At 39.5% G+C, this 72,089-nt stretch overlaps 1 protein-coding gene across 1 annotated transcript; it reads left to right on the top strand.

Annotated features, from left to right (window-relative positions):
• Positions 1–32,460: 32,460 nt before the first annotated feature.
• TNFAIP6 (TNF alpha induced protein 6) lies at positions 32,461–47,556 on the top strand. Its single transcript, XM_044240917.1, has 6 exons — positions 32,461–32,635; positions 36,614–36,751; positions 38,675–38,836; positions 42,394–42,622; positions 44,367–44,407; positions 47,291–47,556. Exons 1-6 carry the CDS (start codon positions 32,542–32,544, stop codon positions 47,458–47,460), a joined length of 834 nt encoding a protein of 277 aa, XP_044096852.1. The 5' UTR covers positions 32,461–32,541; the 3' UTR covers positions 47,461–47,556.
• The last annotated feature ends 24,533 nt before the right edge of the window (positions 47,557–72,089 follow it).

Below are 72,089 nucleotides of genomic sequence, written 5' to 3' on the forward strand. Positions count from 1 at the left end.
GAAGGAATAATCTACTATTGAAAGCCTGTGCCCAAGAAGCCCAGAAACTGCAGCAAAGAAAGTGGTCCGTGTGCAACTTAAAGAAGAAGACCGTAGGGCACCTGGGTGGCTCAGTGGGTTAAGCCTCTTCTTTCGGCTCGGGTCATGATCCCAGAATTCTGGGATCGAGTCCTGCATCGGGCTCTCTGCTCAGGGGGGAGCCTGCTTCCTCCTCTCTCTCTCTCTGCCTGCCTCTCTGCCTACTTGTGATCTCTGTCAAATAAATAAATAAAATATTTAAAAAAATAAAAAGAAGAAGAAGACCGAGCACAAGATTTCAGACTAACAACATCCTAGAGGAAGGTGGCCCAGGTTAAAAAAGAATTTTTATAATGGGTACAGACACAACTCTCAAATATATATAAAATGAACAGATAGCAAAGACTTTTATTTAAATTATGAATTAATCAGGAATCTAGGGAAATTTTTTAAAAAGGGTTAGGGGGAGCTAACAACAGTTCAAAGGCTAATCCAAAGTGCAGATGCAGATATAGGCAATTAGGAATGCAGAAACAAAGTAACTCACACACACAAAACTGACCAGTATCTACAGGACAATAATTGTATCTCCATTGGACAAAACTAATTTATGTCTCTATTGACAGAAAAATTTGCATTACTGAGAATTTTATTTAATTTACAAAATTGTGAAATAGCTCAAAGACAATAAAAAGCAAAGATAGCTCTATAGTCAGATTAACTCAGAGAATATACTAGATAATACCCAATATTCCATTGACAATGCCACCAGGAAACTTTTGCCAAGCTTAACATCCTTCACAATTTTTCCTGACTTTCTAAAGGGAGAGAAAAACTGACTTTTGAGCTACATAAGTCCACATTTGCCTATCATGTGCACAATGAAATATATTAAGCAAAAAAGAGGAATTCTATTTCAAATTAAAATTTAGAAAGTCTGAAGAGAAACTAGCTCCAAATCTACTGGTGAAAAGCAGATATAAGCCAGAAAATCATAGCCTTAAAAAACAGAGTAGAGGGCGCCTGGGTGGCTCAGTGGGTTAAGCCGCTGCCTTCGGCTCAGGTCATGATCTCAGGGTCCTGGGATCGAGTCCTGCATCGGGCTCTCTGCTCAGCAGGGAGCCTGCTTCCTCCTCTCTCTCTCTCTGCCTGCCTCTCTGCCTACTTGCGATCTCTCTCTGTCAAATAAATAAATAAATAATCTTTTAAAAAAAGTAGAAAAAAAATAGAAAACAACAACAAAAATAGTAGAACACCTGAAACCAATATAATTCTGTATGTCAAATATACCCCAATTTTAAAAAATCAGAGAACCAAGGACAACTCCCCTACAAAAACCCTAAGTTAACTAAATTCCAGAAAGTGATAAGTCCGTCCTAGAAGTTGAGACCCTCAGCTGCTTCCCTTATTAGGAGACCAGAGAGGAAAAGTAAAATCCATAGACCAGATTGACTCCACCCACCAGACAAGCAGCATGAAAGAGGAAGCAATATTACTTACTTTAGTCTTTACCATTCTTTTGCACAAAATATTTGGTGTATGATAAACAATTACAAAACAGATAAGCAAGAAAATGTGACCCAAGATCAAGACAGGATATAGTCAACAGAACAAGCCCAAATATGAAATTACACACCAACGATTGGAACTTTAAAGTAATTATGTTAAATATATTCAATAATTTAGTGGAAAAATTAGAGAAGATGAATGAATGGGTGGATAATGTCTTCAGAGAGATGAAATCTATTTTTAAAAAAAGAACTGGGACTGTTTTTGGCTCCGGTCATGATCTTGGAGTCCTGGGATCGAGTCCCACATGGGGATCCCTGCTCAGTGGGGAATCTGCTTCTCCCTCTGACTCTCCCTCTTCTTGTGCTCTCTCTCTCTCTCTCTCATCCTCTCTCTCAAATAAATAAATAAAATCTTAAAAAAAAACTCACTAGAAATGTTTGAAATTTAAAAATATGAAATATTAATTTGATGGGTTCAACAGCAGTCTGGACATAGCAGAGGCAAGGATCAACTTGACCACAGGTGAAAACACAAAGGAAAAAAGAGTTACGAATATGGAAGAGTGGATCCAAGAGCCGTAGGACTACAAATAGTGTAACATGAAAGTCATTGGGTCCCCATAAAGAAGGGAGAGAAAGAAATGAGTATGTGAGGAGTTAGTGGTCAAGAATTGACAAAAGAGTTTCTAATTTGGTGAACACATGGAAGTGCAAGAGCACCTCACCTGGAGAGGGAATGGAAGCTCCACACACCATTCTACATATTGCCCTCTGCAGCTCTTCCATCCGGCTGTTCCTGAGTTATAGTCATTTATAATAAACCAGTGACCTAATTACATTAACAATGATTGGCCATGGAGACAAAACTATCTTGGTTGGAAAGACTGCTTTCTGCAGGTTTTGCACTCCTTAGCATTTCTTTCTTTATGCTTTCTGCAAGCATTCTTGGCTCAGGTATTGCTTTAAAGTACAAGAACAGCACTTCCTTGGGACGCCTGGGTGGCTCAGTTGGTTGGACGACTGCCTTCGGCTCAGGGCGTGATCCTGGAGTCCCGGGATCGAGTTCCGCATCAGGCTCCCAGCTCCATGGGGAGTCTGCTTCGCTCTCTGACCTTCTCCTCGCTCGTGCTCTCTCTCACTGTCTCTCTCTCTCAAATAAATAAATAAATAAATAAAATCTTTAAAAAAAAAAAAAAGAACAGCACTTCCATAAAACCTGGAACAGAGAAGAAACCCCACTGCCAGCCTTATTCAGAACTGTTTTCCAACCTGTGAATGCAGAAGTTATTCCATAGACATCTTGCTTTTATTTAGGCACCAAGTCCTGTCTACACAGGGAACCAACAATACTTACACGCATCTAAACTACTCGCTCTCAGGAGACACTGGAGATACTGTTGTCATGAAAAAGCTCTAATTTATTCAAAATCCTTTAAAAAAAGATTTTTTAATTTTTTTTTTAAAGTAGGCTCCATGCCCATTGTAGAGCCCATCACAAGGCTTGAACTCACAACCCTGAGACCAAGACCTGAGCTGAAATCAAGAGTCAGATGCTTAACCGACTGAACCACTCAGGTGTCCCTGTAAAATTAAACGTTTTTTAAAAATTTGATTTATTTATTTGATATAGAGAGAGAACAAGCAGGGGAGTGGCTGGCAGAGGGAGAGGCAGAGTCCCCACTGAGCAGGGAGCCCAGTGCAATGCAGGGCTCGATCCCAGGATCCTGGGATCATGACCAGTGCTAAAGGCAGACACTTAACCCACTGAACCACCCAGGCATCCCTAAAATTAAATTAAAAACAAAAACAAAAACAAAAAGACCCCCCACAGATTCTGGGCACCTAGATGGCTCAGTTGGTTAAGTATCTGCCTTCATCTGAGGTCACAAACCCAGAGTCCCAGGATCAAGGCCCATATTGGGCTCCCTGTTCAGCAACCTTGAAAAATGAAGTAAAAATGAAGACATCTTCAGGCAGACAAAGATAAATAGAATTTCTCTACAACAGATCTGCATTACAAGAAATGCTAAGAGAAATTCTTTAAGGTAAAAGCTGAGGAAAATGTTATTAGATGAAATCCTGGACCTCCAGGATAGAATACAGAGCACCAAAACCAGTAAATACTTAGGTAAATATGAGATGTCATTTTAAATTATATATATTGTTATCATGCTTGCTATATCAATCTATAGGCCATGACACATTACTATTCTTTTTGCTTTAAACATACTTTGTGTTTTTAAATATATTTAAGACAAAAAAATAGAGCAGAATATTGTAGAAATAACATATGACAACACCACCACAAAAGACAGGGGTAGTAAATAGAAGCACACAGTTGTAGAGTCTCACATTGTTTGTCAAATAGCATAATATTATTTGAAGTTAGTGATAAATTAAAGATGGATATTATTATCTTTAGAGCAACTGCTAAACAATGTCATTAAAGAGATACAGTTAAAAATGTTAATAGAGGAAATAGAATGAAATATTAAATAGTGATTGATTTTGTCCAAAAGAAGGCAAGAAAAAAGAAACATAAAAGAAAAGTGGAATAAATAGAGAACAGATGATGAAATGGTAAACTTAAATCCAACCAGATCAATAATTACATTAAGTTGAAATAGACTGGACACTCCAATTAAAAGGTAAAGATTTAAAAAAAAGAGATAAAGATTGTCAGACTGGGGGTGGGAAGGAGGAAAGACCCAACTACGTGCTATTTTCAGGAAACACATTTTGAATAAAACAAGTTCAAAAAAGACTACAAGAATGTTCCCAGCCGTCTTATTTATAATAGCCAACCCAAATGTCTATTGCAATAGTTACCCATTGCTGCATTAAAAAAAAACTATCCAAAACCTCAATGGATTAAAACAACATTTATTATCTCATAGTTTCTGTGGGTCAAGAATCTCAGCACAAAGAAGCAGTCTCTTCTCTCATGAGACTTCAGGGAAGCTGTTGATTTGGGCTGCGGTCATCTCAAGGCTCAGCCTGGGAAAGGATCTATTTGTAAGCTTACTTCCATGGTTGTTGGCAAGATTCAGTTCCTCACAGGTTGTTGGAATGATGGTCAGAGTTTCTCACTGGCTGTAAGTTGGAGGTCTCCCTCAGTTCCTTGCCATGTAGACCTCTCCCCAGGGTAGCTCACAACATGGCAGCTTGCTTTATTAGCACAAGCAAGCAAGAAGAACGAGAGAGAGAGGGGGTTGGAAGTCAAGTCTTCTACATCCAAATCTTGGAAGCAACATTCCATCTCATTTGCTATATTTTGGAAGGCAGCTATGCTCACCACTATACCACCAACGCTCATTTGCTATATTTTGTTCATTAAAAGAACGTCATGAGATCCAACCCATACTCAGAGGAAAGGGATTTCTCAGGGGTATGATTAGCAAGAGGTGAGGATCCCTGGGAATGTGCAACAGCAGCTGCCAATCGCATCTATCCACGGGATAATGGGTTGATAAACTGTAATATTTTCATACAATAGAATACTACTCACTAATTTTATTTTCTTTAAGATTTTATTTATTTGAAAGAGAGAAACAGAGAGTGCGAGCAAGGGGAGGGGCAGATGAGGAGAGAAAGGGACAAGCAGACTCCCAGCTGAACATGGAGTCTCATGCAGGGCTCCATCTCAGGACCCTGAGAATGACCTGAGCTGAAATCAAGAGTTGGAGGCTTAATCGGCTGAGCCATCCAGGTCCCTCCTATTCAGTAATTTTTTAAAAAGAATAAACCACTAACACACAGAGAAGCATAGATGAATCTCATGAAATCTTACTCAATAATGATGGCCAAAAGAATCGTAGGTGCAGAAGAACACACACTATGTGACTCTGTTTACATGAAGTCCGAAACAGGCAAAACTCGCCTGTGATGATAGAAATCAGAACAACACTTAAGTCTGGATGGTTGAAGGGTATTGCCTGGAAAGAACCCTGAAGAAAAGTTCTCAGGTGCTGGGCGTGTTCTATGTCTTCTTTTGCCAGAACTCACTGAACAAAATATGTTAGGTCTGTGCATTTTACGTAAATTATATGTCCACAAAAAATAATAAAGGAAGAAATAAAAATTCATGCTTAAAAAAGTAATCCAGTCCTATTTCTTAAAAATAAAATCTATATCAATATTTTAAATTCTTTTACCCAAGGTTAAATAAAATATATTAGTCTAACATCATCTTCCAACCCAAGAATCTAGAATTCCTAGAGTAATAAATGAGAAAGATGTTGAGTCACCAGAGAAAAGCTATATTTTAAAATGCAATCAGCTTGCATGATATCATGTCTGACTAAAATGTAAGGATGTTAAGAAATCATTCCATTTTTCACTAGTAATAATAAATAAACCTAAGATTAATCAGCTACCCAGAAGAACATAATGATATTTTCCTTCAACATTTTCATATTTAAAAAATCAAAGTTACATGATACAAAGATCTTTTTTGAAAGGGTTCTAAAAGCAGAACAAAAAATTTTCCACTCTCAATCTTAAAGGAATAATGGTTTGTTTTAATGAAATGTAGAATCACTCAAAGAAAAAAAAATTCTTCATGAGTTCTTTCCTTTCTTTTTCATATGGCTGTTGTCATATCATATCCTTGACTTTCTTAACAAAAATATTGTTGTTTATTATGTAAGATACTGGTTTAGTGTCAAAAAACTAAACAAATAAATAGCAGTAAGAGAAAAGTGCACACAATTGATATGAAAGTTAGTTCTTCTCCCACACCATTTCCCAAGCGTAAGGATGTGACAGTCTCACAGTGTCAAGGATTCGAATTTCTCTCTTTTTTTTTTTTTTAAATTTACTTATTTGACAGACAGAGATCACAAGTAAGCAGAGAGGTAGGCAGAACAAGAGGGGAAAGCGGGCTCCCCGCCGAGCAGAGAGCCCGATGCGGGGCTCAATCCCAGGACCCTGGGATCATGACCTGAGGCGAAGGCAGAGGCTTAACCCACTGAACCACCCAGGCACCCCAAGGATTTGAATTTCTGACTTGTTGCTCTGCCATCTCTAGGGAACATCCTTCACCCACGTGATCCATGCCTATGTTCCGAGTAGCAGAATTGGTATTGATCAATTCTATATATTCCACTGGCTAGTTATTAGTGGAGAACAATTAGCCGACAACACCACAGTTGTCTTTGGACAACCTAAGAATACAGATGCTTGACCATCTGGAAGCCAGCTCCATTTATATTTATATTAGAATACAAAAAGTTTGGACTGCCATTCAAGTATGAAAATGTAAAACATCTGTTTACCCTCTTGCTGTTACCCAAAACCTCACTGGAATGTTGGTAAAAACAAAAACAAAACAAAACGAAACTTTATTTTAAAGAAAACCTAAAAAATCCACAAGCAAAGGGAGAGGAGATAATAGCAGGGGAGGGATGTCAACCCAACAGACAGGACAACTGACCTAACAGACCAGAGAAAGGAGAGCTGAAGTCTGTACAGCAGGATGAGGGTGGGGACTGCAAGAAGCCAGCCCATTCGGTTGCCAGACCCTGCAAAACCCAGACAGGAGAGTCACGAGCTGTCTCTGAATGCAGGAAGCAGATGAGGCTGAAAACAAAAGGTTCCAGATCTCACCGCCCCTAACAGCTTGGTGACTCTGACAAAAATTTAAATTTAAAAAAGTAAGAGTGCTTCCTTTCCAAGAAGGAACTTTTCTGAATATAAAGCTGACTTGAAGATACCTACCACAATTTTTTCACTAATTGATTTTTTCTGTTAAATATTCAACAAAACTCCTGCCCTGGTTGTGCTGGGTTTGTTTGTTTGTTTTTCCTTTAGATAAACTTCTAATTTTGAGAAAATTATAGATCCATATGCAAGTTATAAGAAATAGTACAGGAAGATTGGATGTGTTCTATAACCAGTTTCCCTCAATGGTAACACCTTGCAAAACTGTACAATAATAGCACCACCAGGATACTGACATTGATACGGTCAGGATACAGAGAGTTCCCTCACCAGAACGTTTCCTAATGCTGCCCTTGTACAGCTTCACTCTCCTCCTTCTGCTTCCCACTCCTACAACTCCGAACCCTGACAACCACTAACCTGTTTTCCATTTCTATAATATTTTTGTTATAGAATACTTTAGAAATGAAATCACATAGTATGTGAACTTGGGGGATTGACTTTATTCACTCAGTGCGATCCCCTAGAGATTCCTTCGAGTTGTTGTGTATATCAAACATTCATTCTTTTTTAGGGGCGTCTGGGTGGCTCAGTCAGTTAAGCATCTGCATTCAGCTCGGGCCATGATCCCAGAAAGTGCTGGGATGGAGCCCCGTGTTAGGGTCCCTGCTCAAGTGGGGAGCCTGCTCTTCTCTCTGCCTTGCTCCTTCCCCCAGTTCATGAGCTCTCTCTCTCAAATAAATAAGTAAAATCTTAAAAATACACGACTTGCAAATATCTTCTTGTAGTGTAAGAATTGTCTTTTACATAGGTAGTTTTATAAGAAATCTATTTTTCTGAGTGAGCTTATCATTTTATATGCCTGCCAGTAATGTATAAGTGTTTGAGTTTTTCTCCATTCTCATCAGTGCCTGGTGTTGTCATTATTTTTAATTTCAGCCATTCTGATAGTTGTACAGTGATATCTCATTGTACTGTTTTAATTTTGTATTCTCTAATGGCTAAGGATGTTAAACATCTTTCTCATATGCTTATTTGTCAACTGTATATTTTCTTCAGTGAGTTATACATTCTGTTCATGTAGTTCCCCCCATTTTCTAGTGGAGTTATTATTTTTTTTTATTGTTGAGTTTTTTTTTTTTTTAAAGATTATTTATTTATTTATTTGAGAGAGAGAGAGACAGTGAGAGAGAGCATGAGCGAGGAGAAGGTCAGAGAGCGAAGCAGACTCCCCATGGAGCTGGGAGCCTGATGTGGGACTCGATCCCGGGACTCCAGGATCACGCCCTGAGCCGAAGGCAGTCGTCCAACCAACTGAGCCACCCAGGCGTCCCTTATTGTTGAGTTTTGAGAGTTCTTTATATACTCTACATATTAGTCCTTTATCAGATCTATGGATTTCAAAGTTTTCTCCCATCCTGTGAACAGAATCTTTCACAGAGCTAAGGTTTTGTTTTGTTTTTCATTTGGGTGATGTCCAATTTATGAAATTTTCCTTTTGTGAGTAGTGTTTTGGGGTCCCAGTCAAAGACCCAGTCTTTCATTTTGCCTAGTCCTAGATTTTGAAGATTTTCTCTTTTACTTCTTTCTAAAAGTTTTATTGTTATATTTTACCTTGAGAACACTATCCATTTTGAGTTATTTTTAAATTAGATATGAGGTTTAAGTTTTGGTTCATTTTTTGGCCTAGGGATGTCACATTTCTCCAGCACCATTTGTTGGAAGTCTATGCCCATTTTTCCTCAACTGTATTACTGCTTCATGTTTGTCAAAAATTAGTTGGACCAAAAAAAAATTACTTGACATATCTGTGTGGGTCTACTTCTGGTTTCTTTATCTGTTCTATTGCTCTGTCTCTCAGGCAGGGCCATGTTGTCTTGATCAGGATAGCTCTGCAGTAGGTCTTCATATCAGGTAGAGTGATTCCTCCCTCTTTACTTGTCCTTTTTGAGATAGTTTTAGCTACTTCAGGACCTGTGTCTTTCCATATAACTTTTAGAATAAATTGGTAGAGGTCTACAAACACCTTCTTTTAAATTAATTCAATGTATTTAATTTAAAAGAGATATCTAGAGAATGTTCAATTAGTTTAGCCATCTAGAGAATGTTCAATTAGTTCAATTATTTGTCTTTTTTAATTATTTTGAAATATATAGAACAAAGCAGACTAATGCATATGGCTGGCATTGATTGACTCCTGGGCACTGCAATTTGTTTTGTTTTGTTTAAGATTTTTTTATTTATTTGAGAGAGAGACAATGAGAGAAAGCATGAAAGGGGAGAAGGTCAGAAGGAGAAGCAGACTCCCCATGGAGCTGGGAGCCTGAGGTGGGACTTGATCCTGAGACTCTAGGATCATGACCTGAGATGAAGGCAGTTGCTTAACCAACTGAGCCACGCAGGCACCCGGCATTGCAATTTTAAAAGCTGAGTAAGCCATGAGGCTTCTATAGTGCTTCAATTGAAGAAAATGAGAGTAAGGAGGTGAAATTGCCATTTCTTTATAGACTTCTACTGCATAGCATGAAAGTGGTTTACTATGAATATGCTATTCAAGCAAATCAATAAGAAAGAGATAACCGGGGTGCCTGGGTGGCTCAGTGGGTTAAGCCGCTGCCTTTGGCTCAGGTCATGATCTCAGGGTCCTGGGATCGAGCCCCACATCGGGCTCTCTGCTCTTCGGGGAGCCTGCTTCCTCCTCTCTGCCTGCCTCTCTGCCTACTTGTGATCTCTGTCTGTCAAAAAAATAAATAAAATCTTGAAAAAAAAAAAAAAAGAAAGAGATAACCAACCCAACAGTTAAGTGGACGGATAGTGTAAGTAGGCAATCTCACAACAAAGGCATGAGGAAAGATGCTCAAATGCTTGAGTAAGCATAGAACTATAAAGTCACACGAAACTTTTGGGGGGCAGGATCATTCATGTTAAAGTTGCAGCCATTCACCAACAATTCTATTTCTGGGAATAATTTATCATATAGAATACTTAGATGCATGTAGAAATATGTAACACAGGATATCAATGTTAGCATTGTTTATAATAGAGAAAAATCCAAACAACTTAAGTTTATAAATGTGGGACACCCCAATGTAATTGTGTTTAACACCATATCATATAATACCATATAGCCTTTAAAAAGAATGGAGAGGGGCACCTGGGTGGCTCAGTGGGTTAAAGCCTCTGCCTTGAGCTCAGGTCATGATCCCAGGGTCCTGAGATTGAGCCCGGCATGGGGCTCTCTGCTCAGCAGGGAGCTTGCTTCCTCCCCTTTCTCTCTCTGCCTGTCTCTCTGCCTGCTTGTGATCTCTGTCAAATAAATAAATAAAATCTTTAAAAATAAAATAAAAAGAATGGAGAATCTGTATGTATTAACATGAAATTATCTTTAAGATACATCGGATAAATGGGAAAAAAGCATGTCACCGAGGAAAATGTATAATTAGGCTACAAATATGTAAAAATGCAGATCTATAAGTGTATGTTGAGATATGTAGGAACAAAGTTATTGCGAGGTGTGGAAAAACACATACATCTGTTAACACAAATTAAGGGAAAAGAATGGGATTGAGGATGAGGGGAGGGTGAGTTTTAGAAAAGAAGACTTTCAGGTTCTACTTTATAATTCTGTACTGTTGAAAATTATTTTTCAATAAGCATTTTCAGGGCGCCTGGGTGGCTCAGTGGGTTAAGCCGCTGTCTTCGGCTCAGGTCATGATCTCAGGGTCCTGGGATCGAGGCCCGCATCAGGCTCTCTGTTCAGCAGGAAGCCTGCTTCTCTCTCTCTGTCTGCCTCTCCATCTACTTGTGATTTCTCTCTGTCAAATAAATAAATAAAATCTTTAAACCCAAACCTAAAAAAAAAAAAAAAAAAAAAAGCATTTTCATCATGTTTTGTAGTACTTGTGATATTTTAGGATATGTTTTATGTGTGCATGTTAGATTGCTGCCAAAATCATATAACTCCTACCATAAGTGAAATCGGACCTATAGATTTAACTGAGTATATAGGAATGATAGAATACTGACAGCCTGAAAATCAATTTCATTTCCCACCTAATTTATCAGACTCTTTTAGATTTGTGCTGTTGTTCTCAGGGATTGCTCCAGATATTACTAAATAACTCCTTTAGCATTTGAGACAAAGGCAAATCTGGTGCTCATTAGTGAGTCATTCTCTTTGGCTCTGATTAAACTAACATGGGATTTCAGAGGCACAGAAGTAAGCATTGCTCTACTCCCAGACTGTAAGCAGAAGAGATTGTAAAAAGTCCACTATTGCTTTCATAGGCAGAAAATGCCAGTAACCCATTCCTAATGGGACAAGGGTTTTAAATTTGTTTTCTGAAGACTTGTTGAATTTGTATCTATCCTTTCTAGCTGCCCAGCCTCCTGTGGCACTTGCAAGCTGCCTTCCTATGGTTGCTCTGTTTATCAGTCAAGGCTTTTGTTTGCAAGCAACTGAAACATCACTGGCGATCTGAAGCAAAAGAACAATTTATTAGAAGGTCATCAGGGCTGACTGAATTGATGGGAGGCCAGAAGGCCACGCTTGAGAAATGGGAATAATCTCAGGGAGGGCTCTATGACCAGGATGAGCAACAGAAACCCTGGCAACAGTCATTCAACAAGACAACAAGTCCTCTGTCTCTATGATAAATCTGGCCTACAGCAATTTCTGTAACCTTGCATGCAGGACAGAGTATCCAATAAGAGGGTCCACAGTCATATGTCCTCTGAATCTGCCAAAACCAAGGCCGCTACTACCCCCTCACTGGAGATACACGTCTTGGGAGATTACTCAAACGGAAGAGTGCTCAACAAAATGCCAGTTTGCCTGGTGGCCATGGTCAAGGGCAAGATTATCCAGCCCAGTTAGGAGCTCATTATTAACTGACTAACATGGTGCTTTCACAGCAATATTAGAGAAGAATTCTTGAGTCTCTCCTGCTTTTTTCACAAGACTACTCATTTCCTTGTAAGAATAATACACCTTACCAATCTCAACAATTATAAAGTCATCTTGGAGAAGGGAGGGCTTTAAAGTATAGAGAAGGTCAAAACAAATTAATGAACAGACAAACAAAAACAGAAACAGACTCATAAATACAGAAAACAAAGTAGTGGTTGCTGGGAAGAGGGTGGCTGAAATAGGCGAAAGAAATTAAGAGATACAAACCACTGGTTATAAAATAAATCAGTTACAAGCCCGCAAAAATAAAGTGAAACAATGGGCAGTCACGGGCCTGAAAAATACAATACAGGGAATCCTGTCAATAATACTGTAGTAACTGTAGGGTGACAGATGGGACACATCGTGGGGAACATTTAATTATGTATGTAATTGTTGAATCACTTTTCTGTACACCTGAAACTAAGAGAATCTTATATGTCAACGCTATTTCAACTAAAATTTTAGAAAAAATTGTTAACAAATAAATAAATGAAGTATACGGGCGACAAAGAGCAGGCTAATAAAATCTCTTCTTTTCAGCCATAAGAAGTCATAATCAGGGGCACCTGGGTGGCTCAGTGGGTTAAAGCCTCTGCTTTCGGCTCAGGTCATGGTCCCAGGATCCTGGGATTGAGCACCACATCGGGCTCTCTGCTCAGCAGAGATTCTGCTTCCCTCTCTCTCTGCCTGCCTCTCTGCCTACTTGTGATCTCTGTCTGTCAAATAAATAAAATCTTAAAAAAAAAAAAATAGAAGTCATAATCACCTTTAGATATGGGTAAACATGGTGGATTTAACAAATGCTCTAATGTTCTCTCTCTCCTGTAACTCCTCTAAAAGGATACTATATGTATGTATTTTAAAAGATCTTTATCTAATATGAAGATTTTTGGAAGCTAGAAAGCAGATGTGAAAGTGGCAACTACCTTAGCAGACCAAGAAAGCTAGATCCTACCCTAGAAGTGAGGGAATTGGAGAAGTAATCATTACACTGCAGAGAAAAAGGGAAAAGAGTTTAGGAATTGATAGTACCATATACTTGTAAATGCGGTAAAAATGTGAGGATTGGGGCGCCTGGGTGGCTTAGCAGGTTAAAGCCTCTGCCTAGAGCTCAGGTCATGATCCCAGAGTCCTGGGATCGAGCCTCGAGTCAGGCTCTCTGCTCAGCAGGAAGCCTGCTTCCTCCTCTCTCTCTCTTTCTGCCTGCCTCTCCACCTACTTGTGTTCTCTATCTGACAAATAAATAAATAAAATCTTAAAAAAAAAAAAAATGTGCGGATTGATTGAAAGTGTGCCGAGGAATCATCATAACTTCCGGATCCATGGCCTAACCCTGATCAGCTTGGCCACTGCTGCTCTGTTTTCCCTACAGAGGACTGGAACATGGGTTTTTTTGTTTGTTTTCTTTGAAGTGGGCAGAAGAGAGGATCTCTGGACAGGACAAATTCAGTTCTAATGGAGACACTGTACTTAAAGAGAAGGGGATTAAGTGAAGATTTGCATAATGAATGATGAGGCCTTGGTCTTCATTCCTTAGTTCCCAGATATGGCAGCCAGGCTATACCTTCCAGGCAAGTCTCTGGAAAAGCCTTATCTGAAAAACAGGACTAGTCTAAGAGCTCAGACCCGAAGACACTGACATTGAAGAGGTTTCCCAACACAGCTCAGCCAAATCCCCCTACAATGGAGATCATGACCTCCAAGAATCACACATGTACTCAGGGCTTCCATTCATGTTTTTTACTTCCAATCCTTAAATATGAGCAAACACTCAAGGGTTACCAGAAATTGGGAAGCATTTGATATGAAAAACAATGATGAAAACAAATGAACAAAAAGGAACTTGGAAGAAACAGAGGCCAAGCAAGGAAAAGGAAAACTTCAAAATCCAACATAACCAATATCCTCATACAGTTCAAAGGAGTTATTACCAAATCCATGAAATACAAACTCCTACTTTTAAAATGGTTTATTCCAAGAGAAGAAAAAAATGAAAATTTTAAAAAGTTAATAGAAATTAAAAACTCAGCAGAAGGGTTGAAAGATAAAGTGAGGTAGATCACTCAGAAAGGAAACAAAAAAGACAAAGGAATGTAAAAGACAGGAGAAAAGATCAGGAAAAATTAAGGGTAAAACAAGAAGTTCCACATCTAACCTACGGTAATATGAACACTAGAAAGAGAGAACTTGGGAAACAGAGGGAAGAAGATCAGCAGCGAAATAATCAAGAAAAATTCCCAGCATACAATATCATAAACTTCCAGATTCTAAGAACTCACTGTCCAACATAGTGGTGCAAAAGTCTCTCTTTAAAGACTAGTGGCGCCTGGCCAGTTCAGTCAGTAAAACATACAGCTCTTGATTTCAGGGTCATCAGTTCAAGCCCCACGTTGGGTGTGAAGCCTACTTAAAAATAAATAAATAAATAAATAAATTAAATAAAAAATCTTCAATAAAAAATTTCTTTAAAAAAGGAAAGATATAACTTTGTGCGCTTTCTCAACACCAGGAACAAAGAGAAGATTCTGGAGTTGGAAAGATAGAAATTCAGGAATCAAAATATTATCCAACTTCTCAACAGCAACACTGGAAGCTGGAAGTAATAAAGAGATGTCATTAAAATTCCGAGGAGAATTCTTTCGAACTGAGAATTCTATAAATTATCAATCAAGTATATCAATCAGGATCCTAGAAAGAAAGAGATGATAAATCCCAGAGGGTAATAGTGGAGGTTTAATAAAGGGACTGGCTGCAAAGTTTGGGCAGAACACCTGTATCACAGGGACACAAAGGGAGAACCAGTTACCAGCACCCAGAGAGTAGCTGCATATAGAAGGCACAGGACAACAGTATATCTTTTCGCACAGGATGTAGACAATTGCCTCCAACTATCAGAAAAGAGACCAGGAAATACATATCCCAAGCTCTTTTCTCCTGCCTCCCTCCAGTCTTCTGCTCATGTTTCCCACAGGCCAGACATCCTAAAGGCCAGATGGCAAGTGACTACAACAATGCTGTCTATAAGCCTCAGGCTCCCAGGACACTGTGTAGGGTAGAGAGGGTGGAGCAAGTTATAAAGACTAAATTTGTGAAAATGTGTAGAGCAATGCCCATCACCTTTTAAACACTCAATGTAACTTAGCTATAGTGGTGTTAGTTTCATCATCATCATTGTCATTAAGAGGAAACTTAAAATTCACATAAAATCAAACATTGACAAACAGCCCAACCATTTCCTTTTCTTTCTTTTTTTTAAAGATCTTATTTATTCATTTATTTATTTGAGAGAGAGAGAGCATGAGCAGTGAGAGGGAGAAGGAGAAGCAGGCTCTCTGCTGAGCAGGAAGCCCGATGTGGGGCTCGATCCCAGGATTCTGGGATCATGACCTGACGTGAAGGCAGATGCCCAACTGACTCAGCCACCCAGACACTCCCAGCCTAACTATTTTCTAAATCCCTTTCCTCCTTCCTTGATAAGACTCTTCAACAAAAATATACAAAGCATATTGTAAAATTTTACTAGCAGAAAAAATAATTTTCCACTGATTTCCAAATTTTCTCCAGATTTATTAGTGACAAGTCATCTGGAATAAATTTTTATTGGACTTACTTGTAGTGATGTGTAATTCAGAAGTGCTATGATTGGGCAGAAATAACTACGAAGAACTGATTCAACGCTACCATTTTCCAGGAAAACATGGCATTGATAGTATCTTCCCATGAGGTAATTTAATCAGATTGCCATAGCTCAGTGTTCTACAAAGTAAGCACCATAATCCCCAGAAGTGCTGAATAGAATGCGGTAAGAGGTTGGGGTGGGTGAGGCACATCATAAAAAAATAAAAGAATTGGATCAACTGTAAAATATAATTTAGTTCAAAACACAAATATCCACTAATATACAAAATATATTGTTCAATATTTCATCTCAAAAGTAATCAATGTGATGTAAGTTTGAATAATAATGAGATGCCAATTTTGGTCTACTCAATTAGCAAAGATTTAAAAAATTATGCTATCCTGTATTTGTTGGAATAAAGGGGAAATGGAACTCATAAGGAAGATGGTGTGTACGTTAGCGCAAACCTTTTCCAAGGACAAGCTGGTAGTATGGATTAAAGGTTCTTAAAACATTCATACCTATCAGAGTAGACATGGAAGACACAGATAAGTATAAGTATAAGGATATCATGCTGTGTATAGTAGAGATGTGTCCATGTGTGCTATGGCAACATAAAAGCAGAAATAATTCAAGCAATTAATTGTTCAAGAGAAGCAAAGATCACTTCACAAAAGAGACAGCACTTGGATAAGATCTTGAAATAATAACACTTCACATGGCAGCATGAACAATTCCAGTAATAGTCACACTTCTTCTGAATCATTGCACAAAAACAGAGACATGTTAAAGCAAAGCACTTCCATTAATAATGAAACTTCCTATGTAGCTGGAGAAGTGGGAAATCGTGTCTGGAAGACAAAGTCTCATCATTTGAAAACCAATGGACAATAAGAAGAGAAAATCATCTGCTTGTTAGGTAGATGAATATTGCTTTGAAAGCCATAATGTAGAGAGAAGTTAAGCTATTGCCCACCTACAGCCCTCCCTCCCTCCCTTCAGTCACCAAAAAAATCCCAGTTTGGCTGAAGAAAAAACAAGGCTGACATAGAAACAAATATTTAAGAAAAGAAAGTGGAATTCGTTCCATGAAAAAGATATCCACAAGCACATCAGAAGAGTGACAGAAATGAGAATTTGGAATAAGATACAAAACAAACAAACAAACAAAAAATCCCAGCAAGATGTGAATGCAGCAGGTAGCAGTTGGCAGTAAGTGGTATTAAGTAAGGAAGAGGAACAGCAGATGTCTACTGGCATTCTGAGCCTCCTTTCCTCCTCTCCCTGGTTACTGTGATTTTCCCTCTACTTCAAAAGCCTCTTCTTCCATCCCCCCATCTCTTCTCATTTGGGGAATCTCTGATGAAGAAGGGGGCCTGCTAGTGGTTAGAGTAGAGTGCCCTACGAGACGCTCCCACTCCTCACATCTTGCCATGCACATTTCTCTGTCTTGCTGGGAAAAACAAAAATCTGGGAAGGGAAAGAAAGAGAGAACAGTCCACATGGAGAGTCCCTAAATGCATTCCTGTCTCTTGGAATGGTTTCTTTCTCTGTTTTCTCAAGCAGTCGTGTGTTTGTGTGTGTGTGTGTGTGTGTGTGTGTGTGTGTGTGAGAGAGAGAGAGAGAGAGAGAGATGGCCAGGGAGAAACAGAGATAGAGAGAGAAAGAGAAGAGAACAAGGAGAAGAGAAGAAGGGGAGGCTGAGGAAGAAGAAAAGGAAGGAAGCAGTGACGGTGGGGCAGTGAGAGAGAGAGAGGGAAAAAGAATTTGAAGTTATTCAGTTGCCAACTGGTTTGCAATCCTGCTGCCATCTCCACACCACCATTTTGGTATGGGGGAGAGAGATAAGGATAATGACAATTTAAATGGAAGACCTCTTTCAAAATACAGATCCAGGGGTGGCTCAGTCCATTGGGCATCTGCCTTGATTTCAGCTTAGGTCATGGTCTCTGTGGGTGTGAAATCAAAGCCAGTGGTGCTCTGCGCTCAATGAGTCTACTACCCCCTCCCTCTCTCTGTGCCGCCCCCCCGCCCACCACCCACCTCCCTACACACACTCTCTCTCAAATAAATAAAATAAGAGAAAGAGACAGAGCAAGCAAGAGAGAGAGAGAGAGAGCGCGCATTAACGGGGAGAAGGGCAGAGGCAGAGGGAGAAGCAGACTCCCCACTGAGTGCGGAGCCTGATGCAGGACTCAATCTCAGGACCCTGGGATCATGACCTGAGCCAAAGGCAGATGCTTAACTGACTGAGCCACCCAGGCACCCTAAATAAATAAAACCTTTAAAAAATAATAATAAAATAAAATATGGGTTCATGTTTTATTCTACTTTGTAAATAAAATATTCAGAGACTAGTTATGCTGGACTATAACTAATTTTCCAAATTAAGAATGCTACCTGGATGATGATGATAGTCCAATGTAACCCTTAAGAACTTTTTGGGAAATGTGCTATAAAGCACTAAGGGAATTGGCATCACTGGGTGCCTATTGCATACCTGGCACTGGCAGCCATTCTCATATATTAGCGTACTTAAATCTCAGAAGATTCCTACAAAGAGCATATTTTTTTTAAAGATTTTTATTTATTCATGGACAAAGAGAGATCACAAGTAGGCAGAGAGGCAGGCAGAGAGAGAGGAGCAGGGGAAGCAGGCTCCCTGCTGAGCAGAGAGCCCCATGCGGGACTTGATCCCAGGACCCTAAGATCATGACCTGAGCTGAAGACAGAGGCTTAACCCACCGAGCCACCCAGGCGTCCCACAAAGAGCATATTTACCCACATTTCACAGACAAGTGAATTAAAGTTCAGTGAGATAAAGCAACATGCTCAGGGTCACAAAGCTAACTTATCTGACTTCAAATCTATTTTCTTCCCAGTACCATACTATCTCTCTCTTACAAATTATCATCATTATTATTATGATTGGTATTTTTCTCAGGTTGAAGGTGCTATTTTTCAAGCCACACCTATAAATTCAGTGGAATAACTGTTATGTTTGTGGCAGAACTTTTCCAAAAGTTGTTTTCAAAGAATATGTGTGCTTATTCGCTCATCAAACCTTAATGTGTCAATGATATGCCCTGGATTATTTTTGATTCAGAAAATGTTATCATAAGAATGAACTCTTGTAAAAGAAAGTCTGAGAGGGGTGCCTGGCCGGCTCAGTCAGAAGAGCAGGTGACCCTTGATCTTGGGGTTGTGAGTTTGAGCCCCATGTTGGGGGTAAGGATTACTAAAAAAAATAAATGAACTTTAAAAAAAAAAAAAAGAGGGATGCCTGGGTGACTCAGTCAGTTAAGCGTCTGCCTTCAGCTCAGGTCAGGGTCCCAGGGTCCTGGGATCAAGTTACACACTGGGCTTCTTGCTCAGCAGGGAACCTGTTTTTCCCCATGCCTCAGCTCCCCCTGCTGTGCGTGCTCTCTCTCTGACAAATAAATAAAGTCTTATTTAAAAAAAAAAAAAAAAAAAAAGAGGGGAACCTGGGTGGCTCAGTGCTCAGTGGGTTAAAGCCTCTGCCTTCGGCTGAGGTCATGATCCCAGAGTCCTGGAATCGAGCCCCAAATAGGGCTCTCTGCTAAGCAGAGAGCCTGCTTCCTCCTCTCTCTCTGCCTGCCTCTCCATCTACTTGTGATCTCTGTCTGTCAAATAAATAAAATCTTTGGAAAAAAAAAAAAAAAAGAAAGAAAGAAAGTTTGCGAGAAATTAATTCTACCTGGGCAGGATAAAGGGAAGTTTCATGATAAGAGAGGAATCAAAATTTTGAATAATAAATAGGTTTTTTCTGGTGGAGGGAAGGGAAATATAGACATATGTGGTATATTTAGAAGTGGCAAATATTGGGGTGTCTGAGTGGCTCAGTTGGTTGAGCAACTGCCTTCGGCTCAGGTCATGATCCTCGAGTCCTGGGATCAAGTCCCGCATTGGGTTCCCAGCTCCATGGGGAGTCTGCTTCTCCCTCTGATCTTCTTCCCTCTCATGCTTTCTCACTCTCTCTCTCCCAGATAAATAAATAAAATCTGGGGACGCCTGGGTGGCTCAGTTGGTTGGGCGGCTGCCTTCGGCTCATGTCATGGTCCCAGCATCCTGGGATCGAGTCCCGCATCCGGCTCCTTGCTCCGCGGGGAGCCTGCTTCTCCCTCTGACTCTGCCTTCCACTCTGTCTGCCTGTGCTCGCTCTCACTTGCTCTCTCTCTCTGACAAATAAATAAATAAAATCTTTTTAAAAATAAATAAATAAATAAATAAATAAAATCTTTTTTTTAAAAAAAGAAAGAAATGGCAAATATTAACACCAAATGAAAAACCAGAAAGGTTATATGAAAAGTGATGTGCAGGTCTCTAGCACTGAAACTCTTAGAGGGCCCAATGGCACAGCAAAAATGAAACCTGTATCATTGTGATATTTCAAATCCCTTTTATGATCATAAGATGAATTCATGAGTGCTGACATTTCTGATCTTTATTTCTTCCTCCCAAAACAAAAAAGGGATAAAAGGCCTACAAACTGGGATATCCTGATTTGAGGAATGCCACATGCTTAGAGGTAGCCCAGATTAATAAACCTTTGACATGCTTCCATAACCACGAGGAGCACTGGAAAGAAGCATACCTGAAATGTTGTGTCCTTGACCTTATGTGAAGGTAACCTCAGCCAAGTCTTAGTCTCTTCTTGTCAATGGTTAAAACTTGACCAGCTCCAGTGGTTCAGCCTAGCAGAAACAAAGAAGTTCCAGAACTAGAAAATACACATGATTAATAAACACATGAGAATATATTCAACCTCATTGTTTTAGGATCTACCTAAGGAAGTATGAAAATACTAGGGCTATAAATAATGCTTCAGCATTTCTCATACTTTTCATATTTCTGTCCTTTTACATTGGGTACTGAGATAATTTCTCTTTTCAACCTTCCAGCCGTTGAATGAGTCTGAATAATCTTCACTTGTGTCCATTCTGCTATTCAGCTCATCGACCGAGTTTTATTTCAGTGATCATTGCCATCATCATTCACTGGTTCTCTTCTGTAAGATTCTGTTCTTGTGGGGCGCCTGGGTGGCTCAGTGGGTTAAGGATCTGCCTTCAGCTCAGGTCATGATCTCAGGGTCCTGGGATCGAGCCCCGCATCGGTCTTTCTGTTTGGCGGGGAGCCTGCTTCCCCTTCTCTCTCTGCCTGCCTCTCTGCCTAATTGTGATCTCTCTCTCTCTATCAAATAAATAAATAAAATCTTAAAAAAATATATTCTGTTCTTGTTTGAAGATTATAATCCATTTTATCTCTATAAATTTGGTTTTCTCAGATGTTGGTTTTGTTAGTTGAGTTTGGTGCTTCTATTTCATGGTTGTGATTTTTACCTTAATGGTTGGTGATCTTTGGTTTTCAGCTCATCTGTGTCTCTGAGATCTCATTTTTGTCTGAGAATTCTGCTTCTGTTCAACAAGTCTGCACCAGCTATTACTGGGAAAGGGTAGAAACTGATGCATATTGAGATATCACAGTAGCTTATCTTCTGTAAATACCGGTTCCCCTTCTGAGAGTAAAAACCACCCAGGGGATTACCCTTCCTTTGGCCAAGTGCCCACTCTCACTGCTCTCTCTAGGTGGGAACAGTTCTGCTGTCCTCCTCTTGCCAGGACAGGGCTAACTTGGTTGAGAATTCTGGATGCTTCCCCAACCACACTAATGATTGCTGGAGGGATCCTTTCTATTTGTTACAGCCAATGCTATGCATTCAGAGCAATCCTGGAAGTAATCCCACCTTTAATTGAAATACTTTCCTGCTTATGCATTTTTCTCTACTCAGCTAACCACATCTGTTTCTCCTTGGAATTTTTCAAAATTTCTCTTTGATGATAGCATTTTTCCTGGTTTTAGTCCTTCTATGAATATATTCTTCCTGGATTTTTTCTTTTTGCAGCTGTGGAATTTCTACATAGAAGAAATTTAAGGGCTATAATCTGTTTCTACAGGGGAGACTTTTAAATCTAATGATATGCTTTGGATACCCATGTGCTAATGAAGCACGGGTAAACAATTACTTCAAAACTATGTATATGTTTGTGTGTTGGTGTGTGTTTATTTTAATTTGTTTATTCTCCTAATAACACCTGATGACAGATATACCTAATATATGATAATACACACACACACACACACACACACACACATTTTGCCATTGAATTAAAAAGTCTCTTTCTTTAAAACAGACTGCAGTTCTTAAATCTCTCAAATAAATGCATTTAACTTATCTAAGGAGTGACAGAAGTTTACAAACAAGGGGAATCCTGAATAGTCTTGGAGATTGAGGTAATTAAGGAATGATGTAGATGGTTTCTTGGCCCTTAAGAATTGTCCTCTAACTTCCAGAATAACATTCCAAACCTCTTCTTGACCACTTCCCCGTCCTACTAGACTTCTTTCCCCAGCTATAGTAAAGAACTTGCTGTTCTCCAAAGGAATCAGTTGTTTCAGTTTCTGAACTTCCATGTGTGCTTCTCTTTGCTTGGAACATTTCGACCCTACCAACATTCTCTCATCCAAATACTGTCTAAAGATAATTCTTTCTTTAAAGAATCAGATTAGTAGTGCATTTATTGTGATTAGCTACCATGCCTCATCTTATTATATGCAATATTATCTTCCTTTTCAAGCATGATATATGTGCCAGCCTCCCCTAGATCCTATGGCCATCAATATCTCAGAGCAGTGGCTGTGTGGTGACAGGGTCTTAGATAAGTATATAGGCTTTCAGAAAAAAAAAAAAAATTCCCCTGCCCAGAAGATAATACATTGACTATATTAATGATGTATGAGCAAGAATCAACAGACTTGGGTCTTAGTCCAGATTCTAATAAATATGACCTTGACAAGTCAAAACAGTTTAATGTCCCTGGGCCTATGTTTCTACATTGAGAATGTATCCTCTATTTAAGGGCGTTAGAAAGAGGCTCCCTGGGCTTTCTGCTAGGTTTACATTAGGTAACAGATCCAATAAATTTGTTTGTTTTTTTTTTAATTTCTAGATTGGTTTAGTTTTAATTACTCAAAAACTACATTGTCATGTAAATACTCAAATAGCACTGATTTTTTAAAAAATGTCCTTCATGAATCTTGGAATTCTTCCTTCTCATCCTTTACAGTGCTTCCCAATATTCCATGATATGGCCAAACTAATCATTACTTTCTCTATTGACATCATGATTGCTTCCAATTTGTCTTCTTATACACAATGCTAGAGTGAGCATCATGGTAAGATGTTGTACATTTTCTAAGATCTCTCTGCTTTATTTGTAGCAAAAAGTCTGTGCTCTGGACTCTGTCCCCAACATTAATTGGTTAAGAAGAATTAAAACAAAGGTCTCCAGTGTATGCAGATAAAAGTCCCTTTGAGAAGTGATCTAGAGATGGTGTCAAAGTGTTTTCACTTGAATGTCATAAGAAATCTGACAAGTACAACCTAAAGCTAAATGAACATCATTGTGGCCAGTGGTCCTTCAGAAAAGGATGCCAGGACACTTAGGGGGCTGACTCCCTTGAGGTCTAGGCCAAGGTGAAGCGCTGAAGGGGTCTCAGAGAGGGAAATAAATCTTTTCAAGAACCCCAGAACCTCATAGCAAGGGGAGCCACTTGGTTTGTTGAGTGGAAAGACAGGGAACAAAGGATAATCCCTTATTTTGCTCTGTATATAGGACAGGTCTTGTGAAAGAAACACCAAATCAGGGACCAAAACAAAAAGAAACCTGGAAGCTTCTCTTCCCCTGTTATTATGGAAGCTGCTAAGGGAAGTCAGTGACCCCTCTGACCTGAATTGTTGACACAAGTGAGAGAGAAGCTCTGGACCAGTGGAGGATGGCACACAGAAGAAAATAGCAAAAGGAAAAAGAAGAAGATCAGTCCTATTGAAAGTGTCAAGTAGGCCAAGGAAGACTGATGAACTGACTTCAAATGCAGCAGGAAATCTATGTACTGAGCACTACTAACTGCCAGCATGATGCTAGGGGCTACTGTAGTCCACATCTCCTGTGGTCCTCATGTGTACTTTTTTAAAATATTTTTATTTTTTTATTAACATATAATGTATTATTAGCCCCAAGGGTACAGGTCTGTGAATCACCAGGTTTATATACTTCACAGCACTCACCATAGCACATACCTTCCCCAGTGTCCATAACCTCACCACCCTCACCCTAAACCCCTCCCCACCAACCAGCAACCCTCAGTTTGTTTTGTGAGATTAAGAGTCTCTTATGGAATAAAAAAAATTAAAAAAAAAAAAGAAGTATATACAAGAAAAAAAAAGAGTCTCTTATGGTTTGTCCTCATGAGTACTTTTAAGGGGATGGTATTACCACATCTCATGAGACGTGTGAAAATATAATGACTCAAAGAGGTCTTTCCTTCCTTCTTTCCTCCCACAAATATTTGTTCATGACATACCAGGTGCGACTCCTGGCACTGTGGATCTGGAGGTAAACCGGGAGGTAAGGTCCCTGCTTGTGTGGGCCTATATTCTAGTAGAAAATGACAAATAACAAAACAAATGAGTGCAATTATAAATTAATACATAAACAAGAAAGAATATTAGATTGCAATAAATTTAATGCAGAGACTTAAAATAGGATAGTATGGAGGGCACTTTCTCGGGTCATGAAAATGCTCTATATCTTGATTGTGGTAGTTACATGGTTGTATGCATTTGTCAGAATTCATAGAATGGATTCATGATAAAGGGTGACTCGCCATATGTGATAAGGGTGACTCGCCATGTGTGAATTATATCTCAAAAAACTTGACCTTTAAAAAATAGGATCCTACCCCAAAAAACTGGCATGATTGAACAACAAAAGCCTCACCAAGAGGGTAGTAATTAAATCGAGATTTAGTACAAGAAAGAAGATGAAGGGAAAGGTCATTCCAGAAAAAGGAAAGAGTAACTGCAAAATCCCCACGGTGGGAATGAGCTTGGCAAGCTCAAGTCCCAGCAGGGTGGGGGAGGTTGCAGATGTGGATGAGAACCAGAGCAGGGTGGGGTTAGAAACCAAAAACAGGAGACTGATGTTATTTTCAGTGCCACAGGAAACAGGCTTGTAAGCAGGGGAATTACAAGTTCTGATGTATGCTTTTTATGATCACTCGGGCTACGATGCAGAGAATGACGGGTAAGGGAGAAAGAGTGGAAGGAGTTTTTGTAATAGTCCATGCAAGAGACTATGAGGTCATGGGGACGCCTGGGTGGCTCAGTTGGTTAAGCAGCTGCCTTCGGCTCAGGTCATGATCCCAGGGTCCTGGGATCGAGTCCCACATCGGGCTCCTTGCTCGGCAGGGAGCCTGCTTCTCCCTCTGCCTCTGCCTGCCTCTTTGTCTGCCTGTGCTCGCTCGCTCTCTCTCCGTCTCTGGCAAATAAATAAATAAAATCTTTAAAAAAATAAAATAAAATAAAATAAAAGAGACTATGAGGTCATGGAATAGGGTGGAAGCATTACAGATAGAAGGAGGCACATCTAATACAATATGATGATATTATATTAGGATAAGAAATAAATCCCAATCTCTGTGGCTAACCACAGTAGAATTTTGTTTGGTATTCCTGACTGGAGTAATTCTATCTTGTCACATAGAGAATGAGGTTCCTTTTACCTTCCAACTATACTGCCATCTAGGGCCACCAAAGTCCTCATTTAGTCATTAGATGCCAAGGAGTGACTACTTGCTGGAGAGTTCTATGGGTTTGGTCTGAAACCGGAATACATCAAATTAACCCACACTCTGTTAACTAGAACTTAGCCCATCCTGCAAGCACCTAACTGTCAGGCAGAAAAATGTAGTCTATGATTGTGCGCAGGAAGACAGGGAACCTGGTTTGGTTATCATCCAACAGTCTCTGCCTCATGGAAGTGGACTGGATTGGTGAGAGAAAGAGAGGAATCAAGGAGGAAGACTTGGACTTCTCTCTCTCACCAGTGGTGCTTACTAACTGTGGCAAAAGAACATTGGGGACATCTGCTTGATTCCTCTCTCTCCTTTAGCTCCACCCGTTGTATTAAAATAAGGGATGATGAGTGGAAGGAGACACGGAGAGCTTGCCCATAGCAACTGAGCAGACCACAAGGGCAGAGAAGGAGGAAATAATTTCCTCCTTCAGAATTGGATTTGTCGGAGCACCTGAGTGGCTCAGTGGGTTAAGCGTCTGCCTTCAGCTCAGGTCATGATCCCAGGGTCCTGGGATTGAGCCCCACGTTGGGCTCCTTGCTCAGCTCCAACTTCTTACTCTCCCACTCTCTCAGCTTGCATTCCCTCTCTTGCTGTGTCTTTCTCTGTCAAATAAATAAAAATATAATCTTAAAAAAAAAAAGTGAATTTGTCCCTGATGATATAGAGTCCCTTTTTGAAGAAGGATACGCTCACCTGACTAGTTATACACAATACTTAATGGGCAGAGCCACCAGTCTTGGTGACAGCGGGCAGCAGCTACTCTTGCCAGTGTGACCAGTACCAGAGATGTTGAGACCACTCATCTTCCTGGGGGATCCTCCCAACACTGTGTCAGAGGACGTGGAAAGACAGGCAGGGGTGGTGTACATTCAACTCAACCCCTTTCAAAAACTTCCAGGTGAAGACTCAAGCCCACTTGATAACTTTCCCAACAGGAAATTATGAACTCTTTGAGATCATGTTTTATTAATCTTTATATCCCCACCTAGTATACAGCATAGTGCTTAACATAAATCAATAACGACCTCCGTAAACATCTGTGAAAAATTAAATATTTACGTGGAGGTTAAAGTCAAGATTGATTGTGTACATAGCAAGTGCCCTGGCGAGTTACCCAAAAGCAACCACGTACGCCAGGTAACCTCAGCTTGAACCTATGAAGTATGGTTTGGCTTTAACTTTGATCCCATTATCACTGATCTCATTTTTCTTGGAAGGACGGTTAATCCTATGCCCCATTTACCTGCACAATAAGATGCACAATACTCACTTTTCTTAGGTACTTCTAAAATTTTCATATTCTGTTCTGGGTCATGATTTTTTTTTATTCTTTAATTGTCTCATTGTCATGTCAATCGAATTAATGCCTTTAGATATATGTACATGAATCATAATTTTTTTCATTTATTCCACAAATAATACATATATATTGAACAAAAATGTATAAAATACAAAACAAAAAGAAGAAATTAGAAAGTACCATAACTCAATCATGCTCAGATACTTGGCATTTGCATATATATCCTTCTGGACTTTCCGTTCATATACATTTATAACATATTCCTCCTTTATCAAGATAGGATCACTATGAGCTTAATATTTTTTTAAGATTTTATTTATTTATTTGAGAGAAAGAGAGAGCATGAATGGCAGGGAGGAGCAAAGGGAGAGCGTGAGGGACAAGTAGACTCCCCACTGAGCGCAGAGCCCAACTCAGGGCTCCTCCATCTCAGGATCCCGAGATGGTAATCTGAATTGAAGTCAGATGCTTTACCAACTGAGCCACCCAGGCATCCCTGAACTTAATATTTCTGAGCCTATTTAAAAATATATATCTAGGGGCGCCTGGGTGGCTCAGTGGGTTAAGCCTCTGCCTTCGGCTCAGGTCATGATCTCAGAGTCCTGGGATCGAGCCCCGCATCAGGCTCTCTGTTCAGCAGGGAGCCTGCTTCCCCCTCTCTCTCTGCCTGCCTCTCTGCCTACTTGTGATCTCTGACTGTCAAATAAATAAAATTTTAAAAAATTTAAAGAATATACATATATATATCTAAAAAGCACATTTTTAGGTGAGCAAATTTCAAACTTGTTTCCAAATATGTGTGCTTCTTTCTTTGTTCCAGCTTTATAGATGATGGTCATTCTTCCTGAAAGCAGATGTAGCTAAGACTTACTCTTTGCACCTCAATAACAAAAATGAGTCAAAGTTCAACTTTCAGGTCAACAAAGATTTCAGTCAACACAAGAAAAGCAGCATAGCAAGGATTCACAACATGGGTAAAATTCAAACCAGGTGATCTCTGAGTTTACAACACTGAGTTCTGTGACTGTCTTACTAAGAGCCAAAGGAGACAATGAGGTAGGAAGAAGGAGGCAGCATTTCCAAGACTTATCAGAGGTATAGGGAACAGTTTGATAGGAATAAATGCATACAGGCAGTCCTGGTAAATAATCTTGGAAGGCAGATCACAGGCAGATTTGGGGAACTGTGTTTTGTAAGGAGCTGGGATGGTGGAGAAGGATATTAAATATATTAACTATTACTTCCCTCTTTTTTTTTTTTTAAGATTTTATGTATTTATTTGACAGACAGAGATCACAAGTAGGCAGAGAGACAGGCAGAGAGAGGGGGAAGCAGGCTCCCTGCTGAGCAGAGAGCCCGATGTGGGGCTCGATCCCAGGACCCTGGGATCATGACCTGAGCCAAAGGCAGAGGCTTTAGCCCACTGAGCCACCCAGGTGCCCCTACTTCTCTCTTCTTGTTCTTCTCTCCTCCTCTTCCTCTTTCTCCTCGTCTTAATCTTTGCATCCAAATGTCCTTAGACTTTCAACCTTCTTAAATCATCCTTAGCTTTAATACCCATATATGCTCACTTCACCCTATAAATCAGGAAAGATCAAGTTATGCTGAAAGTAATGAACAACCCCAAAATCTCGACGACTTAACATAATAAAGGTTTATGTTTTGTTCATACTATTTAACATCAGGAACCGATCAGTGATCCAGGTGACAAAGCAGCCACCATCTCATATGCAGAGGGAAAGAGTTCTGGAGCAGCAATCAAATGTTTGGCTCTTAGATAATATATATAATTTCTGTTCACATCGTTTTGGCTCAGAAACAATCGCATGACCTCACCAAACCCCAGAAAGCCATACAGTACACGCTGCCAGAAGGTGGAGAGCCAGAAATACTTAGTGAGCATTACTAATGACTATCACACCATACAACTAATGGAAATCCAATGTCAGGTCTCTTTCAGTGTCATATTTACTTTCTAAAAGCTTTTTGATACAAAATAATGAAATCTTTCACTTTTTCATAAATTTCTCTTTGTTCTACATAGGCCCTATCCTGCTCACTGGCTCTGTAAAAGTTGGTAGACTTTCACTTGAAGATTCTTAAATATTTACTGAATGAATGAGTGGAATGCCACATATTTTATTTCTTTTCTTTTCTTTTTGTGAGAGAGAGAGTATTTGTGTGAGTCAGGGAGGGAAGGGCAGAGGGAGAGGAGGAGAGAGAATCTTAAGCAGGCTCCACACCCAGCATGGGCCTGACACAGGGCTTGATATCATAACCTTGAACCAAAATCAAGAGTCAGTTGCTTAGCCAAATGAGACATCCAGGCACCCCCATATTTTACTTCTTTAACCTTGTTCTATGCCATGCATCAGTTTCTCTCCAATTCTTTTAAATGAGGCTAAGGGGAATGACCTTAGTCCCCATTATTGTCCTTATTCCCATGCTAGAGCATAGGGAGATCTTAGGTGGGTAAGGCATTCCTGTAAGGTAATTTCACAGCCTTACTGGAAGTGTTCTTAAAGATGTCCTCCACTAATATATTTAGTAACTCACTCAGCTCCACCCTTTTCTCTCTCTCTGCTTTTTCTTTCTCTTTCCAAGATTACAAAACATAATCAATCAAATGATATAATTTTTTAAAAGATTTCATTTATGTATCTGAGAGAGAGAGGGAGGGCATCGAGGGAGAGGGCAAGGGAGAAACAGGCTCCCCACTGAGCAGAGAACCCAACACGGGGCTCGATCCCAGGACCCTGAGATCATGGCCTGAGCCGAAGACAGATGTTTAACCAACTGAGCCACTCGGGCACCCCTAAAATTATATAATTTATGTTTTAGTTTTCATACTATGGCCAAAGAATCGCATTTTCCTACAGTATCTTGCTAATCAAATCCAGTCTTTTTAAAGTATAATCAGATATGTACGTGCGCTCTTGGAATTTCTCTTCCCTCTTTTCCTTTTCTCCCCCAGTCCACATCCACCTGACATTTCTCCATACCTTCCTCCTATCAGCTGAGACTACACTTATCCAAAAAACTTTAATATGCTCCTCTCATCCTCTGACAGATATCTGAAATTCTACTTTAAAGTCTTATTTTTTTAAGTTTGTAGAATAGTGACATCACTCACTAAACCACTGTGTGGGCTTAGAAGATCTCGAGCTTTTTCAGCACAGTCTTGGCTCAAATCAGATCTGGAGTTCTCTCCATCATGTTTTTAGGTATCTAGTAGCTGCTTAGATGTATAGGTACTGGAACACGGTAAAAGGGGAGACACTTCTGAAAAAAAAAAAAAACAAAAAACACTTCTGCTGCTGAGTTTTCTTCCAGTCACTGACAGGTGCAAAAGAAATGACAGCATACCTTGGGATGGGCAGATCAAGAGATTGGGGGCAGGCAGGTCCGGCACAGCATTCATCTCAGAAGGTAGAGGCTGTGACTGGTCGTCTCCTGAGCCCTTGAAAGGATCTTCTGAAGTGTATCTTTTCTTTGCTCCCCAGACACATCCTGGATAGTGTGCACTGAGAGTTGGGCAGGGGGTACCTACTTATCTTAGTCAACTTCCAAGGTAAGTTCATAGACCATTCCCTTTGCTACTCTTCTCCCTCTTATCTTCCTCTTGATTCTCACCCATACACCTTGCATCTTTTCCATATAAAAGACTCATCTTCCTCTTTTCTTCCACAAAAGAAACGAACACCCCCCTCAAAACAAGAGACCACATCTATTAGGCACTGTTTTCTATTTGCTTGATGAAAGGGAGGACAGGGTTTCCAAATACTGTATGGAGAGAAGGTGAAGTATTTGCACATTTGGGAGTTGGGAGAGAGGAAAAGAAGTCCTCTACCTGGAGTGGGTTATCCATCAAAGCAATCATTAAATGTTCACGTTAAAACAAAGTGAATATTCATACCTTCCTAGACTTGGAGCTTCATCAAAATGCAAATAAACAAAGATGGTTATCTGTGATTAGTTATCTGACCTAAGTAAAGATTAATTTCCAACCCTTTCCTGAGAGTAACTTTTGATAAATGAGAGTCAGAGGAAATTTAGTACTTCAAAGAAATGCAGAAGGCACAGCCAGAGAAATGTGACCAGGCAAAGAATGGGGAAGCCGTGATGATTTTGCAGCAGCCTTGCTCAAGTTCAGTTATATTTACTTCCTAAACCACAAACTTAAAATACTCATATAATTCTACTTTCCAGAGCAATATCATGGTTTGCTCCTTCCAACTATCTATTCACCCTGTTTCTCTCTGACCACGTCTGTGTTCTACACAGTCACACCCACGTGGTCTAGACTATGTCCTCTTTTGCACCAAACTAATGCTCTCTAACCCTGTCAGTGAGCAGATACAATTCCCTTATTTCTCTGTTGCTGTGGGGCCAAAATAGAGATTTTGAACCCTAATAATTTCATGCATACCTCAATGAGCATCCAGGGAGTTCTGTACCCTCAGACTACATCCCCACAATTGCTCTTTCCGGGAGAGATGAGAACAAGCCTTTAGTGTCCAGTGTCAAGATGCCTTGGGGATTCTAGGCTAACTTTAGACAGGATGAGTCCAGAAAGTTGGCATTTTCAAAGGATTCCAATATCATTGGATATATTCCAATATCCAATATCCAAATTCCAATATCATTTTCAAAGGATCAATATCAAAGGGACTGAGAAAGCATGAGAGAAATGGATATGAGAGCAAATAGAAAGCAATTTGGCAGCAAGAGTAGAAAAACTGAAGAGCAAAGAATGGAGTCTAAGAAAGAGAGGCAAACGTTGCCCAAGATGGCTGTCAATCAACAGGAAATGCCACTGGCATCAGAGCAAGGGGGCTATCACTAAGACCCAGGGACCCTACACAAAAAGAGTGGAAAGCCTGGGCTATTTTAAGGCATGGTGACTTCACTACTAATAATGATTACCTTTTGTTTTGATCATCTTCAAAGTTAGAGTGGCTTGGAGAAACCTAGGGCCATATCCTTATCAACTCTGACTAGCTACCCAACCATCTTTCTCCTCCAACTTCAAGAATTTGTGGTACCCCAAAGCTGCTGGAATGTCCTAAAGCTCTGAAATGGAGCTCTTTTTCTGGAAGCTGATGTATTTACCTGCTGACCACAATAAACCAAGGACTGCAACAGATCCAACCCCAGGCCAAACACAGACAGAAGGCAAAGATCTCCTACATCACTGGATACAGTTTAGAGTTCGCCAAACTACGCACGCCTCTGCTTTAAATTTTCTATACAAGCTTGGCAATGTTTGGGGAAAATTACAGTAACATTACCAGCATCAAGTTCAAGATTAGTGTTTAAGCTTAAACCCCACACTCCATAATTGACTTCCTGCAAATAAGACACTCAGGATTTCTCTTAAAACCCCTACTGAAGTTTTTTATTTTTGTTTTAATCATTGCTGAATCTACACCAAGTTACACAAACTTCCTAACAGAGAAATGTCTGTGACAGACAGAATTAATAAGCCACTTTCTGAGTAGATGAATTTTAAAATGTAGATGATGGTTCTATAACCTTAGTTTGGGTTGCCAATGCAAATGAGTCAGAGGATTTGCTTCAGACACTGAGTTAATTGTGTAACTCTACAGTGAAAAATGCCATTGGAGAATACTTGCTGACCTCACAGTCCAAAAAAACCATTTAAAAGATGTGGAAACCAGATGTTTCAGTCACATTTCAGCCTCTGCTCTGAGAACTTACCCTGAGCAGCCTTAATAGGCTATTACGTCTCTGCAGCTGAGATATGATCATCTTAACTTACTTACTTGTCCTGCTGTGGGAAGAAGTTCACGGATGGGGATTCAAGAACGGAATTTTTCATAACTCCATATGGCTTGGTAAGAAACTTCACTCATGAGCTGCCTTTTGGGGACGTTACTTCTTTGAATTGATGGAGAAGTGAATTGAAGCAAGAAAGTTTTTTGTTCTGTTTTAAGGCTGATGTTTTCAAAGAAAATGTTGAAGAAAAGCAGCTATTGGAATGCATGTGTCTTAAAAAAAAACTGTTCTTGCCTTCTAAAATTAAAAAAATAGCTTTTTTTAAATAAAGCAAGCTATTCACTAGAAAATGGAAGTTAATATTTATATTCCATATGAGAAAATGTATTTTCAAAGCAGATGCGATGGTATTTGGTAGCGAAGGTTTGGCAAAATAAAAACACCATATTTTGTTTCTATTTCAATGAGTTTGCATTCAGATTTTGTAGGAGGTAATTATAACAGAAATGTAAAAGGTAAGTTGGAATATACAATGATTTTATAATCATTTGCCTGTGTACTCTGACCTGTAATGTATATCTTGCTTTTTCCAAACATCTTTTGACTAGTTTGATGCAAAGCCAGCTTATAATACAAAATAAATGAAAAGCCTTGTATTTCTGAGTGGAGTCTCACCACTTTGACTCCTTTTGTTTGAGAGCTATCCATATAAATACTTTTCTACCCCTTTTGTTAGAACAGGAAAGTTTCTTTTGCTGCTTTCTTTTGTTAAATGTAAAGAATGACATGCGCTTAACGTGAATATAAACAATAGACCAAAAAAGACCAAATAGAGAACACCCAAAATACCCTTTATAGTACTCTAAACAATGTTTTCTCATGACACAAATTAATATTGCTTTATGTTCATGACTGTGTTTGATAGTGAAAAAATGTTTAATTACTCAAGAAGAAAACTGACAGATTCTTATATAAAATAAAGAAATACAGAGAGAGCAAAATTAACCTAGGTCTTTTTCTAATGCTTGGTAAGCAGCACATGGTTGTGGCATATTTTCCCTTTCAGTGTGTTTCTCTCTGGTAATAACTGCAGCCATGCGGATTTCATTAAAAAGCTTGATTTGCAATGCACAGCCTTGCCCCCTCTTTTTTCAGCTTGAGCCAGTGAACTAGTTTCATGCCGAACAAGGCAATCCATCTGGCCAAAATGGGGTCTGGGACTTTCTTGAGGAATGAACAAGGCTCTTTGTTTATTTTCCTTGCACATTAGCCACCTTAGAAAATATACACACTTTTGTTAGAAATGGAAAAAACTGCCATAAAGCTGAAGAGTTAAATCCACATACATAAACCTTGAAACACTGTCAAACTAACGATCAAGCCATTTGGCACTGTTGTTGTTGTTTTTTTTAAGTGATGCTGTATATTACAAAAATGTGAACATGGACAATAGAAGTTCTGTCCTGGAGGTAAAGAGAAGCACACCCAAGTGTTAATAGTATGCTGCGAATCTGAGGCTCGGGATAATTGCACATTGCTTCAATCTGGGACAAATTATTGACCAGTCAGCCTAACACAAATTGTTTACAGTTGGTTAGGTCAATATGGTATTAAAAACTATTTAGAGAAGGAAGAGAGCCAGATAGGAAGGCAGGAATCTGTTAGCAGCTATCGCGAACAAGGCACTTCAAACTTGGTCTCCGTTCCACTAGTAGTAAAATGAGAAGGTCAAAGTATGGGACCTCTAAGTTTCATTTTTAACTCTGGTGTCTTCCAGTTCCAGTTCCAGACCCCAATAGTAATTAGTATTCCTCAAATAGTAATTTTTGTAATATAAAGATAAGACACATTAACTAATTTACATAGATGATGAAAATCAAAACTGCACAGGTAAGCGATTGTTTTCAGTCATTGTATTGAATCTAAAAAAGAAGGACAAGTAACACTATCATGAGCTCCTACTAGGATCCAGAAGTTATGCTTTTGGGTTTTAATAATTTCTTTATTCCCAGAATAGCCAACATTATTTCCATCTGATAGAAGAGGACACTGAGGTGTAGGCAGTAATTTGTACAAGGTTACACAACTCATCTAGTGAAGAACCAGGAGGAGAGAGTGGAGCCCACATGCTACTGTAGTCCATGCTAACAGAAAAAAGAGTAGTGGTGAAATACTCAGTTTTAATTAATGACTAGGGACTCTAAAAATGAACAAATTATTATTCCTTCTGAAAGGTAAAACTTTTAAAATTAGGTACAAAGGACCATCTCCGTAATTTGAAATTCTGAATTGAGCAATGCTTTCAAACAAATGTGTGCTTAAAATTGTCGAATAGGTACCGGAGTTCTCAACCACTCATAAGGCAAAATAATAGGAAGTTTGTCACTCTTTCAGGAAAAATGTAGAATATTAATATTATTTAATGAATTTAAAATGATAGCATAGACTTTTCTACCATTTAAGTTACCAACCATCTCATTGCTAGACGAGTTCTAGTTACCAAAAATTTAAGAAAAATTACTGGGAGGAAAACTTAAAATTATTTTTCAAAAACTGCTCTGTTAATTAATTTTTTCCCTATGAATGTCATATTTTGATTAGGGAGTAGAAGACAAGGAAATCTTAGTTTGAGAAACATTTGTGCACATTAAAATAATTCCTACTAATAAAGATCTTGTAGTCTGTATTGTCAGGGAATAGGTACAATCTTAAACATTTTTGTTAATCTCTAATATGATCCATAAGTAAATTCAACATGTCTCCCTTCTCTACTAAAAGCCTTAGTACTCTTATACTGCAAAATAAAAGTACTTCTATTGCCCACTAGTGTCCAAGTTGCCCTGGGGAAGTGGACTTGACCCACAGCGCTTAGCAGACCTCATGGTATGTTCTCAAAATAACCAAATTGGAAAGCAGCAGAACTTTAGTTAATGAGGTTTTACCAATATGAAGGACTTTTGGGCAGTAGGCGACTTTCAAACAGGAAGATAACGTTGATGTTCCTTGTGTTCCCTGACCTATGAGCATCAGATTGACTAAGGTCTTTCAGCGCGTAAGTGATGGGATGTTACCATACAACGTGTAAGAACAGGATCCCTTGTAGTCCAGAAAAACAGAGCAGGTGGCAAGCAGCATCTCCTATTGAACTGTGGGGGTGTCAGCTTTAGCCTGGGGAGGAGAGCGAGCACTACTACTGGACTCATGTCTTGCTGAATGCCAAGGAATATGTGGTCTCATTGGAAATGATCTTAATGGTAGCTGATTGTACAGGTTAGGGTACAAAGACTTGACCATAATCTGAAGGTCTACACAGAACGATGAGAGCTAATGTTATGATTATTGTCCTGGAAAAATTATCGCATTGTTTCTATGGCAAAATGCACTCCAAACTCAAAACAATTTAAACAGTGATCTACTGGAAGACAATTTGCTTATGACTTACTCCCTAAAATATGCTGGGAACAACATGCTGGTAGTTCGGTGTACCCAATTTTTTCTCTGCTGTGTTTGAATCTTTTTCCCCCCTAACGCAGTCTTTATTTTCTTTGGATTCTTTAAACCTTTCCTCAGTTTTTTATTTGTTTACTAAATTCTCAATCACACTGCATTAGTCATTTCCCTCAAATGGATATTTTGGATTATTTTTCTCCATCATTGTGAGCCTACATAATGGATCAATTTTCATTGGTTTCTTTTGCCTTCACTTCCATTCCCTCCCCCCATTGTTTACCTTTCCAAGTTTTTATTTGGTTTAAAAGAAAGTTCAAAAAAGTCGAAACTTTGTCACCTTTTGATAGTGTGGAAATACAAAGGTGCCTTACAGGTTTCTTTCAGGCCATCAGTTCAGGACACATAATTTAGCCTCCAGTTTCTCCTATGTCCCCTAAAATTCCCCTAAAATTCCCCTAAAATTCCCCTCATTCATATTTTTTTTCAAAGCTTTCTAACAATGAAAACCTAGCCACCCGAGGCCACTGACCCGGGAAACTCTTTGGCAGGAACAATAGCTGATGCAATCTTCTAGATGAGGCCACAAAATTTCCCTTGTTCCACAAGAATGGATCACAGCATACTTACAACATTGTGTGAATTCACAGAACAAGCAGCAGGTGTGTACCACAGAGAAGCGCGGGCTGGCAAGTACAAGCTCACCTACGCAGAAGCCAAGGCGGTGTGCGAATATGAAGGTGGCCGACTCGCCACCTACAAGCAAGTGGAGGCAGCCAGAAAAATTGGTAACTAATTTGACAATGGTTTTTCTTCTTTTTCACCTTTGGGGGGGAAAAAACCCCTCTACCCTTTCTATAACCCCTTCATAGATTTCTCTCTCAATCCTTCCAATGCTTCTCTAAGCCCCTATGACGCGTCTACACTCTAGCTTCTCCATCTTCTCTGCCTAGAGCCAGTGGAAAGGTCTTAGTGCTAGCAACTTATTTGGGGTCACAACCCACTGTGAGCTAATATAATAGAAGTAAAAAAACAAAGACATCGCTATCTCAACATCATTTCAATTCCTCATTAATTTTAATGCCACTTCTATTCATTTTTCATCCTGTTCTATCTTTTCTTAACTTCTGAGTATGGGTTTCCTCAGCTGTTAAATGTAATTATGTTGAGTTTTATAAAGAAATTTTCTTCATAGAAGAAATACTGAATTTAGTGGCTTTTTTTTTCAAAATATGGTTTTTTAAATATTTATTTATTTATTTGAGTGAGAGAGAGAATGTGCACATGCTCGAGTGTCCCCGTGCAGGGGAGGTGAGGGAGGGGCAGAAGATGGAGAGGGAGAGAGAGGGAGAGAGAGTATTCCAAGAGGACTCCACTCTGAGCACAGAGACCCAGGCAGGTCACCATCTCACAACCCTGAGATCACAACCCCAGCTGAAACCAAGAGTCAAACACTTAACCAACGGTGCCACCCAGGTACCCCTGTTTCTCAATTTCTTTAAGTTAAGTGGGAGAATGCATTCATACTTTAGGATCAAAAGGAAGATAAACAGCTTGTAAGATGGTAGGAAAAAGAAACTGAGATCATGTCAGGAGACCTGGTGCAAACAAAGTGATTAACTAGTGCTAGTGCCTTTTTTTTTTTTTTTTTAAGATTTTATTTATTTGACAGACAGAGACCACAAGTAGGCAGAGAGGCAGGCAGAGAGAGGAGGAAACAGGCTCCCTGCTGAGCAGACAGCCTGATGCAGGTCTCCATCCCAGGACCCTGAGATCATGACCTGAGCCGAAGGCAGAGGCTTTAACCACTGAGCCACCCAGGCGCCTGTGCTAGAGCCTTCTTAAAAAAAAAAAAAGCACCATGACCATCTTTCATGGTGGTTTTACGGGCGAATCCAAAGCCACCCCCATTCAGAACTCTCTTCTCCATTGAAGAAACCCCTTTGTTGATTAAAAAAAAAAAAAAGACAGTAGCAAAGCTTATGTTACTATTAAATATTACTCGGGATAAAAATAAAACCATTCTCTAAAAATCCCTAAAGTCTGCCCAGCATATTGCTCAGTCTAGACCCACAGGTGTGTGCATGACACAGTACCTGGAATCATGGGTACTAGACCAGGGCCATGACTGGCTGTCCTGGACCTTCAGTAAAACTGCTCTTGGACGGCAATGGCAAATACTTAGACAGGCTCTGAAGCTGGGCAAGGAACACAGGGCTGAGGCTCTGTTCAAAATTTATGAATATGTTTATCCTTATTCAAATTTCTTAAAATATTAGCAAACTTTAATTGATCCTGAAATAGAAACTACTCAAATTATCATTTGAAAAAAAATTGTTTTCCAGGATCAATGGTAATTTCAGAAGTTATTTCATGGCACTTGATAGGTCATTTGTGAAAAGAAGCCAGCTGTGAACTTGGATTTTTCATATTCATGGCATTATGATTTCCAGTCCATCTGCCTCTTTTTTATTCAAGTAGGACGTCATTTTCTAGCAAGAGTTGGATGTTACATTTTATATGTTTTCAAACTTTATTTTTTTTTAGGAAAAACGTTTTTCAAAAAAATGAAAAGAAGAGAAAGAAAATAGTTTCTCTCCTTGTACTTACCTGGCTTTGGGCAGTTGAAAAGGGGCTACTTTTGTTAAGATGACCTTCACTCAGCTGAGGGGGTTTACCAGTTAGCCCATAGTCCTTTCCTTCTCTTGCAGGATTTCATGTCTGTGCTGCTGGGTGGATGGCCAAGGGCAGAGTTGGATACCCCATTGTGAAACCAGGGCCCAACTGTGGATTTGGAAAAACTGGGATTATTGATTACGGAATCCGTCTTAATAGGAGTGAAAGATGGGATGCCTATTGCTACAACCCACAAGGTTTGTTACAAATAATAATTTTATACTTTGCCAAAAACAGTTACATGTTACTAAGAGGTTACTAAATATAAATGGCTCCTCTCCCAGAGATAAACCAACTTGGTGATGATAATTCTTTTTTTTTTTTTTAAGATTTTATTTATTTATTTGACAGACAAAGATTACAAGTAGGCAGAGAGGCAGGCAGAGAGAACAAGGAGGAAGCAGGCTCCCCGCTGAGCAGAGAGCCAGATGTGGGGCTCAATCCCAGGACCCTGAGATCATGACCTGAGCCGAAGGCAGAGGCTTTAACCCACTGAGCCACCCAGGTGCCCCGGTGATGATAATTCTTAATAACAACAACCATTCCCGGAGCCATTGCGCTGCCTGCTGCTCCTCTTCCACGCTGTCCGTATTCATGATGATTCTGCAAGAAGCTATTGTTATACCCATTTTAGAAATCAGGACATTGAAAGTCGAAGAGCTTAATAACTTACCAAAATCAAACATCCAACAGGCAGGATCTCAAATTCAGGTTTTTTCTATGCCACATCTTTTTCTATTCCTGACCACAAAGGTGGGGGGGGGGAGTGCGTTATAAACTTGTCACAGTTAATTAGCTAAAACAACAAAGTGATACTACCAAATGTTAACTGTTCAAAATTTTCCCTTCGATAGAATGGGGAAAGAAAGAGACAAAATAAACTCTTCCCCTGATATTCTTGTGCATAAATTTTTAAACTTCCAAACTGAGCAACTCTCACTCTGTGGTTTTCACAATTACATGCTGGATATACTAGTTAGTTGTTTTTTTTTTTTTAAGATTTTATTTATTTATTTGTCAGAGAGAGAGGGAGAGAGAGCGAGCACAGGCAGACAGAGAGGCAGGCAGAGGCAGAGGGAGAAGCAGGCTCCCCGCCGAGCAAGGAGCCCGATGAGGGACTCAATCCCCAGACGCTGAGATCATGACCCGAGCCGAAGGCAGCTGCTTAACCAACTGAGCCACCCAGGCATCCCAAGTTAGTTATTTTTATATAGTATATTTTTATTCATATTTTCCCATGATTGATTGTAGCTAGGAAAACTTTAAAGAGAAAATTAATTCAACATAACTACTATAAAGAGCTATTTTTTGTTCATGTTTTTGGAGAAAAAATAGATTGTTCTTTTTTGGTTGCATTTCCCCCAGCATGATACTATGAAGAATTATAATATGTTCCCAAGTCTGCCTAATGTTTATGATCACAAGCATCCTCAGGTGTTGTCCTGTTTCAATCTGCCTTATAAGAAAGTCCCTATAGTGAAGATACAGTGAGTTATAGTGAAGTTCTAGCATGTTACTATAGAATTTATTATTCAATGATATTAATCATTAGAGAATAGTTTCTCATGTTTTTAACTAAGCTTTATCTCAAAATAATGTGTATTCTACATAGAAAAGAATTTTGCCTAGAGCCATCATGTATTCCCACTTAAGACAAAATATGAATAAATATGTATAGTGCATTTATATAGGGCTATAATTTTCAAATCATTTTCACATACTTAAACCTTATGTTATATTTAATTCTATATTTAGTTATTCTTAATAATTCGTATATCTTCTTTTCCTCCCTCTTCCTCCCTTCCTTTTTCATCGGTATATTTACACAAGCAACTTTCTTTTGACTCTAAAGAGACACTTCCATTTTCCAAGTATGTTCTCTGATTCTTCTTTTGCTTGATAAGGTTTAGGATCTCTGAGCATCTATTCAATCATTTCCATAGGGGAAATTTATCTCTAGGGCAGATAAAGAAGTGCTAATAGGAAGGTTCTTACAGTATTTCCTTGCCTTTTTATAAGGATGCCACATTAACTTACAAATTTTTATAAATTGCTTTTGTCTCTCATCGAGGCAGAATCCTTTTTACTCTGGGAATATTTGTACAGAATCCTGGGAGACTTCTTCTTACTCTGTTCTCAGCTTACTTTTGGATTCAGTGACATGCTGATTTTTTAGGATGTGGTGAACGTGAAGGGGACTGGGGACCACCTGAACTAGTACTGGCGGAGGAACAGTTCAATGAAAAATAATTGTAATGAAGAAATCATAATGGTATCATAAAAATAAACCAATGACTATCAATTGCTCAATAAAATATAGAGCTGAATAGCTAAATAGACAATCAAATTGGTCAATATTTGAACTGTTTCCTAATCTAATGGTATAGACAACAAAGATAGGATGGCATAGGACAGAGCAAATCACTCCAAAAACTGGCATTGCACATGATGTACACATACAAACTGCCACATAATACTGAATAAGACAATAAGAACAGCTTACATTTTATATAACACCCTGAAGTTATCTTCCATGTTACTATCCTTAGAATAATGTTGTGAAGTAGGTAATAGGAGAGGCATGGTTATATTTAATTTACCAGGGAAGAAACTGAAGTATTAAGTGGTACAGAGATCAGACTAGATTCCTTGACCTTTTTTTGTCTCTTTCCCTAAGATCCTGTTTGGCCCTGGGGGAGATAAGCTTCCTTACCTTCTATGATATTAAGAATTCTAACACTTTTTTTTTTTTAAGGATCTTTTTCAAAGGATAATATTCTTGGAAAAAGCCTCTGATTGATACAGTGAAAAATGTCTTGGAATGCTACCCACAGTCACCACCACCATGCACATTATTTTTGAGTTTCCAGATGGCAGATACTTATTTGATCCAAAATCAAAATTAACCGGGGGTATTCCATACCTTTCATTCCGGGTCACCCAGTAAAATCATGGGTTCTGGCAGAGGTTGTTTGATTGTTCTCAATCCAGGCTATAAGGCATGGCAGAAATCTGTAAAATAATAAATGACTTGAAAAAACAAACATGAATACCTCTGTCAAATCCTCAAATATTAGGATTAAGGTGTTAGTTTAAAACCAGTGAAAGGAGTATAAAATGATAATAAATTATTCCTTTTAACTGGATTAGAGTGACCCTCAAGGTCTCTTGTGACTCTGAAATTCTATAATGATTTTCCATACAGAATTTATTGGACTCATTATTCTAAAAAGTCCCTGAAGACACAGTATTGATACCACAGGACAAAATTGCAGCCATCTTGATTGAGCTGTTGGTAATGGCATATACATATTCATCAAAATACATGAACATATACATCTGAGACTTATACATTCTTTTAAAAAAAAGATTTTATTTTTAAGTAATCTCTATAGGCAACATGGGACTTGAACCCACAACCCCAAGATCAAGATTTGCACACTCCCCGAGCCCTGAGTCTTGTGCATTCTAAGCTAAAAAGATAAAATACAAAAAAAGTACAAGAGCACAATTATTTAAATTGCAATTTTTTTCTTGTCACTTTTCCTGTCATTTCATACAAATTCAGTGTATATTCATTTGAAAGAATTTACCAATGAATAATGAAAATATTCATTTATTCTTTAGCTGTAAGTATATGTATTTAATATTTTATTAAAAGCACTAGGAAGTGCAGATCAGTTTAAAATATGGATAATATTTTTTCTAATGCTTTCTTTCTTTCCTTTTTTGTTTTTTGTTTTATCCATTTTAGCAAAGGAGTGCGGTGGTGTTTTTACAGATCCAAAGCGAATTTTTAAATCTCCAGGCTTCCCAAATGAGTACGATGATAACCAGATCTGTTATTGGCACATTAGACTCAAGTATGGTCAGCGTATTCACCTGAGCTTTTTGGACTTTGACCTTGAAGATGACCCAGCTTGCTTGGCTGACTATGTTGAAATATATGACAGTTATGATGATGTCCATGGTTTTGTGGGAAGGTACGTGTTTCCCCATATAAAGAGTAAAAAATACCTTCAATATCTTGTTTGATGTTTCTTTAATTTTCTTCAATGTTCCCCTCAATTATTGATTCTCTAGTATTTTTACTCCCTGGCAACACCATATCCTTTTTTAGCAAAGATTTTTCTTAGTATGTGAAGCCAGTCAGCTGCTGCATGTTCTTGTAATTAAATAGTGTTCTTGTAATTAAAATAGTAATTACTATTAAGTTGTAAGCATTAAATAGTCTATTTAAAAAGACTTCAGGGCTGGGGTTCCTGGGTGGCTCAGTGGGTTAAAGCCTCTGCCTTCAGCTCGGGGTCATGATCTCAGGGTCCTGAGATCACCACACCAGGCTCTCTGCTCAGCGGGGAGCCTGCTTCCCCCTCTCTCTCTGTCTGCCTCTCTGCCTACTTGTGATATCTCTCTCTGTCAAATAAATAAATAAAATCTTAAAAAAAAAAAAAAGGAAGGAAAGAATTAAGCAAAGTATAGCCCCTTCTCTCACAAAATTTACCTAAACATACAGTGGAACTCTTCTTTAAAATAGCTTTCTTTGACATAAAAAACAAGTGCTCCTTTCCTCAATATTTCTCCCTTGGGTTTTCAACATCCTGGGACACAACATTCTGTGTTGCCATTCTGAATCTTCAATATAATTTAAACTTTGAATGTCTCACAAAATATTACAAATCAAAGCATATTAATTATGTGTTTTATTTATTTATCCCTCACTTAATAACGTGTATCTGAGACTATCCAGTATCAACAGACTATCAGTTATCAATTTTCCATTATCCATGACAGTAATTTAATAAAAGAAAATGGTAATGATTAAAATTATTAAAATAATTAAAAATGACAGACTCAGTAGTTTGTTGTGACTTTGAAATGTGTAACTTAAACACCAAGAAAAAGATACGCATTTCTTGCATACAGGAGTAACAACTTTTGGAGGGAAATTCATTTTGTTTTGTTTTATTCTGCTTTTTGGCTGACAGATTACTGCTATAGATGAAGCAGGGTTGGAGAAATTAAGAGCAAAACATTTGTTGAAAGAATGAACATCCTACCTTGAGAGTCAAGATGATATTTTCATTCTAAACCTAGTTTCACAAATCAATTACAGCCCTAGATAAAATCATATACTGTTTTTTTAAAAGGTTTTCCGTAGACTAATTTGTCACTTATCGGATTATGTGATAAATTCTTCCCTTTTATGTAATGTACAAAGAAGTTCCTTTCAAGTCGATTCAGATAAAAAACAGTCCCTCTTGTAAGGTCCAACATAATTTTCCACATTCAAATCAGTCTACTCTAGAATTCGAATTAGTAATACCATCAGCCATACACATATTCCTCTTTAACCATGAAGAAACTTCATAGGATTAATCAGAATCAAATTTAAAATTTTTCCAGGGCGCCTGGGTGGCTCAGTGGGTTAAGCTGCTGCCTTCGGCTCGGGTCATGATCTCAGGGTCCTGGGATCGAGTCCCACATCAGGCTCTCTGCTCAGCAGGGAGCCTGCTTCCTCCTCTCTCTCTGCCTGCCTCTCTGCCTTGCTGTGATCTCTGTCTGTCAAATGAATAAATAAAATCTTTTAAAAAAATAAAAAGTTTTAAATAATAGGAAAATGAGACATTACTTAGGAAAAATAAAGCACTTTAATTACAGGTCAGAGCCACTTAATAGCCGTGTAATATTCTTCTGTGTAACTTCTCTTTTTTGAAAATTTCCTTTCAGATACTGTGGAGATGAACTTCCAGAAGACATCGTTAGCACAGGTAATGGCTCTAAATTGAGACGTAGGACTATGATTTGTTTTTCCATAGTGTCACTGAAAGTGAAGAACCCAGTAGTCATTACTATTAACTTTTTAAAGTTAAGAGAACCATTGGGTGAGACGTAGCTTACCAGTTTGCAAAATGTAGTGTTCAAACTTAGAACTTAATGCCAACCCCTGGGCGCCTGGGTGGCTCAGTGGGTTAAGCTGCTGCCTTGGGCTCAGGTCATGATCTCAGGGTCCTGGGATGGAGTCCCGCATCGGGCTCTCTGCTCAGCAGGGAGCCTGCTTCCCTCTCTCTCTCTCTGCTTGCCTCTCCATCTACTTTTGATTTCTCTCTGTCAAATAAATAAATAAAATCTTTAAAAAAAAAAAAAAAGAACTTAATTCCAACCCCTTATACCAAAAATGCATAGACTCATCAGGTGAAGGAATGCAGTTTGAGATGGTCTTGAGTCTGCAAATCCCTGAAGTTTGCTATGAGTTATGACATCCATAAAATGTGGAAATAAGAGACCAAAGTTTTTTATCAATAAAGGATTGAGAGGTATTTTCAGAAGTATTAACGTTGTTAAAAATATCTTCTGTCACTAAAAAAATGTTACATCACACTTAACTGCATTTTTATCTTTGGACAGCATTCCCTACAGTGTTGTGAAGAGCAGTTCTATGAAACATTTTTAATAGGTGTTGCATGAGAAAAGAACATTAAGGTCAAGGGAACTGGGGAAACATTGGTTTAAACTATGTTAAACAGGTCTCTTTATTGGAAGATGTCAGAGAGCTTTTAATATGCTAATTATGCATAGTAAGTCTCAAAAGGCTAGCTATGGTTGGCAAAGTGTTCCAAATCTTTTTGACTCCTGCCAGTTACTTTTGTGACTTTGTCCCATGCAATGTACCTCAAGCAATGAGCTTGAGTAGTATATATTTATATCCAGAAGAAATGCCTCTGCCATTGCCCCATACTGCTATTTTCTGGCTAAGAACCTTCACTTTCTTAGGTGTTTTTGTTGTTTTCTTCTTATTTCCATCCCTAGCACTAGTCGTTGGCATTCTGACTTGCTCTTTTTTTCCTCCAAGTCATAAAGTTATCACAGTGTTTCTGCAACTAAAAACAACAAAATAACACAGAATTGTAATGTCTAAGTAGTCCTGAGCTCAGATATGACTAGCTAAATTACTCCTACACCCTAGCCTGAAGGCACGAAATTCTCATGAAATTCTCATTTATGCATCAATATTACAAGAAATAAAACTTCTTATTCGATCCTTGAATGATTAGTGCTTAAAAATTATTCATTCATTCTCTGTTACAATCTCCCTGGTAAGGGCAGCCCATTAAACTGTTTATCTCATTCTTTTCTTGAGAATGTATTTTACGTTAACAGAAAGTTAAGAGTACATAGGAGCCATCCATAGGAGTTAGTTGGGGGATAAGAATCCTATTTTTAAAAAAAGAAAGCGGGGTGCCTGGGTGGCTCAGTGGGTTAGGCCGCTGCCTTCGGCTCGGGTCATGATCTCGGGGTCCTGGGATGAGTCCCGCATAAGGCTCTCTGCTCAGCAGGGAGCCTGCTTCCTCCTCTCTCTGCCTGCCTCTCTGCCTACTTGTGATCTCTCTCTGTCAAATAAATAAATAAAATCTTAAAACAATAAAAAATAAAAATAAAAATAATAATAAAAAAAGAAAGAAAGAAACAGAGAATCAAAGCCCGAAACTTCACATTTTTTTCTTGTTTTGTCTAAAACAGAAAAAACTTAACTGCTAGCATAATCAAAAGTGTTTTTTTTAACACTACTGCAAAAAAAAAAAACCCACACCGTTTATTATTCAAAGAGAAACAAATCAACACACAGAAGAGAACACAATTAAACAAAACAGCCAAAGATTTAGCAAAAAAACAAAAGGAGGAAATTGATATCAAGAAATAGAAAAATATTTAAAATACATTTGAAGTATAATCTTACCAGTCAAGTATAATGCTGTTAACATTTTGGTCTAGTTTTCGTCTTAAATATGTGCTTACTCACCCCAGGATATTTATATTAAAAAACAAGACCAGAAAATGAATGAACTAAAAACTACCCAGAAACTATACCACTTTAATAAATGGTATATAAAGTAAGAATATAACCACTCTCCCCATCTCTGCCCACCCAAGAAAGGCATTGGATGATACAGGTGTTTCCCTGTATTTTATAAACATGGTATACACAGATATCATGGACATATTTCCAAGTCAGCATACAGTATGTAGATCATTCAAATTTTTTTTTTTTAAGATTTCATTTATTTATTTGGCAGAGAGAGAGAGAGATAACAAGTAGGCAGAGAGGCAGGCAGAGAGGAGGAAGCAGGCTTCCTGCTGAGCAGAGAGCCCGATGCGGGCCCAATCCCAGGACCCCGAGACCATGACCCAAGCCGAAGGCAGAGGCTCAACCCACTGAGCCACCCAGGCGCCCCTCAAATTCGTTTTAACAACTGCCTACTAGGTCCCTATATGTTAAATCCAATATTTAACATCCTAAAGAGGATTGTTTTTGATTTTCTTTTCTTGTATTATTCAACATTTCACTGGAGATTTTTTTTTTTAGATTCTATTTATTTATTTGACAGAGAGAGATACAGCCAGAGAGGGAACACAAATAGGGGAGGGAGAGAGGGAGAAGCAGGATCCCCGCCAAGCAGGGAGCTCCATGCGGGGCTCCATCCCAGAACCCTGGGATCATGACCTGAGCTGAAGGCAGTCGCTTAACCTACTGGCCCACCCACGTGGGTTCATGAATTTTTATATTCTCTTCTAAGAATGATGAGTCTCTAGACTGCCAGCCAAATCAAAGCAGAGTAACATCTTTGTTCTTTTGCACTCCCCCTCCTCCCCAGGAAATGTCATGACCTTGAAGTTTCTCAGTGATGCTTCAGTGACTGCGGGAGGTTTCCAAATCAAGTACGTTGCAGTGGATCCGCTATCCAAATCCAGTCAAGGAAAAAACACAAGTACTACTTCTACCGGAAATAAAAACATCTTAGCTGGAAGATTTAGCCATTTATAAAACAACGAAAAAGGACGTTCACTGTTTACATTTGTATCTTTTGGAACCCCTCTGATCTCACTTTTATATTTTTATTAATAGCATTTATTTATTTTCTAAATGTGAAAGGCAATCCCTGATAATTTTGGGAAAATTGGAAAATTTAGAAAACTTTAAATGAGAAAATAAAATCTCTCATAATCCCACTGCATAAAAATAACAAACATTAACATTTATATATATTTTTAGTTATTTTTCAATTTGTGGTATATGTATATATGTATCTATATGTATTTGTACTTGAAATTTTGGAATCCGGCTCCATGTACAGTTTTATATCTGAGTTTTTTTAACTTTGAATTTTATGGCTTAAGCATTTTCTGGGTCATTAAGTATTCTGCAAAAACATAATTTTGAACAGCTGTAAAATATTCCATGGTATAATTCTTCCATACTTTATTTAAGCCTGTCTCTACTGTGGGAATTTAAAGTTGCTTTCAAAAATATTGCTGCAATAAATGTCCTCGAATATACATATTTGTACAGCTCTCTAATTATTTGGGATAGGGTCCTTGAAGTAGAATTACTGGCTCAGATATTAATTAAAATAGAATTTTCTTAGGGCCCCTGGCTGGCACAGTCAGTAGAACATACAACTCTTCATCTTGGCATCATGAGTTCAAGCACCACGTTGGGTGGGGGGCGGAATTTACTTTAAAAAATAATAAAATAGGGGCACCTGGGTGGCTCAGTGGGTTAAATCTTCTGCCTTCGGTTCAGGTCATGATCTCAGGGTCCTGAAATGGAGCCCCGCATCGGGCTCTCTGCTCAGCAGGATGCCTGCTTCCCCTTCTCTCTCTGCCTGCTTCTCTGCCTACATGTGATCTCTGTCTGTCAAATAAATAAATAAAATATTTAAAAAATAATAATAATAAAATAAATGTACAGCTTTAAAAAAATAGAATTTTCTCTTTTATGGGCAAAAGCAACATGTCATTATGGTTTGAATTTCTAGTGAGATTGATGGCCGGTTTATATATTTTGGATCAGTTTTATTTCTTTTGTGAAATATTTTTTCATGTCTTTCACCCATTTTTTTACTTATATAATCTTTTATTGACTTATAAGAAATCAGTATATATCAGATATATAATTTCATATCTGTCATATATATGTTACAATTTTATGTGAAGTTTGATTTTTATGATTTTTATTAAAAGCTAAATTTTATTTACAGTCATACCTACTGATCTTGCTTCAGTCCCCTGTCTTTTCATTTAGAATGAATAGTCCCATGACAACTTGATATGTTTATTCATTAACTTTTTTTTCCTTATTGTTTTATGGCTTTGCTTTCATAGAAGGAAGAAGTCATAGTTGCTACCTTTTATATGAGGGGTAATGGTTACTATACAATTAAATTTAAAAAAAAAAATGTTTGTGCCTGGCACTGTTCTGGACACTTAGGAAACACTCAAGAACCAAATGAACAAAAATCCCCAGGCTTGGGGAGTTTATGTTCTGGGGCAAGGAGAGAAACAATAATAAAACATGATGTGTTTCTAACACTATGTGTTAGAAATAGAAACTTCCTTATTAAATTACTAATGGTGGGGCGCCTGAGTGGCTCAGTGGGTTAAGCCACTGCCTTCGGCTCAGGTCATGATCTCAGGGTCCTGGGATCGAGTCCCACATCGGGCTCTCTGCTCAGCAGGGGGCCTGCTTCCCTTCCTCTCTCTCTGCCTGCCTCTCTGCCTACTTGTGATCTCTCTCTGTTAAATAAATTAAAAAAAAAAATCTTTAAAAATAAAAAATAAATAAATTACTAATGGAGGGGCACCTGGGTGGCTCAGTGGGTTGGAGCCCCTGCCTTCAGCTCAAGTCATGATCCCAGAGTGCTGGGATCGAGCCCCTAATCGGGCTCTCTGCTCAGCGGGGAGCCTACTTCTCTCTCTCTCTCTCTCTCTGCCTGCCTCTCTGCCTTCTTGTGATCAGTCTGTCAAATAAAAAAAAATAAAATAAACAAATAAATAAAATTACGAATGGAATGAGTCTAGATTTAAAAAAAGAAAAAAAAAAAGCTAAGAACTGAGACCTGGGAGAGAAAGATTAGTAGAGAAGACTGAGAAGGAGAAAAGGATAAATTAGAAGGAATATCCCTTGGGGTCCCAGAAGCCTAATGGAAAACCTATCAAGGAGGAGAGTGTGATCAACTGTTAAATGCTGCCAGCAGATCTACAAAGATGAGTGCTAAGAAAAACCCCTGGCTTCAGCAACAGGAAGATGGTTGGTGACCTTAAGGAGCAGTCTTTTGGGGGGTGGAGGCAAAGGCCCCCCAGAGTGTTCCTGTAGAGTGAAGTAGAGGAGATCACGGGAGATAGTGAGTCTGGCAACCAATGAAATGGAGCCATCAGGAACACTGGGTTGAAAGAAGACTTTCTTGATGGGAATGAACTTAGAGAAATGAGAGATGCTAGGGCCATTTTTCTGAGTCTGGACAGTAGTCAGGGTCTGGCAGGAAGGAGATGACACTGTCAAAAGAGGGAAACTGAAGAGATTATCACAGAGATGTGAGCTGACTTTATAGAAAGCCGTCAAAGAATGGTGAATCATTAAATGCTCATCACAGAAGGAAGATACCCTGGAAGAGAAAAATCAGGGCAGTTATATATGAATCCAGAATGTGAACTTCCTTGATAGGAAAGGGTTGCCCAACCGAAGCTGAAATACGGTTCTGCCAACCCAAGTCTCTGGGAAGGGATCACAGGTAAATACCCCAGTTTCTCCCTCCTCCTGTACTTTAATGTCCTGCTAGTGCTTCCTACTATCTGAACCCAAAGAGAAATCAGAATATGAGGAAGCCTGGCTAGTGCTGTTCACAGAGATCAGCTCTGTGGTCCAAAGCAGGAAGTCAGAGCATAGATCTAGAGGGGTAAAAGGAGGACGTCTGTCATCTTGGGTCAAAGGAGAGTGGTTCTAGTGCACAAATGGAGGGACTGGCTTTAGATAGCAGCATGGGTGGTCCTTCCCATAGTCCCTCTTTTATGCCATGTATCCTTTAACAGTTGAAACCTATGACTACTTCTCATGTTATGTTTTATTTATTTTATATTTAATTTAATTTAACTTTTAATTTTTTTTTAAGGATTTTATTTATTTGGCAGACAGAGATCACATGTAGGCAGAGAAGCAGGCAGAGAGAGAAGGGGAAGCAGGCATCCTGCTGAGCAGAGAGCCCGATGGGGGGCTCCATCCCAGGACCCTGGGATCATGACCCGAGCCGAAGGCAGAGGCTTTAACCCACTGAGCCACCCATGCGCCCCTTGATTTTTTTATTTTATATGTGCTCCATTCCCAATGTGAGGCTTGAGCACATAACCCTGGGATCAAGAGTCGCACGCTCTACCAACTGAGCTAGCCAGGCATCCCCTCAGTATTGTTTTCAAATTCATAAGCTACAAAGGAGTACAAAGAAAATCAATTATTTTGAAACACCATTATAAAATCATTTATCAAATCAAATCTGTGGGTGCCTGGTGGCTCAGGGGGTTAAAGCCTCTGTCTTTGGCTCAGGTCATGATCCCAGGGTCCTGGGATGGAGCCTAGAATCGGGCTCTCTGCTCAGCAGGGAGCCTGCTTCCTCCTGTTTCTCTGCCTGCCTCTCTGCCTACTTGTGATCTCTCTCTGTCAAATAAATAAATAAAATCATAAAAAAAATCAAATCTGTGATATTTTAATGCATGTGTTTCTACATTAATGCTATAAATACTATCTAGTAGTGTACTTAATAAACACCATAATTTGGGACGCCTGGGTGGCTCAGTTGGTTGGACGACTGCCTTCAGCTCAGGTCATGATCCCGGAGTCCCGGGATCGAGTCCCACATCGGGCTCCCAGCTCCATGGGGAGTCTGCTTCGCTCTCTGACCTTCTCGCTCATGCTCTCTCTCACTGTCTCTCTCTCAAATAAATAAATAAAATCTTTTTAAAAAAATAAATAAATAAAAAATAAAAAAAATAAACACCATAATTTTTTTATTTTATTTTTAAAAGATTTTATTTATTTATTTGACAGAGAGAATGACACCAATAGAGGGAACACAAGCAGGAGCAGAGGAAGAGGGAGAAGCAGGCTTCCTGCTGAGCAGGGAGCCCGACACAGGGCTTGATCCCAGGACCCTGGGATCATGACCTGAGCGGAAGGCAGATGCTTAACGACTGGCCACCTAGGTGCCCCATAACTACCATAATTTTTAAAAAGTGATACATATGTGTACAATATTCTGAAGTAGATACAAAAACTGTCTCATGACAAAAGCATAGGCCCTGCTACTGTGGTTTACTACCTACATTCACAGTTGAAGAAAATGACTAGACTTCAGTTAAGAGTTATTAGAAATAAAGATTGATTTCCACATGCAAGATCATGATGTCTTGGATTAACTCCAAAGATCCATTAGGAAGAAGGTACAGTGTGAGGACAGACGCTTCCCTGTAGAGAGATATGTGGGAATCTGCACGGCTCTCTTCTGCTTGTCTTGAATTTCTCATTAAACAGTTAAGTCATGTGCCAAGAATGAGTATGGAGAGGGGTGCTTGGGTGGTTCACACAGTTAAGCATCTGCCTTCAGCTCAGATCATGATCTCAAGGTCCTGGGATTGAGCCCTGTGTCAGGCTCCCTGCTCAACAGGGAGTCTGCTTGTTCTCTCCTTCTTCCCCACCACTCAGGCTTTCTCTCTCTCTTTCGCTCTCAAATAAATAAATAAAATCTTTAAAAGAAAAAAAAAAAGAATGAGGATGAAGAAGTAAATGTATGAGGTTTGAGAAGACAGGAGAAGGCATGAGAGGGTCTTCTAGGAAAGTGGGAAAGAGAATGGACCAGAAAAATCCCATGTGGGTACCAGGCAGACTCAAGAGCTCATGTCAAATTTGTGGTATGGACTTAACTTGCTGGTCAGCGAGGCTATGTTTTCCTCCAGTCTTTTTTTTTTTTTTTTTTAAGATTTTATTTATTTATTTGACAGAGAGAGAGAGAGAGATCACAAGTAGGCAGAGAGGCAGGCAGAGAGGGAGAGGGGAAGCAGGCTCCCCGCTGAGCAGAGAGCCCGATGCGGGGCTCGATCCCAGGACCCTGAGATCATGACCTGAGCTGAAGGCAGAGGCTCTAACCCACTGAGCCACCCAGGCGCCCCGTTTTCCTCCAGTCTTGTTCAGCTTCACAAAGACAAAGACAGATTGGGGGAGACCTGGAGCCATCAAGCTGGGTTTTCACCAAGTAAGTAGGACGAGAGATGGGCAAGGGAGTAGGGGATATGCATAAAGGAGGGACTGTGATGATAACCCATGGAATTTATTTTGATAAGAAGGGAAAAGGGGAGTTTGAGGAAATGGGAGACAGTGAAGAAGTGTAGACTCAATGAACTGAAGATCCCATAAGGATTGTAGAATCAGAGGATGTGGGGGATGCAGCAGAGACAGGAGGTAGTGGTCAGAGAATGGGACTTTAAATATAAGCTTTTGTGGTAAGCAGACTAGCACCCCCTTTCCCAGGATTTTACATCCCAATCTCCAGAACCTATGAATATGATACTTTTTGTGGCAAAAGGGACTTTGCCCACAGGATTAAATTAATGGCTCCTTCAAACGGGAGATTAGCCTAGTGTCCAGGTTAGCCCAATGTAATCAGAAGGATTCTTAAAAGTGGATGAGGAGACATAAGAAAAAGAGAATCAGGGATGCCTGGGTGGCTCAGGTGGTTAAGCCGATGTCTTCGGCTCAGGTCATGATCCCAGGATTCTGGGATCAGGTCCCACATTGGGCTCTTTGCTCGGCGGGGAGCCTGCTTCTCTCTCTCGGCCTCTGTCTGCTTGTGGGTGCGCTCTCTCTCTCTGACGAATAAATGAAATCTTAAAAAAAAAAAAACAAGAGAGAGAGAATCAGAGAAATTTGACAAGAGACGTTGGGTCAGAGAGATGCAATGTCACTTGTTTTAAAGATGAAAGAAAGGAGCCATGAACCAAGGTGTATGAGTGGATTCTGGAAACTGTTAAAGGCAAATAGAAATTCTTCCCTAGAGTTTCCAGAATGAATACATCCCTGGTGACAGCTTGATTTTCACCCCAAAATACCTATGTTGGACTTTGGAACTACAGAATTATAAAATAGTAAATTTGTGTTGCCTTAAGCATCTTAGAAAGTTAATATACCTCTTAATCAGTTTCACGTTTTCACATGTTTTTCTTAATCAGTTTTCATGCTTAGACTTTGAGGAATTAAAGTATAATTCAAGGTGACAAAGCATAAACAAGAAGAAGCAGTAGACAGAAGATAGCTATTTTTCTAGAGAAATTAAATTAGTTGAATCCTATTTAAGGTTAGTATAATGCTTATGTTTATATGTTTTCCTGCCTACACCTAATACCTTTTTATTTCCTTGTTCATCAAATTTTTTCTCTCTTTTCTCTTTCTTTCTTTCCTCTCTTTTCCTCACCTCCATAGGCTTTACTGTTGTTTGGGGTTTTTTTTAGAATTTATTATTTTTTATCGCTTCTCAGCCTTTTGGCTAAGATTAAGTGCAGAATTTATTATTTTTTTGTTTTTTGTTTGTTTCCTTTGGAAATCTCAATGAATGGAAACGTGCAGAATTTATTATTTTTTTGTTTTGTGTTTCCTTTGGAAATCTCAATGAATGGAATTTCAACAGGAAATTGAAAATGTAAGTAAATTTGAAAAGTATAATGCATTCTAATATATAAGGTATTATTATTATTATTGATGATGATGATTAATGTAAATTTTCTAAGATTTTCCTGAAAATAATATTCAGATGTGTGAAAAATTTTTTTTCACACACCAGAGAGAACACAAGCAGGGGGAGTGAGAGAGGGAGAAGCAGGCTCCCTGCTGAGCAAGGAGCCCAATGTGGGACTCGATCCTAGGACCCCAGGATCATTACCTGAGCTGAAGGCAGACACTTAACAACTGAGCCACCTAGGTGCCCCAGATGTGGAAATATTTAGAATGATATTAAATGCCATCTATTACCACTGACCTAGATTCTCCTGTATCTCAATAAAATAGTGAAAGGAGGATACACAGTGTCAAAGACAGGTTATAATGACTTCTGGAGATTCAACTGAATCATTTACAAACCTTCCTTCTGAGGTTTAAGATACATTATGGTTATATTCTGAGTTCTACAAAAATAACTGGGTGGGAAGAATTATAATATGTATAGATAACTTTTTTTTTTTTTAGTAAATTCCTAAGTGAATTTGTAAAGCATTTTTTAAAACTTGATTTTCTTTATTCAATTTAGCATTCTTTTGCATGTCTGATTTAGTATTCCTTATGTTTTAGTAATTTACTTTATCTGAATGTTTTTAATTTAATACATGCTCAGGTATAATTATTAATATTAAATAAACATTTCTCAATTTTTTTTCTTTGTGATGTTTATGTGTGGCTTTGGGAGGTTCCTTTTTTAAAAAAATAATGCTTACTTTCAACTTAATGTGATCTTTTTATCAATATCATTCTCTGAAAATAAAACAAATGTACTGATGTTCATATATGTATATATTCAGTATTTTTTTTTTACAAAGATTTTATTTACTTAATGGAAAGAGAGAGAGACAGAGCATGAGCATGGGGGAGGAGGTAGAGAGAGAGGGAGAAGCAGACTCCCCACTGAGCAGGGAGCCTGATGCTGTGGCTTGATCCCAGGACTCGTGGATCATGACCTAGGCTGAAGGCAGGCACTTAACCCACTGAGTCATCCAGGTGCCCTATATTCAGCATTTTATTTAATATGACATTCAAGTTCAAGTTTTGGAAAAAACATTTTTTGAAAAGGAATTTTTTTAGAAATGTACTTTACAACTTGTCTCTCTTAATTTTTTTTTTTTCCTGGCTCTTAGTGAGAAGGCAGGTTATTTTCATGTTTTATGTTGCTTTTAAAATTTCTAAAACAGGGGCACCTGGGTAGCTCAGTTGGTTAAGGATCTGCCTTCGGCTCAGGTCATGATCCCAGGGTCCTGAGATCTTGCCCCACATCGGCTCCCTGCTCAGCGGGGAGTCTACTTCTCCTTCTCTGTGCCCCTCTCCCTCTGCCTGTGCCCTGTTTTTTGTGTTTTCTCTTTCACAAATAAATAAATAAAATCTTTTAAAAAATAGTAAAAAAATCGAGCAGAGGGCCCAATGCAGGACTCGATCCCAGGACTCCGAGATCATGACCTGAGCCGAAGGCAGCGGCTTAACCCACTGAGCCACCCAGGCGCCCCTCTAAAACATATTTAAACAGCCATTTAATTTACTCCTGAACAAACACCCAGTGAAGAAAACCACTAGAAGAGATCACATTCTGCAAACCCTACATGTATACAAGTAAACTCCCTGGCTCTAGGGCCACCACTGGAAGAACCATATTCTTAACAGTATTTATAAAATACAATAACAACAACAAAATTTTTTTGAACACTTAGTTGACTGCCAAACAATTATAAATAGGACTATTACTGCCTAAGGCTCAGTAACCTCATAGTGATTCTCATGATGCCAAAGAAAAAGTTACACAGTATTAGATTTAATTGAACCAAGATGTTTATTTAAATTAAAATGACATGTAAAACATAGTGCAAAAACTACTTTTCACATTGTTTTCTGAAATTCTACCCTTGCTGTAGTGAATGGGGATCACTTACAAAACAATCTTAAAGGGTTCTTTTTGTTTTTCTATTCTAAAATACCAAGTACTTTTGTAATCAATATTTTGCAAGCACAAACAAGAACTCTTAAAGTAACAGTATATTTATGACAATGTTGAAAAGCCAAATACAATTCTATGATCTAGAAGACCCATCATCATCTCACCCTGTCTTCTAACTTCTCTCAATTTATCTCCTATTTCTTCCCTCACTCCCTCCAACACCATTATCTGTGGCCCAGTCACACTGGTGTCCTTACTACACTTTGACACACTAGCATACTCTTTACTCAGGGACTTTATCCATGTTGTTTCCTCTGTCTGGAACACTCTTCCCAGATAGCCACTTGGCCTACTAAATCATGCCTTCAGATCTTTATTCAAAAGTCACAATTTCAATAAAGTCTTCCTGGGCCTTTTATTTCAACTCAGTCCTCCCTAAAATTCCATATCCCCTTTCCCACTTTATTTCTCCCCTTAGAACTTACCACTATTTAACATGCTACATATTTTAATCATTTACCTAGCTTTGGTTCCCAGTAGAATGCAAGCTCTATGAGAAGAGTGATTTTTGCTGGATTTTTTTTTTTTATCTCCTATCGTATCTATAGGCCCTTGCAATGGAAACTGACACATAGAAGGTCCTTAATTAAATGAAGGAATAAATTAGCATTAGCCTTTTATTTAGAATGAAATATGAGGCGCCCGGCTAGCTCAGTCGGTAGAGCATGAGACTCTTAGAATGAAATATGATAGGGATGCCTGCATGGCTCAGTCATTTAGATATCTGTCTTTGGCTCAGGTCATGATCCTGGGGCCTGGGGTTGAGTCATACATCAGGCCCTTTGCTCAGTGGGGAGCCTGCTTCTCCCTCTGCCTGCTGTTCCCCCTGTTTGCACACTCTCTCTCTGTCTCTCTAATAAATAAATAAAATCTTTTTAAAAATAGAATTAAATATGATATATAAAATATAATTAGCTTAAAAAGTCATAAAGCCAAGTAGAGACCATTAAGGTGGGGGCTATCATATGTATTTGTACCATATGCTAAGAATTAAGAGATAGAGAATAGGGGAGCCTGGGAGGCTCAATGGGTTAAAGCCTCTGCCTTCAGCTCAGGTCATGATCTCAGGGTCCTGGACGGTCTCTCTGCTCAGCAGGGAGTCTGCTTCCTCCTATCTCTCTGCCTGCTTCTCTGCCTACTTGTGATCTCTGTCTGTCAAATAAATAAATAAAATCTTTTAAAAAAAGAGAGAGAGATAGAGAATATATGTTTTATATTTGTATCAATTAGGTCCAATCAGGAGACAGAAACCAGAAGGAAATTTAAACAAGGAAACTATAATATAAAGAATTATTAACTATTACAGGGGAGTGGAGCAATAGGGACTAACTACTGGAAGGTAAATATACAAGGATATATAAGCAGATAAATGGAGCTGCCACAATTCCTATGGCTGAGATAGAGAACCTGAGGAAGAGTCCCACAGAAAACCAGACCTTGCTGGAGAGAATGACTCCTGTGGTTCCTGAGTATAAGAAAAGTCATTCTGCTAGAGACTTGCTACAAAGCACCCTGCCCAGGAAGCCTGCTCAGAAAGAGGTATTGTGTCTCTTCAGCAAATGATGGTGGATGGGGCGCCTGGGTGGCTCAGTGGGTTAAAACCTCTGCCTTCGGCTCAGGTCATGATCTCAGGGTCCTGGGATCGAGTCCCGAATCGGGCTCTCTGCTCAGTGGGGAGCCTGCTTCCTCCTCTCTCTCTCTGCCTGCCTCTCTGCCTACTTGTGATCTCATTCTCTGTCAAATAAATAAATAAAATATTTAAAACAAAAAGAACAACAACAACAAAAAACAAATGGTGGTGGAAAAATTGGACAGTCACATGCAGAAGAATGAAACTGGACCATTTCCTTACACCACGCTCAAAAAATAGACTCAAAATGGATGAAAGACCTGAATGCGAGACAGGAATCCATCAAAATCCTTGAGAAGAACACAGGCAGCAACCTCTTCAACCTCAGCTGCAGCAGCTTCTTCCTAAATACATTGCCAACGGCAAGGGAAATAAGGGCAAAAATGAATTACTGGGACTTCATCAAGATCAAAAGCTTTTGCACAACAAAGAAAACAATCAACAAAACCAAAAGACAACGAACAGAATGGGAGAAGATCTTTGCAAATGACACATAAAATAAAGGCCTAGTATCCAAAAGCTATAAAGAATTTACTAAACTCAATACCCTAAAAACAAATAATCTAATCAGAAATGGGCAGAAGACATAAACAGACATTTCTGCAAAGAAGACACCCAAATGGCAAACAGACACATGAAACAGTCCTCAACATCACTTGGCTTCAGGGAAATACAAATCAAAACCACAATGAGATACCACCTCACACCAGTCAGAATGGCTAAAATTAACAAGTCAGGAAATGACAGTTGTTGGTGAGGATGCGGAGAAAGGGGAACCCTCCTACATTATTGGTGGGAATGCAAGCTGGTGCAGCCACTCTGGAAAATAGTATGGAGGTTCCTCAAAATGTTGAAAATAGAGCTACCCTATGACCCAACAATTGCCCTACTGGGTGTTTACCCCAAAGATATAAGTGTAGTGATCCAACGGGGCACATGTACCCTGATGTTTATAAGAGCAATGTCCACAATAGCCAAACTATGGAAAGAGCGTAGATGTCCATCAACAGATGAATGGATAAAGAAGATGTGGTGTGTGTGGGTGTGTGTGTGTGCGCACACACACACACACACACACACACACAATGGAATACTATGCGGCCATCAAAAAATGAAATCTTGGGATGCCTGGGTGGTTCAGTCAGTTAAGCGGCTGCTTTCAGCTCAGGTCATGATCCCAGCGTCCTGGATCAAGCTCCGCATCCGATTCCTTGCTCCACGGGGAGCCTGCTTCTCCCTCTGCCTCTGTCTGCCACTCTGCCTGTCTGTACTCTCTCTATCTCTCTGACAAAGAAATAAATAAAATCTTTTTAAAAAAATGAAATCTTTCCATTTGCAATGATGTGGATGGAACTAGAGAGTAATTAGCTAAGAGAAATAAGTCAATCGGAGAAAGACAATTATTATATGATCTCACTGATATGTGGAATTTGAGAAACAAGACAGAAGATCATGGGGGAAGAGAGGAAAAAAATGAAACAAGACAACACCAGAGAGGGAGACAAACCATAAGAGATTCTTAATCTTAGGAAACAAACTGAGGGTTGCTGGAGTGGAGGGGGCGGGTGGGAGGAATGGGGTGGTTGGGTGATCAGCATTGCGGAGGGTATGTACTATGGCGAGCACTGTGTATTGTGTAAGACTGATGAATCACAGACCTGTACCCTTTTTTTTTTAAGATTTTATTTATTTATTTGACAGAGAGAGATCACAGTAGACAGAGAGGCAGGCAGAGAGAGAGAGGGAAGCAGGCTCCCTGCTGAGCAGAGAGCCCGATGCGGGACTCGATCCCAGGACCCCGAGATCATGACCTGAGCCGAAGGCAGCGGCTCAACCCACTGAGCCACCCAGGCGCCCCACAGACCTGTACCCTTGAAACCAACACTAAATTATATGTTTTAAAGAGAGAGAGAGAGAGAGAGATGGCTTATGGAAGACCCTCCACTGAAAAATCATCTGAGATAGTTACCAGGGAAAGCTGCTGCTGCTTACCCTGAAGCACTGTAGGAGCTGGATGCTGAAGAAGCATTGTGCAAGGCAGGAACTTGCTGGGCAACCACGCTGCAACTAGATGGAAAGCTCCTTTCTCCCATCTCTCCAAGTGCTCTCTACTGGCAAAGCTTAGCAATCTGCAGCTGTGCATAAAGGATACATTTTAAAGGACCAATCTAATTTTCATTCAATAAAGGCAGTATTTGAAGCTGAGAAGCAACGAACTGAATACAGGCACATTTTCAATCTTCAAAGGTTATCATGGGGACTTCTAAGGAAGATGGTAGAGTAGGAAGACCCTAAGCTCATAAGATACAACTAGATAACACACCAGTGTAAATAACCCAGAAAACAAGCTGAAGAGTAGTAGAATAGACTCTCCACAGCTACATAGAGAAGAAGCCATATGGAAGAAGATAGGAAGGGCAGAGATGGGGTGGGGAGCTAAATGAACCTGTGGGACTGTCTGTGGGGGAAAGGGAGCCATGGGCACAGAGTGGGGGTGGGGGACAGTCTCTAACATCAGGAAGCCCACATGGGGAACGTGAATCCCCATAACATTTGGCTTTGAATGCCAAAGGGGCTGAATTTCACAAGTTCTTACAATCAGCAGGGCTTAATAGCTGGAACTTGAAAAATCACTGGGCTCATGGGAGAGCCAGGATGGTGAGAGGGACTGAGTCCTTGCCCTTAAGGAGAGAACACAACAAAAAGCCTGCAGAGGCACAGCATAAAAGCAGTACTTCGAAAAATGCATGGGGTATATAAGAAGGAGGTGTATTTACTAATATCAGACTCTCTGCTGGATGGGCAGGGATCTTTGGGAGACTTCTTTAGAAACAAAAGAGCTGGGGATGCCTGGGTAGCTCAGTTGGTTGGACGACTGCCTTCGGCTCAGGTCAGGATCCCAGAGTTCCGGGATCGAGTCCCACATCGGGCTCCTAGCTCCATGGGGAGTCTGCTTCTCTCTCTGACCTTCTCCTTGCTCATGCTCTCTCTCACTGTCTCTCTCTCAAATAAATAAAATCTTTAAAAAGAAAAAAAAAGAAACAAAAGAGCTGGCAGGTGCCATTCACTTCTCCTGCCTCCTCCACTCTCGCACAATGGACACCTGCTGGAACCAGCCTGGTACCAATACTCCTACCTAACTTGCTCACAGTGAGCCCTACCCTCCATGTTCTCCTATGGATCGATCACCTCCAACCTGGCCTACCCACATCCCTGGCGACTGCAGTTTCTCTTCCACTGGAGACTGTGGTACTGACACCACACACTCCATGCTCACATTTACCTGCAGTTCAGTGCTACTGCATCTCTGGCAAAGGCCGAGTCTGACTCAACTTTAGCCCAATGCAGCCCCAGACTAGCCCACTAATAACACAGGGACCAACTCCTGCCCACAACAGGCAATGAGAGCCACTGCAGATGACCGGACTGAAAGCAAAAGCAGCTCAGCTACTTGAGCAGGGGTGTCTTGACAATGCATATAGAAGACACCCTTGAAATATTGTCTGACAAGGGGACACTGCACTGCCGGGCATTACAGGACCTCTTTTTCATAAGTCCAGTACTTTCAAGAGTAGAAGACATAGGTCACCTGGAGGACAGAGTAACAGAAAGCAATCAAGCTGAACAGAAGGGAAAAATAATAATAATAAACGAAAATAGACTAAGGAAACTTAGTGACCATATGAGCATAGTAACATTCACATTATAGGATCCCAGAAGGAGAAAAGAGAGAAAAAAGTGTACAGAAAATTTATTTGAAGAAATAATAGCTGAAAACTTCCCAAACTTAGGGAAGAAAACAGAAGTCCAGATACAGAAGTCATAAAGTTCCCTCAACAAAATGGACCCAAGGACGTCCACAATAAAACACTCAGTAATTAAAATTGCAAAAAGTTGGGGTGCCTGGATGGCTCAGTTGGGTAAGTGTCTGCCTTTGGGTCAGGTCATGATCTCAGGGTCCTGGGATCAAGTCCCACATTGGGCTCTCTGCTCAGGGAGAGACCGCTTCTCCCTCTCCCTCTGTGGCTCCTCCTACTTGTGCTCTCTCACTCTCTATAAAATAAATAAATAAATAAATCTTTTTTTAAATGGCAAAAAACTAGTGATAAGGAGAGAATTTTAACAGCACCAAGAGAAAAGAAAACAGTTACATAGGAAGGAAACTGCATAAGGCTTTTAGCTGATTTTTCAGCAGAAACTTTGCAGGACAGGATTGTGTGGCATGACATATTCAAAGTGCTGAAAGAAAAACACCTGCATCCAAGAATACTCTATCCAGCAAGGCTACCATTCACAACAGAAGGAGAGATAAAGAGTTTCCCAGATGAGCAAAAGCAAAAGAATTCATGACCAATAAACCAGTCCTATGAGAAATGTTAAAGGGGACTCTTTGAGTGCAAAGGAAAGATCAAAAGTAGGAGTGAGAATAGTGGGAAACACAGAAACAGTTAAATTATGTATATCTATAAAAATGTGTTAAGGGATTCACAAATTAAAAGGATATAAAGTATGACACCACATACCTAAAATGTGGCAAGGAAAGCAATAAAGACAGTTTGGACTTGAGCAACCATCAACTTAATATGGATTAAATTGTTATATGCTATATTCATAAAATGTTATATATATAGACCTAATGGCAATCAAAAACTAGTAATAGACATGCAAAAATATAAAGGAATCCAAGTATATGAGAAGAAGTCAGTAAACCAAGAGAGAGCAAGAGAAGAAAAAAAAATACAGAGAACTACAAAAATAACCATAAAACAAGCAACAAAATGATATAGGTTCATACTTATCAATAATTACTCTGAATGTTAAATGGACTAAAAGATCCAATGAAAAGACCCAGGGTGACAGAATAGATTAAAAAAACAAAACCCATCGGAGCACCTGGGTGGCTCAGTTGTTAAGCATCTGCCTTCAACTCAGATCATGATCCCAGGGTCCTGGGGATCGAGCCCTGCATCAGGCTCCCTGCTCGGGTGGAAGCCTGCTTCTCCCCCTCCCACTCTGCTTGCTTGTGTTCCCTTTTTGGCTGTCTCTCTGTGTCAAATAAATAAATAAAATCTTTAAAAAAAAAAAATCTTAGGGACGCCTGGGTGGCTCAGTGGTTTAAGCCGCTGCTTTCGGCTCAGGTCATGATCCCAGGGTTCTGGGATCGAGTCCCACATCGGGCTCCTTGCTCAGCAGGGAGCCTGCTTCTCCCTCTGCCTCTGCCTGCCTCTCTGTCTGCCTGTGCTCACTCGTTCTCTCTCCCTCTGTCTCTGACAAATAAAGAAATAAAATCTTTTAAAAAAAAATCTTTAAAAAAAATCAAACAAACTAAAAACAAGACCCATCTATATGCTGTCTACAAGAGACTAATTTCAGACCTAAAGACAAATGTAGATTTAAAGTGAAAGGTTGAGGAGGATATGGGGTATGGTGAGTGTTGTAAAATGTGTAAGCTTTACGACTGACAGACCTGTACTCCTGGGGCAAATAATATATTATATGTTAATAAAAATAATTAATTAAAAAAAATGAAAGGATGAAAAATCATTTATCATGTGAATGGAATTGAAAACAATGCCGGGGAAGCAATATTTATATCAGGCAAATAGACTCTAAAACAAAGACTGTAGGGGCACCTTGATGGTTCAGTTGGTTAAGTGTCTAACTCTTGATTTCAGCTCAGGTCTTTATCTCAGGGTTGTGAGTTCAAGCCCCACATCGGTCTCCATGCCCAGTACAAAGTGTACTTAAAGAACAAAACAGGGGCGCCTGGGTGGCTCAGTGGGTTAAAGCCTCTGCCTTTGGCTCAGGTCATGATCCCAGGGTCCTGGGATCAAAACCTGCATCAAAATCAGATATGAGACAGGAGAAATAACAACCAACACCACAGAAGTGCAGTAGATTGTGAAAGTATGTTATCACAAACTATATGCCAACAAAGTGGACAACCTAGAAGAAATGAATCAACTCCTAAATACACATAGCCTCCCAAAACTGAATCAGAAAGAAATGGAAAATTTGGACAGACTCATTATTGGCAACGAAGTTGAATCAGCAATTTAAAAATTCTCAACAACAAAAGTCCAGAGCCAGATAGTTTTACAGGTAAATTCTTCCAAATATCTAAAGGGGGCATTAGGGACGCCTGGGTGGCTCAGTGGGTTAAGCTTCTGCCTTCGGCTCAGGTCATGATCCCAGGGTCCTGGGATAGAGCCCCACATCGGGCTCTCTGCTCTGCAGGGAGCCTGCTTCCTCCTCTCTCTCTGCCTGCCTCTCTGCCTACTTGTGATCTCTGTCAGATAAATAAAGAAAAAAATCTTTAAAAAAAAATAAATAAATAAAGGGGGCATTAATATCCATTCTTCTCAAACTATTCCAAAAACATAGAAGAGGAAGGTAAAGCTTTCAAATTTATTCTATGAGGCTAATATTACCCTGATTCCAAAACCAGATAAAGACACCACAAAAAGGGACGCCTGGGTGGCTCAGTTGGTTAAGCAGCTGCCTTCGGCTCAGGTCATGATCCCAGCGTCCTGGGATCGAGTCCCACATCGGGCTCCTTGCTCGGCGGGGAGCCTGCTTCTGCCTCTGCCTGCCATTCTGTCTGCCTGTGCTCGCTCGCTCTCCCTCTCTCTCTCTGACAAATAAATAAAAAATCTTAAAAAAAAAAAAAAAAAAAGACACCACAAAAAGAGAACTACACGCTGATTTCTATCATGAACATAGATGCAAAAATCCTCAAGAAAATACTAGCAAACCGAATTCAACAATACATTTAAACAATCATTCTCCATGATCAAATGAGATTTATTCCTGGGATGCAAGGAGGGTTCTATATTTGCAAACCAATCAACATGATACATCACTTCAACAAGGGAAAGAATAAAAACCATATATCATTTCAGTAGATAAAGAAAAAGCATTTGACAAAGTACAACATCCAGTCATGATAAAAACCCTCAATAGGCGTGCCTGGGGGGCTCAGTCAGTTAAAAGCACTGACTCTTGATTTCAGCTCATGTCATGATCTCAGTGTCATGGGATCGAGCCCTGCATTGGGTTTCTCACTCAGTGGGGAGTCTCTTATAGGATTCTCTCTTTTCCTCTCCTTCTGCCTTCTGTCCCTCTTACCTGCCCCCACTAAAGTAAGTAAATAAATCTTAAAAAACAACAACAACCACCACAACACCTCAACACATTAGGTTTAAAGGAAACATACCTCAACATAATAAAGGCCATATCTGAAAAACCCACAGCGTACATTGTACTCAGTAGGGAAACTTCAGAGCTTTCCCCCACTCTCAGGAATAAAACAATGATGTGCACTCTCACTATTTTTATTCAACATAGTACTAGAAGTCTGGGCCATAGCAATCAGAGAAGTAAAAGAAACAAAAGGCATCCAAATGGGTAAGGAAGTAGTAAACCTTTCACTATTTGCAGATGACATGATACTATATATAAAAGACCCAGAAGACTCCATCAGAAAACTACTAGAACTGATAAATAAATTCAGTAAGGACACAGGATACAAAATCGATATACAGAAACACACTGCATTTCCATACAGTAATAATGAATTAGCAGAAAGTGAAATTAAGGAAACAATCTATCTACAATTGCACCAAAAATAATAAAATACCTAGGAATAAACTTCACCAAGGAGGTGAAAGACCCATACTCTAGAAACTATAAAATGTTGATGAAAGAAATTGAAGATGATACAAAAAATATCTAAGTGGAAAGATATTCCATGCACATGGATTGGAAGAATGAATATTGGAGTTTTAAAAAAATATTTTATTTATCTATTTGAGAGAGAAAAAGAGAGTGAGAGAACAGGAACTGTGGGGAGGGGCGGGGGAAAGGGAGAACAAATATTGTTAAAATGTCCGTATGACCTAAAGCAGTTGACATTTAACCCAATTACTATCAAAATACCAACAGCACTTTTCACAGAATTAGAACAAATAACCCTAAAATTTGTATGGAATCACAAAAGACCCTGAATAGCCAAAGCAATCTTGAAAAAGAAGAACAAAACTGGTGGTATCAGAATTCCAGATTGTAAGACTACAAAGCTGTAGTAATCAAACAGTATGGTACTAGCACAATAATAGACACATAAATCAATAGAGTAGAATAAAGAGCCCAGAAATAAACATACAATTATATGGTGAGCTAAGCTTCAACAAAGGAAGGAAGAATATGCAATAGAAAAAAGCTGGTCCCTTCAACAATGGTGTTGGAAAACTGGAGAGCTAGATGCAAAAAAATGAAACTGGGCCACTTTCCTACACAATACATAAATATAGTCAAAATGGATTAAGGACCTAAATATGAGATCTGAAACCATAAATATCCTGGAAGAGCATAGGCAGTAATTTCTCTGATATTGATGATAGCTACATTTTTATAAATATGTCTCTTAAGAGGAGGAAAACTGAAGTAAAAATAAGCTACTGGGGGAAGCCTGGGTTGCTCAGTTCGTTAAGCAGCTGCCTTCGGCTCGGGTCATGATCCCAGCATCCCAGGATCGAGTCCCACTTCTGGCTCCTAGCTCCCCGGGGGAGCCTGCTTCTCCCTCTGCCTCTGCCTGCTACTCTGCCTGTACTCACTCTCTCTGACAAATAAATAAATAAAATCTTAAAAAAAAAAAAAGCTACTGGAACTACATTAAAGTAAAAAGCTCTGACAGTAAAGAGAGCAATAAACAAAACTGAGAAAACCTACTAAATGGGAAAAGAGGGGCACCTGGGTGGCTCAGTGGGTTAAAGTCTCTGCCTTTGGCTTGGGCCATGATCCCAGGGTCCTGGGATCAAGCCCCAAATTGGGGCTCTCTGCTCAGCAGGGAGCCTGCTTCCCTTCCTCTCTCTCTGCCTGCCTCTCTGCCTACTTGTGTCTACTACTACTATCTGTCCAATGGATAAATAAAATCTTAAAAAAAAATGGGAGAAGATACTTCCAAACGACATATCTGATAAAGGGTTTGAGTTCAAAATATATAAAGAACTTACAAAATGCAATACCAAAAAACCCAAATAATCCAATTTAAAAATTGGCAGAAGAGGGGCACCTGGGTGGCTCAGTGGGTTAAGCCACTGCCTTCGGCTCAGGTCATGATCTCAGGGTCCTGGGATCGAGTCCCACATCGGGCTCTCTGTTCAGCAGGGGGCCTGCTTCCCTTCCTCTCTATCTGCCTGCTTCTCTGCCTACTTGTGATCTCTGTCTGTCAAATAAATAAATAAAATCTTTAAAAAAAATTAAAAAAAATTGGCAGAAGACATGAACAGACATTCTCTAAAGACATATAGATGGCCAATAGACACATGAATTTGTGCTCTACATCTGTAATCATAAGGGAAATGCAAATCAATACCACAATGTAATACCGCCTCACACCTGTCAGAATGGCTAAAGTCAAAAATATAAGAAACAAGCATTAGCCATGATGTGGAGAAAAAAGAACCCTCCTCTAGTATTGGTAGGAACACAAACTTGTGGAAAAGAGTATGAAGTTTCCCCAAAAAATTAAAAATAGAATTACCATCTGATCCAGTAATTCCACTGGATTTTTACCCAAAGAATACAAAAACATGAATTCAAAATGATTTAGGCACCGCTATGTTTATTGCAGCATTATTTATAATAATCAAGTTACGGAAGCAGCCCAAGAGTCCATCCATAGATGAATGGATAAAGAAGAAGTGGTATACATCTATATCAATGCCTACATCTACAGATGTATGTAACTATTACTCAGCCATAAAAAAGAATGATATCTTGCCATTTGCAACAACATGGAGAGTGTAATGTTAAGTGAAATCAGTCAGAGGAAGACAGATACCATGCGATTTCACTCATATGTGGAATTTAAGAAAGAAACAAAGCAAAAAAATAGAGAAACCTAACAGACTCTGAGCTATAGAAACAAAATGATGGTTATGGGGGAGGGGGTGCAGGGATATCCGGGTGAAATAGATGAAAGGGAATAAGAGTATCCTTATGACGGTGAGCAACGTATAGAATTATTGAATCACTATATCATTACACCTGAAACCAATACAACACTATATGTAAACTATACTGGAACTAAAATTTTTTCTAAAGTTATCATGATATCATACCTAAAACTTCAGAGAATAAAACGTTGGTTGCCAGAGGGAAAGGCAGTGGGAAGATGGGCAAAATGCATGAACGGGACTGGGAAATACAGGCGTTCAGTTACAGAATTATTATGTAATAGGGATAAAAGGTATAAGATAAGTAGTCAACAGTGTTCGGAGTTACATGGTGAGAGATGGTAGCTACACTTGTGGTGAGCAGAGCATAATGTATAGTCTTGTGGAATCACTATGTTGTACACCTGAAACTAATGTAACATTGTGTGTCAACTATATTTCTAAATAAATAAATATAGAGTACAAAAGAAAAAAAAATCCTTTCCCCCACTGAGTTGCATCTTTGTGGAGATTTAGGGGACCATAGAAGGTCATCTCACGTGGAGGCATCTTTGTGGAGATTCAGTTTTGTGGAAATTCAGTTTACCACACATGTGTGGGTCTATTTCTGGACTGTATTCTGCCCCACTGATCTACAGCTCTGTCTTTATACCAGTAACACATTCTCTTGATTACTGTAGCTTTTTAAAAAATCTTTTTAAAAATTTATTTATTTGACAGAGAGAGCACAAACAGGGGGATTGGCAAGCAGAGGGAGAAGCAGGCTCCCCACTGAGCAAGGAGTCAAATTTGGGACTTGATCCTAGCACCCTGGAATCATGACCTGAGCCAAAGGCGGGTGCTTAACCAACTGAGCCACCCAGGCATCCCACTGATTACTATAGCTTTATAATAAATTTTAAAATCAGAAAGTCTTGGGGTGCTTGACTGGCTTAGTCGGTAGAGTGAGGGTCTCTTGATCTTAAGGTTATAAGTTTGAGATCCATGGTGGATACAGAGATAGATACTTCTAAATGAAATTAAGGGAGCCTGCGTGGCTTAGTCATGCAGTCCGCCTTTGGCTCAGGTTGTGATCCCAGCATCCTGGGATCAAGCTCTGCATTGGGCTCTCTGTTCCACAGGAAGCCTGCTTTTCCCTCTCCCTCTCTCCCTGCCCCTGTGTGTGAGCTCTCTCTCTCTCTGTGTGTGTGTCAAATAAATAAAATAATTTAAAATTTAAAAATATTTTTAAAAAATAAAATAAAATCCGGAAGTCTTGCAAAATTATGCTTATTTTTCAAAATTGTTTTGACTACTCTGTTTTTCTTGTTGTTCCTTTGATTTGGCCATGTTTCCCTGTTTCTTTGTTTGTCCAGTTCTCATTTGTTCAGATTTACACATTTGAAAAACCAATCAGCTTGGCTAGAGATCCTGGAGACCTCTCAGACCTATCCTTGGGGATGTGTCTTCTCTGGGTTGGTGCATGTAATTCCCCAGTTAAAGGGGTTTTCCCAGGTTTCTTCTCAGGAACCCACAATCTCCTTCTCCCCCTAGTGCCTGACTGCAGCACTACAGTCCCTCTGGTGATAAAAACATGGTGGTGGTGACCATTGTTCTCTGCCTTCCCCCACCTGACCGCCAAAGCGTGCCTCTGTTTCTTTACCATCAGCATCTGAGTCAGGCAAGACAAAACAGACCCCTCAGGCAGCCCTCTGAGAAGCCAGAACACTGGATAAACATTCCATTCTTCTCTTTTCCTCTCAAGGGAGAAGCTAGAAGTTGGGAGTCTTTTGCCTACATTGATAGCATGGTGTCATGCTTGGAAAGAGGATGGGTTTGAGACAGGCAAAAGAGAACTTCCCTACCTGCTTCTATGGTCTCTTTTGGCTTTGCACTCACCTGGGATGCTGCAAACTCTTAACTGGTTTCACTAGTTCTCACAAGGCACAGCGGCACCTATGTTAGTTAAGTAAGTGCCTCCGTGAGGGAAACGAGGGCCTGAAACTTCCTATTCCACCAATTTGCTGATGTTTCCGGTTTTGTTTTCTTAAATTTGAAAAACAGTTTAAATATACAGAAATGTTACAGACTATAAGGATGAACTTTCACCTAGATTTACTAACAAAATGTTAATATTTTTGCCACACATGCTTTGTCTGTCATATAAATGAACATTACTGTACAGTCTGAGGTTCCACTGAGGACGTTGTGTGTTTTACTCTCAGTATCCTGGGTATCCTTTAAGAACAGGGTCATATTTGTCAAACAATAAGACCAACACTCAATATCTGACATTTTAAAAATGATGTTGAATTTGTTTACTATAAAAAGGTTTGATTTTTTTTTTAAGATTTTATGTATTTATTTGAGAGCGAGCACACAGGCACAAGAGAGCACAAGCAGGGGAGAGATGCAGCAAGAGCTCCAGGAGGCAGAGCAGGAGAAGCAGGATCCTTGCTGAACAGGACCTTGGGATCAAGACCTGAGCTGAAGGCAGACCCTTAACTAACTGAGCCACCCAGGCGCCTCTAGAAAGGAATTTTTTTTTTTTTAAGACTTTATTTATTTGACTGAGAGAGATCACAAGTAGGCAGAGAGGCAGGCAGAGAAAGAGGAGGAAGCAGGCTCCCAGCTGAGTAGAGAGCCGGATTCGGGGCTCGATCGTAGGACCGTTGGCATCATGACCTGAGCCCAAGGCAGAGGCTTAACCCACTGAGCCACCCAGGCACCCCCTAGAAAGAGATTTTTTTATAGGATTTTCGGCTTGGTAGATTATCAGAGGCATGCGTGGATTCACGTCATCAGTACAAGCGCAGTTACTCGGCTGAGGTTGTTGTTGATCTGCACTCTGAAGCACGTTGACTGGAGAGAGTTTGTAGCTGATCGGCTGACTTTCAGAAGTGAGGAGCTGATGCTGATGTGTTGGCGTTTAACACTGTTTGCTGAGGTGAGTTGTTGCTGATAAGCTGAAAAGGTTTAAGACCAGTTCTCATCATTACTTGTCATCCCGGCTTCTGAAACAAGCAGTATTTTCCTAGTATGGGCACATTTAATACTTCGGACAGCAGACACCGAACAAGAGTGAGACAAGCAAATACAACTAGAACTGCTCGTAATAGGAAAAGGGAAAGAAAGGCACTTCATAATCATGAACCAAGATTTTCACAAGCCTGATGAATAAAATAAGGCCTAACAATTCTGAGTCTACCTTGGGTAGTCCGCTTGTCTTTTCTTTCAGCTTAGCTATCCGCGGTTTTATCTCACCTAAAGCATTACTCCCTGTATAATGAGAAGTCTTAGTAATGGCACAGGCTCCTCCTTGACTGGCCAAACAAATTGAAGGCTATTCTATTCTACTGTCTGTAGGGCTCAGCTAATGTGAAAGAATGCATTTTTTTCTTTTTAAATTACCACCTCAAGTTCTGTTTGTGGATGGGGGGAAATAACCTTAGGAATCTTTCCCCAGGAAGAGTTTTATCCTTTCAGATTCTTTTTTTAAAGAAATGGAGGGGTGCCTGGGTGGCTCAGTGGATTAAGCCTCTGCCTTGGGCTCGGGTCATGATTTCAGGGTCCTGGGATCGAGCCCCGCGTCGGGCTCTCTGCTTGGCAGGGAGCCTGCTTCCCCCTAGCTCTCTGCCTGCCTGCCTACTTGTGATCTCTCTCTCTCTCTGTCAATTAAATAAATAAAATCTTTAAAAAAAGAAAAAAATGATAAAAATATTTAAGAAAGAGTGTGATATACAGAGAATATTGTTCCAATGATCTTGGACAGACATGTTCTACAGTGTGTAGTTATCAGCTTATTCTAACGATCTTGAATCAGTTGTTCACTTTCAGGAACCATCAATTGTTGGAACTTCTCAGCTTTGGATCTCTAACAGATGTAATTTTTCAGTTATGTTGAGGTCCTCTGAATTTTTCTAGAAGATTGGCAGTGATACAGACAATAAGGTTTTGGAGTGAAGAGCAAAAAAAACGTGTAACTAAAATTCACAAATAACTTCCAGTTAGATGTGTCCCCACTATTGGATAAATAAGATAGAATATTCTACATTAGGAAACACAACATCTAATAGTTTTTTAACCTGTATGAGTGTCATGCTTTCAACAGAAAAGCATTTTAGCTTATCTAGAAAATAAATATACTATTATGAGTATGTATTCATAAAGCAGAGAGGGAAGCAACTGAAAAAATTGCATATGGTGATGCTCAAAGGATCTTTCTGGGCGTGGTCCTAGACTATGCCTACCTTTACAATTTTTCCAGGTTAATTTGATTGCAAGTGGGTATAAACTGGCCAAGTCCTCTGTTCCT

This window comes from Neovison vison, chromosome 3 (genome assembly GCF_020171115.1).
Source record: "Neovison vison isolate M4711 chromosome 3, ASM_NN_V1, whole genome shotgun sequence".
NCBI classification, from domain to species: Eukaryota; Metazoa; Chordata; class Mammalia; order Carnivora; family Mustelidae; genus Neogale; species Neogale vison.

Coding starts and splice junctions, on each gene's coding strand:
- TNFAIP6 (XM_044240917.1), top strand. CDS start 32,542: ATGATCATCTTAACTTACTTACTTGTCCTGCTGTGGGAAGAAGTTCAC. Junction 32,636..36,613: donor TCATAACTCCATATGGCTTG/GTAAGAAACTTC, acceptor GTGAATTCACAG/AACAAGCAGCAGGTGTGTAC. Junction 44,408..47,290: donor AGAAGACATCGTTAGCACAG/GTAATGGCTCTA, acceptor CCTCCTCCCCAG/GAAATGTCATGACCTTGAAG.